Genomic DNA, 72089 nt, shown 5'->3' with positions numbered 1-72089 from the left:
GGGAGAAACAGACAAATTTAGTATATATTTTATAACAAGGAAGAAAAAGGAAGGAGGGAAGAAACAAAAGAGAAAATGTAATTTGCTACTGTAAAACATTTCTTCTACTAGGCTAGACAGGGAGTTGCTTCTGGAATTGAGAGAGAAGCTAGCTCCTTCCGACTATGGCTGTATGACAGATAGCTGATACTTCTCTGAGACCAAAGGAACACATCAAGCCATCATTAACCTAGGTCAATGAAGAACTTTCCTATTCAGGTAAAGCTTTCTAAAAGATGAACAAAATCCAACTAAACTCCCAGGGTAAAAACTACTTTTCAAACAATGATTATGAATTAGAGTATATCAGACCTAGACTAACATAAGGAACAAAATTGAGTCAATTTGATCCCTATTCAATCTGCTTCATTGAATGCCTTAATTTGAAAGCTGTAGAAATGCATTAATTTAAACCCAGGAAATCTGTTTATAAAAGATAGAAATTAATCTGAGCCACTGGTGCCCTCTATAAAGATTTCAAATCTATGAGAGGAATAAGGAAGAAGTTTAATTCAATGGTCACGGGTGACTACCCTCACTCAGAAATGTACCATCAGTGGGAATGAAATATCTGGATCAACATCTCATAGATCAAAAAAGCATTTGACTCGCTTTGGGTTTTTTTTGTTGTTGTTCTTTTTTTTTTTTTTTTTTTGTCAACAGTGGTTCTGCCCATTATTGCAAAGCCTCTTTCTTCAATTAGAAATTATTGTAAACCATCCGAAGAGTTCTAAATGTTCTGTTCAACACTAGTACCCTGATAGGGTTACTTAATCTTTTAAAGTTACCTCAATTGAACCTACAGGAGTCTCTGAGTTGAGTAGAGTTGACTCTGTAGGTAGAATCTAAAGTTCTTTAAAATTATTGTACTTATTGTTCTATGGAGTATGACAGTTTGATGTGCCCATAGCATTCAACAAACACTTATGGAAAACCTACTCTTTCAATTATATTCCCAGATACCAGGATAAAGGATATATAGAGATGACTAAAAAGTGATCTTTGTCCATAAAGAGCTTGGAACAAGGCAGAGTTAAAAAGTACCAGCTCCTCGCTTAATAGTTAATAGTGTTTGAATTAAAACAAAACAAAATAAACAAACAAAAAACCCTCTCGGCATTATTTCTTTTCCTGAGTTACTCTAGGGGTGAGCTAAATATTTAACTGTATTATGAAAGATCACAGTTATTATTTTTTCTTTCACCTGAGAATTACCATCAGCATTGAATCTGGAAACATAGTTTGCGGGTTTCTCAAAATTTCACTGACTTCAGCTTTTTAAAACGAATACCCAAAAGGCAGATATGTTTCTTTTTTTCTATGCTACTTCTCAACTATTTTTCCCCTCCTCTTGCACAGAAAAAAAAAAAATATATATATATATATATATATATATATATTTATATATATATAACTATAAACTGGTCTCCTGCTTGGATTAATTTTCTTCACCCAAACAGTGACCATTGTCAAATGCCTTGCATCTCCATGGAAACTGTTTCCTTGGCCATAGACAAAGGTCTGCCTATAATACAATGCCATGAGAGTATCTGAGGTTGTAGACCCCTTGTTTAAAATCACAGTGCAAAGGTATAATGTAGATTTTATGTTATTTCTGCCTGTCTGCTGCAGCTGGTAGGCCTTCATTCCAAAATAATATTTTTTCAAATGAAGTAGCAGGAAACAGCTTTACATTTTTGTTAGCCCTTCCAGCACAAAATAAAAAATGCCTGTGCTGCCACTACCTGATTCAATCAAGTGGAGTACATTTGATACCCACGGGCTACAAGTGTTGGAAAAGCTGACTTGTATTTTAATTAATAATGTGCTACACTTTCTCAACAGCTAGGCCTGTGGCAATCTGATTTGCTTTGTTCATTATTTGCTGTAAACAATTTTCAAACAACATGTAGGCAACTCTATTTCTGAATATCTCCTGCTAATTCATAATATTAACAAAAATATAGAGGAGGTTTTATTTTTATATTTTTTACTTCCTTGCCAAAAAAAAAAAAAAAAAGATTAAACTTTAATCATAGCCAAGAGTAGCTTTGGGGTAGGAATATTGGGTTCGTATGTCCCAGAGATAAAATTAAACACAAAAATAAAGCAATATATATACACACATACACATATTCTGCCAGTTCACTAAAATACATATAACCAGGATGAAGCATAGGTAACCATTGAAAATCTAGTAGCTTGATTTTCATTCCTACAGCACGGAAGGATTCCATAGTTGTTATCTGGTGTGATGTAATGAACTAAATTGTATCTCTCCAAAATTCAGATATTGGAAGACTAATCCTAAATAAGGTGTTATTTAGAGACAGAGTCTTTGGAGAAGTAATTAAGATTAAATGAGGTAATAAAGGTAGGTCCCTGATTCCAGAGGATTAGTATTCTTAATGGAAGAGACATCAAAGAACTCACTCTTTTCATGCCATGTAAGGCCACAGAGAGAAGGTAGCTGTTTATAAGCCAAAAAGAAAGCTCTTACCAGAAACCGATTCAGCCAGCACCTTAATTTGGGCTTCTTAGCCTTTAGAACTGTGAGAAATAAATTTCTGTTGTTTAAGCCACCTAGTCTGTTGCATTTCATTATGGCAGCCCAAGATGACTAATACATGTGGAGAAGAGTCAATTAAAAATATGAATCAATCTTTTTATATTAAATAAAATATACACTCCCTCCCCAAATGGAGGTGAATGGTTAATCTTCCTTTCCACAGGACAGGACCTTATGAGAATAGTATTAAAGTTTAGGAAAGAGGACTTCATTTAGACATGAAGAGTAACCTTAGAATTCGAGACATATGTGGATAGAATATTAATTTTCTTTCCTTTGTATGACACTTTATGGGTAACGAACTACTTTCCTACAGATTGGCTTCACATCATTCCTGTAAAGTCAATAAAAATTAGCATCTCCATTTTTAAAATAAGGAAACTGATAAAAATTACACAAGGAACAGGTAATAAAGCACATAAATGGCAGTACATAATGAGAGATATAAAAAGATAGTTTTGAAGGCCATTTTCTAAGTATGAATAACTTAATAGAATTTGTTCTTAATTTAACTTTCTCCTCTTTTAAGTTAAATTAACTTTATATTTCAAAATGAATTACCATTCCCATCATATTAACATCATCTATTAATTAATAACTTCCATAGGTCAATAGTAACTATAGCTGAGATGAACTTGGGTTGATATCTTCAAACAAAAAAAAACTAATTATATATGCATTAATCAATTAATCAATTTACCATTCATTTAACACACATTTAGTGAGCACCTATTGTGTTTCATGGATGTTGCGTTTAGTGCTGAGTATACAATGCTGAAGAAAATAACCATGACTCCTGCCTTTACGCAGCTTACATTTATTAATGCCAGTTCCACTTAACTTACATGTATTGAGAACTATTAGGTAGCAACCCCTAGAGATACAAGAAACTAAATGCACAAATATAAAATTTAAGGATGATGAGGAAAAAATTGTGAATAAAAATTTTTAATATAGTATAAGTGCAACCACATAGAATTATGTGCTAGATATAATGGTGGCATAAAGTTAGAGATGATCAACTCTTATTGTAGGGGAAAATCAAAGAAAACATTTTATTTGAATTTTGTAGAATTAAAGAAAGAATTCCAGATGCAACTAATGAGGAAAGAAAGTTCTTTCAGGTGTAACAGCTAGTATAAATATACATGAATCAAAATAAAGAATAGGTCCAGAGCAAACTCAGCCAGTTTCACATATTTTTATCATTTTTGTGGATGGGCAAAGTGTAAGTATGGATATATCATGAGAGATGAAGAGCAGTGAGGCTGGAGATGTAAATAGAACTAAATCAGAAAGAGCTTTAAATGTTACACAGAAGAAATCTAGTTCATTTTATAGAAAATTAGAAGGCATCAAATTGTAAACAGAATGCTAAAATGATCAGATTTGTGTTTTAAAGAGACACCTAACAGGAAGACATGAAGATAGAGTAGGACATGTATGACTAGTAACCAGGATATAATTGGAATAGTCAAGTTGGAGTAAATAAGAGCCCTAACCAAGGCCGTGGCACTGAAAATTAAATTCCTTTACTGATATAGTCAATCAAAAGAATCATCCAGTCTCTTTTATTATGAACAAGACTTTCAAAGTCAGAGAGAACAAGTGATTTATCCAGTGGCACATAGAACCAAGGCTAGAGCTCAGATCTCATTTCCATTCCAACCCATTCGCCACAACATGGAAAGGCCTCACATTCATCTTTATCCTATTTCACATAATGATAGGACTGTAAAGCATCCTGACTTTCTATATCATCTTTCTCTTGATCTTCTCATAGACTCCCTCTCAAGCCTGATGACTTGCTGATCACATAATCAAGTAAAACACAGCTGAAAGCTGCTCCTTATTTGCCAGGGCTTTCAGTCTTAAAATAACTCTTCAGCTACTAAGTGCAGGCTTATAAAACTGTCCTGTATCCAGCCAGTCACATAATGTCACACCAGTCTAGCCCCATTCAGGAAAAAAAAGAAAAAGAAAAGAGAGCCTGCAGAGTAATGTTTCCTAAGGACATCGATAGCATAGAGAGTCACTGTCCTCCTAAAAGAACTTGATGTAACTCGAACCTCTTTTGAATCAAGGAGTATACTTCTTGATATCTCACACCAGCCTTGGACAGCAATTAAACTACTTTGAATAATATTCAAAGTTACTGCATGAGATTATAATCGATCCCATTTTGTCTGATGTTTCCAGCAAATGCCTTGGCAACTGAACCTTAGACCCTTCATCTAAATATTTATTTGATCCTCACAGAGCAGATTAGTACCTGAATTTCCACACATTAGTATCACTAAAGTTAAAAACCTTAAGTTGCAATGAGGAGAGTTAGTAACGTTGGAACTACTCAAACTGCACCTTAGAGGTTCAATCGCTCAATTTATCTGCCGAGTCTAAAGGTACTCCTTCACTTCAACTGACTGTGAAAATAGAACGGGAATGAAAATTTGGAAATCCTGAAAATTCTTGGGAATTCTCAAAAACATAAGTTATTACTGTATTTTTCATGATATTTTCTTTATGTAACAGTAATGAGTGATGATAATTATAAACCTGAATCTTTCGCTATGATAGGGTTGTAGTAAAAGTTTCAGAACTTTTCTGTTAAAATGTAGATATAATATAAATAATGTTTTATTCTGATTCAAACATATCTGTCAATGAGCTAATTTTTAAAATATTGAGATACTTTTAACATTTCATACTCTTTACTTGATATTATATCATAAATTATTTAATAAATAAAAATTATTAAATTTAGCATTATTAACAAAGAAATTTAATCTAAAGGGTACAAATACTGAAAAAAAACCACCAGTGACTGTTATTGGGTAGTGTTCTAAGATAGTCACATTCTGCTCTGCTCGCAAGGTTAAAGGCACTACATAGAATCCGACTTTGAAATTTCCAGTTTAAAGACATTTTGTTTCTAAAAATTGTTTATTCTTGGAGCATCACTCATAGAATTTATATAAAATATACTATTTGCATAAGCTTATTACTACTTATCTGATTTGCTACTAGTTCAATAATGATGAACAAGTAGCAAAAGACAGGACTACAAACATATTAATATCCTAGCAACTCTGCTTCAACTAAACAAGCCAGGCTCATTGAAATCGTGACTACTTCTCTCCTCCTTCCTCCAGCCCTGGTTCCAGAAAATATTAACTTTATCAATGGACTTCACATATAAAGATTTACTTCTCTTGCTTTTGATTTTAGTTGACCCACTAATGCTTCTATGTTGATTGTTTAATTCCTATAGAATTCCTGTAGAATTTTTTCCCATTTTATTAATTTCTAAACTGATTTTTCTCAGGATTTGAGATGCAGAGAAACATATAATTCTCCCAAGAAATACCAGAAAGGAATTTCTAAATGGAAACACTAAACCCAATAATCTCTTGGCAACATGGAGTCACAGTAGACACCAGTATTCATAGCAGCCAACCCTGGACTTTGAGAATGTGGATATCCACATGTACGGAAGTCTGTAATTTACACTCAGAAAACAAACTTTTAATTTCAATTTAAAAGAAAACTTTTATTTTAACAATACCTTAGCCAAATTACTAGAGAAGCAATTACTTTTTAAAATTTTAGTTATTATTTATTATGCATTTTGAAATAAAGAAATCAATATATATTCATGGTACTTAATTGCTCTGAGGTCTGGATGAATAAGATGAATTTAGAATTTATTTTCTAAATCAATCTCATTATAACAAATACTTCTCAGATTCTCAGAGAAATTTTATAACCTTCTGTAATAGGTGAAATACATAAAAAAAATAGAAATTATTAAGGATGCTCATTGCTCTAAAGAAAAGAGTTTAACCTTTTTTAATTTACAAAACCAACAGAGGCTTTATAATCCCAATAATACCATTTTGGCCACTATTTACAATCCTTGCGTCTTTTTCATAGATTCTACCTGAGAGCTGTTCACAACAAATAGACCCAAAAGTCCCAGTACAAGTCTTTGACATAGCACTGTGACATCTGGTTTGCTGGAGAAAAGGGGTCATCTCCGTCAGAATCTCTGCTGTCTGATTAATGAGGAGGCATTCATTACAACTCAGGAACAGACAGCACCTCCGCATACTGGGAACTTAATTTATTAGTCTACGGGGCAGAGGTTAAGGAACATGAGAAAGAGAAAGGAAAGAAAAAAAGGACAGGAAAACAGCTGGAGCAATAGGAGATGTGAAGTTGCAAATATAATAGGCTTAGCAATAGTAATAACTCCTAGAAATAAGCACATATTTTGAATAATTGTAAAATTCTCTAAATGATTAAAGATTCTAAATATCAATTCAGCTGAATGTGTTATTTTAAAGGTACCCCTGTCACTGTCATTTACCTATATGTAAAACTGATTATATTATGTTGAAAGATCAAAAGAAAATGGAACCAGTTACTAAAAATATAGTTTTTTGGAAGTGTTTACCACCTACTGCCTGAATAGCTGGTGCCTTGGTAGCCAAGCCAATAGAAACATATTAGATTGGATCACTTGCTTTCAAGCATGACCATTCTTTGGGTCTGGATAGAAACCAGGGCTGTCTGGAAGCCAGAGATCCAACATAAGGTTTACGATAGAGCTGACTTCTGCTTCCATCACCTCTCTCCAAGGGGGCCGGGACATTTGCCACATCTTCTTCCAAAAGTGCATGCTTCACTTCAGACAGTTCAATGTGCAGCTATTCAAAATTTCTTACTTTAAAAGAAAGAAATGTGTTTCTTCTTGGGATTACTGTATAAACTATCATCTCAACCATGGAGTTTATTATCACTGAAACTAAGAGTCATGTGCTGTGATTTTAAAGAATCATAGCTGTATCAGACACTGGCTAGATTATCACCAAACCTACTTCTTCTTCCTCAGAACACAACTATCTTGTATTTCCCTCCCTTCTTTGCAGTTGGGTGTTACCACTAAACTAATGCTAGTGAATGATTTAAAAAATATATTAAATTTATTGAGGTAGCATTGATTAATGACACTATAAATTTCAGGTGTACAACTTTATAATACAACATCTGTATACTCTATTGTATGCTCACCAAGTCTATCTAGTCTCTTTCTGTCACCTTGTATTCAACACCCTTGTACCATCTTTGTCTTCCATCTAACCACCCTCTCCCCTGGTAACCACCATTCTGTTGTTATAATCTATGGTCGTTTGCTTGTTTTGAATGACTTTTGAGTGGAAGTGACTGATCCAGAAAAACTTCCTATACAAGGTATTCTATGTTCTTTCTCTTTCTGCCATTCTGTGAGGGGGACCTCTAGGCTGTGTTTGGGTGCCATGCTTGAGGAAAGCAAAACCACAAGATGAAAGGAGTCTGCTTCTTGAATCACCACTTAGAGGAAAGGCATCCACCAATTCACATGTCCTGTTTTGGATTTCGTGAAACTAAAAAATGGATTTCTATTGCATTTGTGCCATTACACATTTGCCACTGTTATTGTTAAAGTACCTAATGTCACCTTAACTATTACAATAGTTACTGTTATATAAAACCACATTTTATCACACATTGTTCAGAGGGTTCACAATATCTATAAAACCAATGTAAATTTTCACTAAAACAGACACATGTCACTAATGCAACATCAAATAACCAAACTTTTAATAATTGATTTACAAAAATGTAATTAAATATTGCTTACCATTGCATTCCGGGATCCTCACTGTCTTATTTCTCTAGTTAAGTTTTAAGCCTCAGTTTTTGTTTTTTTTTTTTTTACTTTCTACAGTGTGTTAGGAATAGTTGACTCTAGTTGATAGCAGTATAACAAAGTTGATTGAAATCATGAGTATTATTTTTGAGATTTATTATCTTATTCCATATTCAGTTTCTATACTTCCACAAAAATGAAAAGAGACCAGTGATGTCAGAAGTTAATTCAGTCCAAAATAAGCATAGCATGGACACTTATCTCATCAAAAATAAACAAATAAACTTTGATTCAAAGGTACATTGTATATAAATAGTTGGCAGATTTTTAAAACATCATCAAGCCATTTGAAATTATAGCTCATATATGAGGAAGGCAAGAAAGATTATTTGGAGATACTGAGGGAGCTCATACTTTACGAGAAAAATGTACTGTTTTAAAGTGATGATCCCAAACTGCCAAATAATCTCCATTATTTATTCTGTAATCTCATTTCCTTCATTAACTGTTTTGTTCAGAAAGAGAAATGCTATGGAAACTGCTTTTCTCTTCCCAAAAGAATATCTGTAAGTCACATATGTTATAATACATTTGCATTCTTAAACAAATAGAACTCAGACAAACAAATTAAAAATGATTATTTATGCCCTAAGAAGCTGGGTTACCCTGAAGTGCCATCAAAAGGTCAACCATTGCCTCAAACTCTGCTGCGTCTACCCTGACCTGGAAGAACCATTGATAATGACCTCTCGGCTGTAGGATTTGAAGACTTAATCATTTGACATACAAGCAGCCCAGGGCACTCAGAGCTGGCATTTTCCTCTGTGAGATGTACACAAACAATATGCATTTTAAACAATTCAAAGCCTTAGTGCCTAAAATAGACCTGGCACAGCTTTCTTCCTCAGGAGCAGCTCTCACCATCTCAGCTCTCACTTGGAGGCACATGCCGGGGAATGTGGAGCTGGCTGAGGCAGCTGGAACAAGAAGCTGCACGTACTATTGGCATTTCCCCCACATTTCAAGGCACGCTTGTCATTCGTATCATCATCGGAAACTTAATCACAGGGCGATGTAACTCCAGCCTCTTTGGGGAGGAATTTTTACACATTGTTCAGAGAAAGAATACTCTTTGCTGAGAAAACTTTACCCTGTGTTTTTCTAAGTGACACCTGAATTGAAGGCACTTGCAAAAAGTATTTTAATTGCTGTGTTCCCTTAACTTGTGTCACTATGTCTTTGTGAAAAGAAACAGAGATTATCAATAGTGTTACTTTGACTCTCACTGAGAGTCACTCAAAGCCTCTGGGATGAACTTACTAGTCATATAACTAAGGCAGAGAGAAAGCTGTGCATCTAGAATTTGTTTTTCCGATGCCATAGAGGAAGACTTCGGATGACAGAAATAAATATCTCTTGGAGAAAATAATCCTAAAGGCTAAGAAAAAATGACTTCCAGCTTTTCAGTTGGAAAGCTATGTTTTAAAGAAGAAAAACCATTTCTCTTTAATTTGAAAGGAAAATGAAAGTAATCAGGAGATTCCTGTTTAAAATTCCTGTTTTGCCTTTGTGTAACCAAAACACCTACCTATTATTTTTTAGATAGTCAGTGGGAAACCTTACTCCTTTAGCTAATACAATTGATCCTTGAACAACGTAGGGGTTTGGGGTACTTACCTCTGGCACAGTCAGAATTCTTTGTATAATGTTTGACTCTCCAAAAACTTAACTACTAATGGCCTACTCTTGCCAGAAACCCTACTGATAACATAGTTGATAAACACATATTTTGTGTATATATATATAAATATATCTATATATCTATATATATATACATACATATATATATATGCCTCACATACTGTACTCTTACAATAAAATAAGCCAGAAAAAAATTCTTAAGAAAATGATAAGGAAAAAAATACATTTACAATACTGTATGTATTTATTGAAAAAAAAAATCTATGTATAAGTAAACCTGCAGAGTTCAAACTCGTGTTGTTCAGGAGTCAACTGTATCTTTAGCTGAATTACATGTGACCTGATGCCATTCTTCCATCGATAAATGAGGAATGTTTCCATTCTGTACAGCATGCAGACGCCCTGGAACTTAGATCCAGCTACTGAGTCCAAATGAAATGCCATGAACTAGCAATAGCTGTGAGGCCATTTGGCAGGAAGGAAGTCACTATTAGTAGGTATTGGTTCAACCATTTATTCATTCAACAAACATTTACTGACCTAGGTGCTATATTTGGTAGGAAGATGGCTCTAGGGAAAAAGAGCCAGCCAGATGTGTATACAGATTGCCAAAGTAGGCAGTGCTGTACATGCCATAAAAAGGTTCAGCCTGGGGTTATCCATCATAGGTATTTGATTCTTTTTTGCTGTTTAATATTTTTATAATTTATTTTATCCATTGAAGGGTTTAATCTTAATAAAAGGAAAGGGGGGAGACCAAAAAAATAAACAAACTAATAAAACAAAACACAAAAAAGCTTAGCACCATGAAATGTGATGTCTCTCTCTTATTTTTTTTCCGTTGCTCGACACCAAGAAAATGAAACCTTTCTCTTGCCATGTGTTGTGTTTTAATAAACTGTACATTAGTTTCATTCAACTGCTCCAGCCCCTGGCTATCCACTTTTCCGTATATTAGTTTTAAATACACATTGCTTGCAATAACACTGTAGCTGAAGCTGTGCCTCAAGTTAAGAAATGGTTAGGATTGCTTTACATTTGCAGTCCCATTGAAAACATTTATTCAATCAAAGGGAAAAATAAATGTGGTCCCTCAGCTCTGTCAAGTATAAACTGTTATTGATCCCTTAAATGAAATTTGTTCATGCTGATCGATCAAACACATTATCTTTTTTTCCAGTCTATTACCAGCAATTGGAAACTCTCAAGCGTCAATAGTTGTTTGACCACATACAGTTGTAAATTTAGACAATTGCTTTCAAACCTGAATTATTTCTCTACATTCGTTTCTCCCAAAAAGTGACATTGACATTGAGATGATTTTTCTCTAAGCTGATAGTTAAAAACAATAATTGAATAACATGTTAACAGTAATTTGTGTCTCTTCCACTAAGTTGCATGCACATAAGGAAGAGTCAAAGCTATAAAACATGGCTTTCATGACAGCAGACCTACAAGCCTCCTTTCCTTCTCCTGATCTCCTTACAATGGAGGCCCTCTCAACTTTCCACGTTGTTAACTGCATTTGACACATAGAATCATTCATTATTGAACTTTCCTCCCTACAAGTTCTGTTAGCATTTGTGGCTTCTGATTCATTACCCCAGTCAAGTTTCATGTACCTGACACAAGGAGCACAACCTCTCTATAGAACACGCCATGTTTATATCAGGGATGGACTGCAGGGGAGCTTATAGTTTCACAACATCTTTAAAAGAAAGTCTGACCTGATAAAGGCAATAGATTTTATTTATTCATTCATTTATTCATCCAGCATGCTTACAAGCCATTTATTCATTCATTCTAGTCTATCAATTCTGCCTTATATTTCTTAGATACCATTATAAAATGGCCTATTATATTATAACATTTATCGCACTGCAAGTTGAGTTGTATTTTCTAAAGATACAATGAAGAATAGTACAATAGATTGACTACATGGTGTTCAACTAACCCTCAATGCCAGCACTATGTAATAGGTTCTATAGTCATAACACAGATCTGACAAATTACAGATCTATTCTAAATTGTCTAACTTAATATGTGATCATTACAAATAACCAGAGGAACATGAGCATTTGTCTGAAATAACACAATGATTTCACTCCTGTTTCAGTATACAGAGAGAATTATACAGTTCTTATACCATTTCTCAATATGATGTATTTATCTTTTTTAAGAAAAAAAATATTGTTAATGAAAATTGTATCAGCGAATGAACACATGGGTTGGGTTGGTTCAAGTATTGTAGAGTCTTTTTTCCCTACTTCACAATTTCACTACTTATCAAAGCAAATATGCTTCTAGATTGAACTATTAAATCAAATTTCTCACTACTAATTTCAATTGTCAACTCTCTAGAACTTAAGTTGTATCTTCAAAAGAAACTTAATTTAGGATTGACCATATTTTTTAAAAAGTAACTTTCACCTCTTAATTGCCATCATTAGGGATCTACTTTCTACTGCTGTCAATATCATATATGATTGTCGTCTGTCTTGCCGATAGGTAATAATTTTCCAAGGAAGCTTAGGGAGCAGTGACTCTTTATTAAAACTAATAAAAGAAGGAACCACAGGTTTTTAAAAATTACTCTGGAAATGATTACTGACAAGTCTGTCTTGGATTTCTAAGCAAAAAAGATGGGATGTTAACGTGCCTTGTCACCATAGCAAACCAGTTGCTTGTCTGCTTTACATCTCCATAGTATAAAAAGCACTTTTGAGCAGGTGCCATTCAACTATTGCCTAACGTTCCATTTTTTAACAAAAGTGATAAAGGTGATAATCTGTTGAAGAACAATATCAAGTGCACTGATATATAAATCCAGATCTTAATGATGTTTATTAATTATAATTTTGAATACTACAGAAATAAATATGATAAGCAGTTAAGTATTAGATAACAGGTTTAAAACCAGGAAGATATTGGTCTGTAAGAAAAGGCATTATAGAATGGTAAATGTCAGAAAAATATGTATTTGAACTAGGTGAGAAGCTTACAGTGAGGCTGGAAATAACTACAAGTATTAGAGAACTGTATTCTTCTTTCACCAATTCAATTCACCTTTGTATTTTTGTTCTGTTTTCCATGTTGAACAGTCTCAATTAGTAGACAAAATGTAACTGATGAAGAGAGGTCTCTTCAAGACAAAAATCAATGTCTCTGCCTTGTTTATGCATCAAAATCCCGAAGTCATTGTTCTTTTCACTTCTTAGTAAATTCACACACACAAAAGTAAGTTACATTAGCTCTATTAAGTCAATTATCAGTCAAGAAATATTTTTTGAATGAATTCCTATAACATAATGAATGATGTAAAACTTCATAATTCCTGCTAATTAGGATAGATGCAATTGATATGACATGTAGTTTAATTTTAGAAATGGCATTACACACAATATGATGGAAATAGGGCACTTTAAAATTAATATTGACAAATAATACTGAGGGTTTCTATAATGTTAAAAAAATACACACTTCAGAAAGTCAAACATAATTCTCATTTTCTCCTCATAGGAGAATCAATACAATTGAAAGAAAGTCTGAATTAGTTGGAGATGGTTTTTATCCTTTATTACTGAATGTGAAAAAAAAAAATCTTGATTCCTCAATTTATTCAATTTTCTTCTTCCTATATACTTAATATGACCATTTGATTCTGATTTATGGCTGGTTGAATGAGAATTCTTAAAAGCAATGACCAAAAAGGAAAGACAAATATTCATCAGGTCAACATCGTGAGCAAATGTATAGCTCATTCTGCTATATAAAAAAAAAAAAAAAAATGCTGTATATTCATATTCATAAAAAACATTAGTTTGAGCAATAAACTATTTTAATTTGAACAAGAACTGTACAGAGCTTAATTAGTAATATTTGCCATCTAATTTTATATAGGAAGCTGCTGGTCAGCCCTGACTCGTTATCTCTAAATGATTTTGTTAAGGATGCAGAAGAACGAATATACAGCCTAAGAATATATAAGCAAACTGCCTTTGCATGATAGCTCAGAGTACAGAATTAAATTCCCATTGATGCAGGAAGCCTCTCTGATTTTTGTTGAAGCAATATAGTGTTTTCTTTAAAGTTAAGGAAAAAACCTGTACATGTAAATATTAGCATAAAATAATTTTGAATTATTTTTGTCTAAGTCAATATCAGAGAATCTACCTTGAATTTATCATCTTTTGAAAATGTTCAATAATAATAATAACTAATGATTATTGAAGCACTGTTTTAAGTATTTTAAATGTATTAATTACTTTCACCTTCACAACAACCTTATCTTGCAAAATAACTTATCTTGAGTCATATAGCCCCTTGGTGGTGAAGCCAAGATTTAAATCCAGAAAGTGTTGTTTCAGGAGCCATTTCCTCTACACTATTTTGCTTCTCAAATAAAACAACAAGTCTTAGATGTCAGATCTCTTTGATTTTCAAAAGAGAAATGAGATAAATATCTTTAACAAGTAAAAGGAAAATGAAATTCTTATTTAGTCATCTTGAGAAGATAAATTACATTTGTATGTATCTTTTCAAGAACATGGATGATTTATTCCTCTCTCACATTTGGAAAATCTAGTTTTCCTTTGATAGTAAATTCAATGACACAAATTCAATAATAGGAGCATCCTTAGGGCCAAATGGATACCCAGAAATCCTGATATCAACCTGTTGACCAGGGAATGCCATCTAATGCTATCTGACAGGATGAGAGTATTTCTAAGTCTGTGAGCAGTGCTTGGGCCAATGTCTTTGGTGCTGTGTGGTAGACAATGAGTGCAGTGATTTGGAGGTTAATCTTGAGGTTTGGGTTTAATACTAGTAATATTAAACTAGGGGCCCCAAAATACACAAATTATGTCTTCCAATACACTGTAGAATTCTTCACAAGGAACAACAACCAACTCAGAACAGACTATCACTTTATTTAAGATTTGGCAAGCCCAGGATAACTTTTCATGTAGGAGCTACTGATCTTCATTGAATTATAAAACATGACTTTGACTTGGGGACAAAAAAAAGTCTGCTTCCTCTTCCTTCAGTCTAAGATGGATGAGTTGTCAGAGAAGACTCCTCCTAATAAACCCATCTATCTCATTACTAACCCTTAACTGAGTGTACCTTCTAATAAACCTCATGCAATAAAATAAAATTCATATTTCATTCTAGATCTCTAGAAAGGGAAGAGAAAATTTACCAACCCAGTCAAACAAAATTTGAAAAGCAGAAGTCTACAAAGTAACCATGGCGAAACTATGATGGAGACAGCAGTAGAATTTCTTAAAGAACTTGAATTCAAAAGGGAGAGACATCCTGGATAAAGGAAAAGGGAATAATTAGCTGACAACTTAGAGATTTCTAATTTGGTGCAGAAGGAAGGAAAAAGGAATCAGAAAACTTCAGAGCTCTCTTCTTGACTAGCCATTTTTAATTTCCTAGGGAGGGCTTCTCACTTTTATACTGCTGTTACAGATAATAAAAGGCCTTTATATGATAGATATAAATCATTTTTTAGAGCAGGTGGAGTTTCAACCAGCAATCAGGCCTTTAGTGGGCCCAGTTAGCTTCCCAGAACACTTATGCAAGGATTTGGCAAGAAGATATCCACGTCCAGTCCTGAATGGAAGTACTTCCTTCTCCCACATTTTTTTTTAAGTCTGTGTCAGAGCAATGAAGTAGCTACAGTGTCCAAATGCCCATAGGGTTATGAAATCAAGATCAGTTACCAAGAAGGGAGGGAGGCAATTTTTTCTGCAGCAGCAAGGATGACATAGGGCTGATTAGGTCCTGATTGGTTGCATGGCTGTAGGAGGGTTGTAATTTTAATCCCCTCAAGGAAATTCTGAAAACCTTGGCACAATGACTAACATGGAGACTTAGTAGAAACATCCCAAAGAGGGACTATGATTCTCCCACATGAGAATCGATAAAAAAAAAAAAAAAAAAATTGACAAAGCCAAGATGCTAGAATTAAACAGCTTCATATATAAAGGCATTGTCTATCCTTCCCAGAAGTATAATTGGATAATTAGTACAGTGAGTCCTTGGCCAGCTCCCTTCCTCTTGCCAAGTATAAGATTTCCCTCTGAAAATGAGGTAATAAATCACATGATAGGTAATTCATTAAATCACTACAAGCTATGAAAAATTCATATTCTGTAAAATCATAAAAAACAAAAACGAAAACAAAGCCCCATGGAATATTATCCTTCCATTTCTCTATATGACAGAGTAACATATATTAAATGTTATTTTCAAGACATTTGCTATCAGGCAATTTGGAAAGTAATCTCCATGAGATGAGAAACACATGAAGTTAACCCTATCATTATTCTCACTCATAGTTTTGACAAAGAGTTTTAGAAAAAACTCTAGAGCTCTAGTGATCTTCAGAGGACTCCCTTCAAGCATTTAGCAGAATATTGATCATGCATGTGAGAAAATTACTCAAAATTAAGGGAAAGGATAACTAGAAGAAATAATATTCATACAGGGCCACAAATATTGCCTATTCAACCAGCCTCATGTTAGAAAACTCATAATTTACGGGGCATTTAGTAGAGTACTCAGCTGAGTCTCATTTAAATAGCAGGGTACAATTAGGCCTAGATTAATACTCTTCTGGTTATGCTGAACACATCTTTAAAAGCAAGACCTGAAAACATCAAACAATTCCCAAGTAATTAATTGTGTCCCTGAATAAAGTTTGAGGTAAATTTACAATCTCAGGTATCCAATGAGAAATTACAAGTCATGCAGAGAAACAAGAAATATGACCTCTAATGAAGAAACAAATCAATCGAAATAGATCCAGAATTGACACATATGTATGTTAGAATTAGTAGAAAAAGACAAATAGTTATTATAACTATATTTCCTATGTTTAAAACATGTAGAGGAAATAATAAACATTTAAACAAATTATATGAAAATAATACCAAAGTTTAACTATAAAGATGAAAGGCAGATTAGACATTGAGGAAGAAAATATTAGTGAATTTGAAGATATACTAATAAAAACTATCCAAAATGAAACACACAGGAAACAAACAAACAAACAAACAAACAGTATAGTATCAGAAGCAATAAGTGATGGGTCAACTTCAAGAAGCCAAACATGTAAAAAGTCTCAAAAAGAAAAAAGAGAGAGAGAGCATGACAGAAAAACAATTGATGAGTAATGGCTAGATTTTTTTCTGAATTTAATAAAAGCTATAAACCACAGCTCCAAAAAACTAAAGAAACCCATGTTTAAGAAACATGAAATAAACTACACCAAGGCACATTGTAATTATAATGCTTATAATCAATGATAAAGAGAAAAATCATAAAAGCAGCCACACATACACACACACAAGGAATGTTACATACAAAAGAACAAAGTAGTTCTTGTTGGAAACATTACAAGTGAGAAGACAGAGAAACAATATCTCTGTAATACACAAGTACTTCAAAAAAGTACAACCACTTTGGAAAAAGGAAAATGAGAACAAAGAATAAATATGACAACTAGAAAACGAGTACTAAGATTTTATATTTAAACCTAACCATATAAATGATAACATTACAACAAATGGTCTAAGCACCCAGTTAAAAGACAAAGATTGTCCGACTGGACCCCAAAACAAGATTCAACTATGCCATCTTCAAGGAAAAAATTGAAATATAAAAAGTATGTTAAAAATCAAAGGATATAAAAAAGATATACAGTGATAACAATTAATCAAATAAAACTAGAATGGCTATATTAATATCAGACAGAGTGAAGTTCAGAGGAAAAAACATTACCAGGGACTTTTTTAAAAATTATTTATTTACTTATAATAAATGAGTGAATTAATCAAGGGAACAATATTTGGGCATGTAACAATAGAGCTTCAAAATATATGAAGCAAAATATGTATAAACTAATCACCTATAATAGAAAGAAAAATGTATAAACTAATCACCTATAATAGAAAAATTGAGCTATCAAATCAGAAATCTCAGGATCAACTTTGAAGTATTAGGACAATAAGAGTACATTATACCCAAAGTAACCAAAAATAATAAACATCAGAGAAGAAATAAATAAAAGAGAAAATTAAAAAGCAATGAATAAAATCAATGAAACAAAAAGACGATTCTCTTGAGATGATCGATGAAAATGATCAAATTCTTTGAAAGACACAAATGACCAAAGTTAACTCAAGAACAAGAGAGACATCATCAAGATGATTACAAGGTTGTTCCTGACTTCAATTCACCTCACAAAAAGACCAACAAGCAACTATCCTTACACGAGACACCGTTATAAAAATTCCAGAACCTGGGGATGATGCTGAAACACCCACTAGACAACAAGACTGAGAAAGACCTTCTAAGGATAAGAGCAGCTGTTTCACTTTGACTGCACCACCCCTCCCTCAAATTGTCACAGCACCACACCTAGAAAGCCTTCCTGGATCTACAGTTTCTCCAGTGGATGGACATCTAACTTGTCCATCTCAGTAGGTCATTTCCTTGGAGGCTCACCCTGATCTCACTTCAGAGCGGTCACTAGAGGAACCTATGGACCAAAATTTATATAAAAATTTGAAAAGATGAGACCATAGTCATGGAGAACAAAATAAAGATTGGGATGGGTCAGTATATCATTACAAAGGGGCAGCTAGAGGGAGTTTTTGGGTGAACGAAATTGTTTGTAACTTAATTGTGGTAGTGGTTACATGAAATCATATATGTGGTAACATAGAACTGTACACTGAAAACTTAATTTTATTGCATGTCATTTAAAAAATATATAATAATATATTTAAAAACAGAAGATGAACCTTGATAATAAGAAAACAACTCGATAAAAATGGGTAAAAATTTGAATAGACTAAGGTTTTCAAATCAGATGTGAAAAGATGCTCAACTTTATTAGCATTGGGGAAATGTAAATCAAAATTACAATGATATACCACTACATGCTTAATAGAATGGCTAAAGTTAAAATATCTGACCATACCAACTGTTGGTGATGTGTAGGATCTGGAATTCTCAATGCTGCTTGGGGGATCCTAAAATGGTACAACCGCTTTGGAAAATAGTTTAGTAGTTTTTCAAAAACTTAAAAGTATACCTAACATGTGATTGAGACATTTTATGCTTAGATATTTACCCAAAAAGAATAAAAGCATACATTTGTTCAAAGACTTGTAAGTAAATATCATAGAAGCTTTATTCATAATAGACAAAATTTGGAAACAATCCAAATGTCCCCATCAACTACTGAATGGATAAACAAATTGTGATATACCCATATTATGGAATACTACTCAACAAAGGAAAGAACTAATACATACAAATGGATTAATTTCAAAACAATTGTGCCTAGTGAAACACTTCTTACAAAAAATAGTACATTCTGGATGATTCCATTTACATAAATTCTAGAAAATGCAAACCAATTTATCAAGACTGAAAGCAAAGCAGAGGGTTGCCAGGAGACAAAGTGGTGGTGGGAGGGAAAGATGAGGCAGAAAGACAGAGAGGGGTAAAAGAGAAGAATTAAAAAAGGCCACAAGAAAATTTTTGGGCATGATAGATGTGTTTATGTCTTGATTTTAGTGACAGTTTCAAGGATATATCCATATGTCAGAACTTATCAATGTATATTTTTTAAATGTGCAATTTAATGTATACTTATTTTACTTCAATAAAGCTCTTTAGAAATAAATATTAGATTAAAATGGATTTTAAAATATGAAACATGAGGAAAAAACAAAGAATGCTGGGAAAGATATTAATTATTTTTACTTGTTTAAAAAAATGAGTAAAGATGAACAGGATGAATACTTGCCCCACGAAACATGAACCCAATTTTATCTAGGTCTCCTGTTCCTCACTCACATTTATATCTAATTCTTCACTTCTTAATATCATTCAAAGACAGTCCATTAGGGACAGAAAAAAGGTGGCAATTTTGGTCAGGGTTTGCCTTCAGCCTCCTGATTTCCTTGGATGTACCATGCCCCAAGCTGCAGGAAAATACACAGCTCATTGCTTTTCTCCAAATCTCCTTGACAGAAGTGAATTCACTTAGTTTGGGGAGCATGTTTGGTACAGATAACTCATCAAGACTATTACCAAGATTGTCAGCAACATGGAAAAGCTGTTTCTGAACCTCCAGCAAAGCACAGTTCTTTCCAAGTGAGAGTCAAAAAACATCTCAGTTTTTCTAAGAAAATCCCATAGACCTGACAGATTCAGTGTCATCCAAATATTCCACATGCAATTTCACTTCTTTGCTCATGTCTATTTAAATGATTTTTGAAAGCTGTAATTATATAAACAGAGAGCCTCCCACACTCTGACAAGAGGAAAAATATATATTAACTCCAGACAAAATGTGGGTGGTGGTATCTTTTTTTTCTCTTAGCAATCTTTATACTGTCAGAAACTATGAAACACCACTGCAAACAGAAATAAGTCACTAAAAGTCTTTCATATCATAAACAACCATGCAGTTTCCTAGGATATTACTTTACTTTTTAAAAAAATTTCTCCTGGATAACGTGAGAGATGAAACACCAAAGTTCTGAAATCTAATCTTTCTTTCCCGTAAGATAGTGAAAATCCATCGTCTTTCCCAAATATTTTTATACGTAAGAGTTGGCTAATTGGGGAAATGCTTTAATGGTATGGGGCAAGGGAGGGCAATGGAAAAGAAAGATAAGACATGGTCTTGTCTTATGGTTTAAAAACTAGCACATCTAACACAGCACTTCATGTTAATATGAATGAAAAAACAAGACCTCAAACCAAAATCAGATGTAGGATTTAGCATTGTATTACTGACTTACTTTGTAAACAGTTCATTCATTTAGTTGCTCATGATAGTATTAGTGCTTTTGAATATTTGTTATACAAAAACTGGCATAAAGAAATTAAGGTCACCTTGGAAGAATTAGGAAGAATGAATACAACAGGGATTAGAACTCAGCCTAGCTTTAAAGTCTTATTTTCAACCACCATACTGTGCTGTATCTCAAAATTGTGATTAATATTTATTGAAAACTTACCATGGGCCCAGGCATTATTCTAGCCTTTTACATTTATTATCTCAGTTAACTCTCACAATAGCCCTATGATATATGCATTCCTGTATTCCCAATTTTTTTAAGCTAATGAGATAGCAGCACAGAAAAGTTAAATAACTTGACCAAGATTCATTGCAGCTGGCAAAGTACAGATTTTAACAATTACAATATGACTCCGGAGACTGTGATCCTTATCACACATCAAGGAAAATGAATTAAGTATATACTCTGGGCAAATCGCCATGTCAAGTAGTGGAGTTTTATATATAAAGCCTGTTGGAAAACATCTTAGAGTCTGGTGAAAGACTCAGACAAGTAAACCATGCTCTTATCTATTGCTTCTCTATCTTTCTTCCCTTCTTCTCTTCAGTCTTCATACTTTTTTCTATCAAGATTTCATTCTATGGACAGAAAAATAATGGAATGCATAATAACCGATCCTCTACTTCAAAATGCTGGGACTAGTGAGGAAAGGAAGTAAGAGAGTATAAAATTTTATGTTTATCTTTAGAGAAATTGAGCTTAAAAATGTCAAGACATACCGGAGATTGACAGTTGCCAATTGACCCAGTCCTCCGTCTGGGTCCACAAGTCTAAAACTTCTATGGACCTTCGTCCTATAGGATAATTCAGCCGGAGAGGAAGGTGCAAGTAATTTCAAGTAGAGGAAATGTCTAGGGAACAAAAAGACACATGAAGAAAGAATAGATTGATTCTACTGGAGTGGATCATTCCTGAAATCGGCAGAACTATAGAACAGCAAGAAATAAACTTTTAAGTTACTAAAATTTGGGAGGTTTTGTTATGATAACTAACATTATTTATCCCACTTAAAACAAAAATCTTTGGCACCTGCGTGGGGAGGCAAAGGTTAATGTGGCTTCAAGGGGGAGTGGCTGGTGGGTGCTCCTTAGTTTCTGTTGTGACTGCGCACCTTTAGGAACCTTGAGGCTTCCAAGTTCTGACTCACTGCCTCCTTCCAACTGCAGCCACAAAGACCACAAGACCAGATAGCTGTTCTCTTAAAAATTAAGGACTAGAGATCAAGAAACATTGCCAAGTGAGAGACGTCCCCAGATCTCTCCCCTTGAAACAACAATAAGCCGAACATCTAAAACTCAACAAAAACACACAAGCTGCTCAACAGCACATCTGAGCATGGGATCTGTGCAAGAGAGGTCAGAAACCCAAGGTGGTGGACTGAGAGAAACAAAGAAGCTGCCTCCCGCAGCCTCTGGAGCTACCTGTAGGAAAAGGGGGAGAGGAGAAGGAGAGGCAAGTTTCCTGAACAGCCCTGCCTAGGAAAGCTGTGAGCTCCCCATGCCCGGTGGCAGGGCTCAGTCATCAAGGCAGAAGGCAGAGAAGCGAGACGGAATGGCAAAGAAACAACAGTTTATTTTTACTGGCTGGGGTTGCAAAACTGAGGCTGAGCCGCAGCCCCCAACCTCTGACTCAGAGGGCCCTTCCCCCATACCCTCCAAGACTGAACACCGCAGAGCCCCAGAGGAATCTGAGCAAATGCTAAGAAACTGTTGCTAACACTGACAGGGACTGAAACTGAGGGTAGTAAGCGTGATTAAATTTCTATCGGAAAATAAAAAGGCATTTTTAAGGCTTCATATAAAGCAGGGATCCAAGAGGCTTATATGCCACCTACTGGAAACCAAAAGAAAAGTGCCTTCTTTGTAGCAGGCTAAAGAGAGACCTTTATATAATAAATTTTCTTTCTGGAAAAACAGCAGAATCTATTTCCATTAATGCCCAGGTGGAGAAATAGTCCATTAAGCACCATGAACAATCAAGGTTACAAGGCATCTCAGCAAGAAATAGAAAAATCTCCAGAAAATAAGCTTACAGACATAGAAATATGCAACTTAAATGACAGAGAATTTAGGAAAGTATTTCTGAAAAAACTCAGTGAGTTCCAAAATGAGTCATACCAGGAACTGGAAAAAAAAAAAAAAACTAAATGAGCAGAGCACAGATATTGAAACTCTCAAAAAGAACAGAATAGAGCTTCTAGAAATGAAGAACACATTACAAGAGTTGAAAAATGAAATAGCAAGCTTGGGGAATAGAGTCAAGCAAATGGAGGAAAGGATCAGTGATATAGAAGACAGAAATATAGAAATAAATTAAAAGGAGGAAGAAAGAAACCAAAGAATAAAAAATAATGCAAGAGAAATATAAGAACTGATACTATCAGAAAAGGAAACATAAGAATAATGGGAATTCTCAAAGGGGAGGAAAAGGAGCAGGGATTAGAAAGCATTTTCAGACAAATAGTGGATGAGAATTACCCAAATCTAAGTAATGAGCTGGAGCCTGGAATTCAAGAAGTTAACAGAACACCCAATTATCTCAACCCCGAAAGGCCTTCACCAAGACACATTGTATTAAAGTTATTAAAAATCAATGACAAACGTAGAATTCTCAGGGAAGCCAGGGAGAAAAAAACAGTAACTTATAAAGGAAAACCTATTAGATTACCCTCGGACATCTAAGCACAAACCTTACAAGCCAGAAAGGAGTAGAATCAAATGTTTAAATTATTAAATGAAAGGAACTACCAGCCTAAAATAATGTATTCAGCTAAGCTCTCCTTTAGATATAAAGGAGAAATAAAGACCTTTCCAGACGTACAAAAATTGAGGGAATTCTCTACTACAAGGCCTGTACTACAGGAAATACTGAAAGGGGTCAGCTGACAAAACAAATACATACATAATTATGAGTGAAGTGACTATCAGGCAAATAGAAGCAGAGGAGTGCAATCCTTACTAAGAACAGGACATTATAAGTTTAAATAATAATAAGAGAATTGCTATAGCAAGATAGTAATGAATGTTCAACATACATAGGGACAAATTTAGATAACAATGACTGAAAAAGGTAGGATTCAAAGATCCAAATTCACAAAGGGAATGGAGATAAGGCACGTGCAGAAGAAAATGGACAACTGTATATATATACACACACACACACACATACACATATATATGTGTGTGTGTATATATATATATATATAACTGACTGTCCTTTTCATATTCATTATGGTAACCACAACCGAAGATTCAGAACTGAAGTATATAACATAAAACAATAAAGATCAGAGGCAAAACTCATAAAAGCCAACCAAAATAAAGAAAACAGAAACACAAAGACAAAGAAGCAATGGAAACACTGAGCTACCAGAAAGCAAAAGATAAAATAGCTATAAGAAGAACTTATGTTTCAATAATCTTCCTAAATGTAAATGGACTGAACTCAGCAATAAAAAGGCAAGGAGTTGCAGAATGGATCAAAAAACAAAACCCAACCATATGCCGCCTCCAGGAGACACATCTCAGCTCCAAAGACAAATATAGACTCAAAGTGAGTATGAAAAATGATATTTCAGGCAAATGGCATTCAGAGAAAAATGGGAGTAGTAGTACTAATATACAAAATAGACTTCAAAATAAAAAAGGTAAAGAAAGATACTGAAGGACATTTCATGATGATAAAGGAAATCATGCACCAAGAAGACATAACGCTTATTAATATCTATGCTTCCCATCAGGGAGCTTCAAAATATGTAACACAATTACTAACAGAACTAAAGGGAGAAACAGATCAAAACACTATCGTAGTAGGGGACCTAAACACCCCATTGTCGGATATGGACAGATCATTCAAACAGAAAATCAATAAGGAAATAACATCCTTAAATGATGCATTAGACCAACTGGATAATTGACATTTACAGAGCCTTCCATCCCAAAACAGCTACTTATACATTCTTCTCTAGTGCATGTGAAACATTCTCAAGAATTGACCACATACTGAGACACAGAGATAGCCTCAACAAATATAAGAGGGTTGAAATTATACCAACCATATTCTCTGATCGTAATGCTTTGAAACTAGAGACGAACTATGAAAAGAAAACGGGAAGAATCACAAATACATGGAGATTAAACAACATGCTACTGAAGAATAACTGGGTCAGGGAAGAAATAAAAAGAGATTGATCAAGAGATACACAGAAATGAATAATAAAGATAGTACAACATATCGGAACTTTTGGGACATGGCAAAAGTGGTCATAAGAGGAAAGTTCATATCATTACAGGCCTATCTCTAAAAATAAGAATGAGTCCAAATAAACAACCTAACACTTCATCTTAAAAAAAAACTAGAAAAGGAAGAATATAAGTCAGTAGAAGGAGAGAAATACTCAAAATTAGAGCATAAATAAATAAAATTGAAAAAAAATGATAGAAAAAATAAATGCAATAAAGAGCTAGTTCTTTGAGAAGATTAAGAAATCTGACAAACTCACTAATGCAAAAAGAGAAAGGACACAAAAAAAATCAGGCATGAAAGGGGAAATTATGACTGACATCACAGAAATACAAAGGATCATACAAGAATACTATGAAAAAGCATATAACACTGAATTTAATAACCTAGAAGAAAGGGACCAGTACTTAGAAAAATACAACTTTCCTAGACTGAATTAAAAAGATCTGGAAAATCTAAATAGACTGATCAGCAGTATCAAAATTCAAACAATCATCAAAAACCTACCAAAAAGTAAAAGTTTAGGACCAGATGCCTTCACCAGTGAATTCTACCAAATATTCAAAGAAGATTTAATACCTATTCTCCTCAAACTCTTCCAAAAAATCGAAGAGGAAGCAATTCTTCCCAATTCATTTTATGAGGCAGATATTACCCTGATACCAAAACCTAGTAAAGATAACACAAAAAATGAAAACTAAATAAGGTACTAGCGAACCAAATACAGCAATATATTAAAAAGATTACACACCACGATCAAGTGGACTACATCCCACAGGCACGGGGATGGTTCAGCAGACATAAATTGGTTAATGTGATACATCGCATAAACAAATTAAAAAATAAGAATCATATGATCATATCAATAGATGCAGGAAAAGCCTTCGACAAGATACAGCACCCACTTACGATCAAAATACTTCACAAAATCAGTATAGAAGGAAAGTACCTTAACATAATAAAGGCCATATATGACACATTCTCAGCCAACTTTATACTTAATGGTGAAAAACTAAAAACCTTCCCTCTAAGATCAGGAACAAGGCAAGGCTGTCCGCTATCATCATTGTTATTCAATATAGCATTGGAAGTCCTAGTGAGTGCAATCAGACAAGAGAAAGATATAAAAGGCATCCAAATAAGAAACAAAGAAGTCCAACTGTCACTATTTGAGGATGACATGATTCTCTCTATAGAAAACCTTAAAGACTGCACAGGAACACTACTAGAAACAATTAGCAAATATAGTAAAGTTTCTGGATACAAAATCGACATTCGAAAATCCATAGAATTCTTATACTCTAATAATGAAGTGTCAGAAAAAGAAGTGGAAAAAATAATTCCTTTTACAATTGCAACAACAACAACAACAACAAAATACCTAGGAATAAATCTAATGGAACATGAGAAGCACCTATATAATGAAGACTATAAGACACAATTAAAAGAAATCAAAGAAGATACAAAGAAATGAAACAATATTCCATCTTGGATCAGAAGAATCAAAATAGTTAAAATGATCATATTACCTAAAACATTATACAGATTTAATGCAATCCTCATCAAAATGCCATCAGCATTTTTGAAAGAAAGAGAACAAAAAATCATCAGATTTGTATAAAAGCACAAAAGACCTTGAATTGCCAAAGCCATCCTGAGAAAAAAGAACGAGTCTGGAGGCTTCATTCTGCCTGACCTCAAACTATACTTTCAAGCTACAGTAATCAAAACTGCATGGTATTGGCAGCAAAACAGACACACGGACCAGTGGAACAGAATCAAGGGTTGAGAAGTAAACCCATATTTATATGGGTAAATAGTTTTTGACAAAAAAAGCCAAAAACATAACATGAAGAAAGGAAAGCCTCTTCAAGAAATGGTGCTGGGAAAACTGGAAAGCCGCCTGCAAAAGAATTAAACTAGACTTGTCTATCATCACACACCAAAATTAATTCAAAATGAATTAATTACCTAAATATAAGACCTGAGACAATAAAATGTACAGAAGAAAACATAGGAACTAAACTCAAGGACCTTGAACTTAAAGAGCATTTTATGAATTTGACCTCAAAAGCAAAAGAAGTAAAAGCCTAAATAAATAAATGACTAAGATTACATTAAATTAATAAGTTTCTGCTCAGCAAAATAAATCATAACAAGGTAAAGAGAAAACCATCCGAATGGGAAAATATATTTGCAAGCAACGCTTCCAGTAAGGACCTAATATCCAAAATATACAAAAACTCATACAAATCGATAACAACAACAACAAAATGATCCAATCAAAAATGGGAAGAGGATCTGAACAGACATCTCTCCCTAGCAGACATACAAATGGCCAAGAAATATTTGAAAAGATGCTCAACATTGCTAGCTATTAAGGAAATGCAAATCAAAACCACAATAAGATACCATCTCACACCTGTTAGAATACCTATAATCGACAGGACAAGTAATACCAAATGCTGGAAAAGATGCAGAGAAAAAGGAACCCTCGTATATTGCTGGTGGGGCTACAAATTGTTACAGTCACTATGGAAAACAGTATGGAGGGTTCTCTAAACACCAAGAATTGACCTACCATATGATCCAGCAATCCCTCTGTTGGATATTTACCCCAAAGTCTTGAAAATCTATATCTGAAAAGATATTTGCACATAACAGATATTATTCATAGCAGCATTATTCACAGTGGTCAGGACATGGAAGCAACCAAAGTGTTCTACAGTAGAAGATTGGATACAGAAGCTGTGGTACATATAATATATACAATGTAACACTACTCAGCCATAAGAAGAGATGAAATACTGTCATTTGCAGCTACATGAATGGAACTCAAGATAATCATGCTAAGTGAAATAAGCCAGACAGAAAAACTTGAAAATCACATGATATCACTTATATATGATATATAAACCTAAAAGCAACAAATGAACAGGATAAACAGAGACTCATGGACATGGACTATAGGCTAGTGGTTACCAGAGGATGGGGGGAGGAGAGAGGTAGACAGGGTAAAGGGGATCAAATATAAGGGAGTAGGGGGAGGGCGAAGTGGGTAAAGGAGATCAGATATAGGGCAGCTGAAGGAAACTAGACTTTGGATGGTAAACACACAATAGAATATACAGATGTCAAATTATAATGTATGCCTGAAAAATATATAATTGTATTAACCAGTGTTACCCCAATAAACTTAACTTAAAAAAATAACAAAAAATAAAAATAAAAAACAGAAATCTTTACTAGGTATAGGGTTCTGCTATAACAACAACTATAAGTATATATAGCATGGCTTAGAAGTCAAGCAATGTGGGTCAAGAAAATAAATTCCAGAAGGCTGCAAAATTGGAAACACATTATACTATGGAAAATATTTGATAAGACTGAAAATTTCAAAGATGGAATATGTGCCTCCTAAAACTACAACTTTTAAGGAAATTGTTGAAAAATGTCAGAATGTTATAGGCTACTATATACTCTTTTTTGCTAGATATTATAAACAAGCAAGGACTTTACATAAGCATCAGCTTATTTTGAAGTAGAAATGAAAGAAAATAGAGTCAAGAGCTTTACTTGGTTGAAAATTATGTTTATTTCCAGACACTCAAATAGTAAGACAGATAAGTTTGAATGAAGCTTTGAGAATCAAAGTTCCAGTAACTCTTTTTAGTTGAATAAAGTGTTCCAATCTTGCAGCAAAGATTAACCATAAAATCTCCTCATACAAGTCATTAAGTTAGAGAGACATGGGGATGAGGAAGCAAAGAAATAAAGCAATAAATAAAGCAAGAAACTTTAGGTGTATAGAACCAACCAAATGAAACAAAACGTGAAAAATTTAGTAAACGTGTGTAGAACTTGCATTGCCCCACCAAAAAGATCAAAACAACAACAACGACAACAACAACAACAATAATGACGACAACAACAACTCGACTGCTTCAACCTTAAAGAAGCTCAAACTTCATAAAGAATCATGAAATAAGGCACACCATCTAACACCCAGGGAAAGCATACTTTCCAACACCCTCTTCACATGTCACCAAAGAGAACATGAAAAAGCTCCCAAAGACTGAGGGCATCAAGGACCAATGAAAATAATAAACAAGGGGACAGAATTTTCCAGAAAGTGTAATCAAGAATTGTGAAGAAAATTCCCTACTGACAGGGTAAATACACTTCATAGCTCAACTGAACATTATTATTGAAATAATAAAGGCAGCCACAAATACTAAAAATTTCTCATCATTGTCTTTTGAAAATGGAGCTTGCATTGCAGTTACCTTCTTTCCCCTCACCATTGTTTGCTAGATGACATAGGTGGTGATGGAGGGCAGCAGAGATAACTTTTCTTTAGCTTATAAGCCAGCAGAACATGAAGAGCCATACCTGTACCTGAGAAAGAACTACATCTCAACTAGAGGGTCTAGATTTCAAACTAAGTTTGTTTATTAGATGGGATTTGGGGTTGTCTCTTTGAGGAAGATATAAATATATTTTAAGAGTGATACCAGAACCGACAAGGACTGGTCAGCTCTTTACCAAATGCATTTACCCTCTCCCCTCTGCACACACCTAGACTAGAATCTCCACTCTCCTTTCAGTTGACATGGCCATGTGGCTAGAGCTCACTAATGGAGTTGGAGTAGATTAACACCTGACACTTGTGGGATAAGGGGGAAAGAAGTTAGTGTATCTTGTTCTCTCTCTCTCTCTCTCTCTCTCTCTCTCTCTCTCTCTCTCTCTCTCTCTCTCTCTCTCTCTCTCTCTCTCTTTTTACATCAATAACCTAAATTCAGATGAGTACGAGGCTCTGAGGAAGGGCAGAATTACAAGATGAAGGGATCTCCGTTTCAGAAAGATCACGTAGAAGGATAGCTACCAACTGGAAATATCCACATGGAACTGTTTATTGCAAGAAAGAAACTTATTAAGTCACTTATATTTTTTCAGATGTGTTTGTTATAGGAAAAAACATTTTCCTAAGTAATACAATGCGTCAGGTTTTTAAAATGCTAATTTTATCTATATTGCTTTATCCCTTCCTCGAATGAATGTTACAGTACTTGGTCTATACTAGGCATTGTTCTAAATATTTTACAAAGTATTTTACATATATTACCATATATTATTACATATATGCATATAATCCATTAAATTCTATAGCAAATAAAGTCTATACTTCAGAGTTTAATACTTAATTGTGCCCCAGGAGACACAAAAATTAATCTTTTAACTATTTAAAAGTTTTTAAAATGTCAATTTGACTAAACAAAACAGAGATGGAACATTAGGAGACTTTAGCTCTCTCTGTAAGATTTGCTTGAGGAGTATCCCCACTTCCACCTCTATCATAACATTACTGTATTCATCTCTTTATTGGTTATTTGATCTTGGAACACTTTGTAGCAGCAGGAACTTGAGTGCAATAAACAATAAACTTCTTTGGACTCCATTTACCTCTGTTATTACAAATATGTCCTTAGTACTGTAAGTACCGTAGGATCATCACTAAATCGCTTTTATTGTAAAATTTCTGTTGCTCAGCTCTGTGCTAGAGATATAAAGATGATTGAGACAGTTCTTATTCTTGAGGAGCAAAAAGTTTAGTTGAACACATAGGCATGTTAAAAACTATTGCAACAAAACCTGATAAATACTTTTGTAGCAGCATGTATAGAGTGTTACTTGAACACTGAAAGCAAAGCCCTGATTCTGCAAAGGATCCTGGAGACAAAAAAAAATAAAAAAGCGATTTTGAAGCAGAGATGTGGAAAATATATACATGCATACATTATGTGAAAGAAAATGCCAGTGGCCCCTTTGCTCAATTATTCACACAGTAGTGGTTCAATTTGGTCACTAGAGAGCTCCAATCATCTTAAAGCAATGTATCAAGAGCTGTGTCCAACTACTATAGCATTTACTATTATTTGGAAATGCTTGTAGGATTTCTGTCATTCGTTAATATTTTCAGATTTAATACCAACTTGACCATCGCTATTAATAGTACTCCTGCCTTCAAAGCTTCTCCTCAACCTACTCTCTTTTTTTAAGATTAATTCTTCAAACATGGCTTTGTCCTTCATTCAGGCTCTTTATACTTCATACTGAGGCTCTTGAGATTATCTTCCCAGTGACCTCTCTGCCTTTCTCTCATTTGAATCATTCTGATACTCTGCCAGATGAAAATTCCAAAAGTTCTATTGTAACTATGTTCCATTCTTCTTTCAAATCTTTCAATGGCTCCACAATACTCAAGTTTTGGCTTTGTTACTTACTAATCAGATAACTAATCTAGCTGAAATTTGGTTGCTCAATCTAAGTATCACAACAACCTTGAAATGAAAATCTAAATCAGACTGGAAAATAAAATGTCCTCAACCTCAGTCTGCCAGTTTACCCAGCACACTGCCCCAAAGCAGGAAATGAACCTTAAATATTTTGGTATTGACTGCTCATAATGAAGGTAAGGGTACTCTTAAAAAGTTAAGATTTAGAAGCCATAAGGCAAAAGAGAAAAGAATGAAAGGGCCATGTAGAAATTATCCCTTGAGTTACACAAGAAGGAGAAAAATAACACCTAGAAAGAAATATTGCTATGATTACCATATCCCCACATGATACTACCTTAAAAAAGCTAAATGTTCTAAAATTAATACCTTCTTTTCTTCTAAGAGTTGGATTTTTTTTATTTTGTAATTGAAGTTGGTTCTCATATTCAATTCAAATTAAAACTGATGCACACTGATATAGTCAAATATAAATGTCAAAATCATACAAATTTATATATGTTTCTGCAGAATCTCAAGTAAAAACCATTTAATATTTATAGAAATTTTATGATTTGGGGGTTTTCCTAAACTCTTTGTAAACAACTGTGGAGGCTGTATGTTGCCTTGCTCTAGGGGACACAATTAACATAGACTTTTTGTGGATGATCTCTTACCTTACCACTTTGAAGTTATTCGATGCAGCAGCCTGTCTATCCAGGTGGGTTGGAACGTAAACTGTGGACATATTTTTTTCATTTTTTTTCAGCGAATAACAATGCATCCCCAAAGAGGGAGAAAAGAGTCCAGCCAGAGTGAGTAGTAAATAAGAGCACCAGTTATGAAATTAGCCAAATCATTGCATTTCTCTTCACAATATAGGGAGCCATGGGCAAGTTACATAACCTTTCTGAGCCTTTGTTTCCTCAGTGGAGATAATACAACTACTTCATGAAGTTTTCAGAAGAATTAAATGAAATTAAGTCTAACAAAATGCTCAGTTCGTAGTTGGAGTTTAGTGTTTACTTTCTCACATTTCCATTTAGAGTGATAATTGCATTAGGGAAAGAGGCTTTCCTTCTATGGAATAAATACATGCTAAAGAGTTAATACCTCAGCCTGACTTCTAATCCCCTTTCTGGAAAATCACACTGACCATTTTCATTCAGCACGGTGGCTTTCAAACATTTCCTTGAGCAGCAGCAGTATCTTTTGATTTACAATTAAAATCTTAAACAGAACCCAATTTTAAAGGCAGCCACTCTGGGAAAGACTGAATTGAAAGATCTGGTCCCATCTAGCCTGGTATTGCCTGAACTGGGGAAAGTAACTTGGCCCTTTTGTGTCATTTTTCTCACCTGCAAATTTTGGAAAATAAAAAATGCTTCCTTGCTTAGTTTTCAAGATTCTTGTAACACTCAGATGAGTGCATGTGTATGAACGCACTTTGAAATAGTAATGTGATATGTGAACATACACTCGCTTTCTTATCACAACACAAGCTTCTGCATTTTGGCTCACCTATTTGATTTTTCCCAACAGATTTACCTCTCTAATTACAGGCAGTTCCTTGCTAACAAACAGGTGTATTCCAAAATTTAATTTGCTAATCAGTTGTTAGGAACTCAGCACACATTTTCCCTTAGAAATGATGTTATAAATGGAATAGTTCACTTCCGAAGCAATCTTAGCCCAATTCTTTAACCCAAAATGTAGCTCAAATATTATATATTTGCTATAAAAAGTTGGAAATATTATTGCAATTTAAGTAATTAAAATGGTAAAATAATAGCATGAATGAGTTTAATTTATCTTTTATGTTGGTATTTAATGACCAGCAAGTCTACTTCAGAAATGGTAGACATTTAAGCCAGTGGAGATCCTTAAAAGAATTTCTGTTCTACAAGGTTTTTAGAAACTGATATGACTTGCTTTAGTGATTGACAAATTTCTAAACCTAGATCTTTCCTTTCGTGTGTGTGTGTGTGTGTGTGTGTGTGTGTGTGTGTGTGTGTGTGGCTTTTAAGCTTAACAATTATTACCGGAATAATCGTCAGGGACAGAGATATAATGAAGGCAACAAAGAGAGATAAGAAGCATAAGGGAAGAGAAATACAAAGAGAATTAAAGATAAAAAGCCAGGAATTTAGGATGAACAGAAAAATCTTTGGAGAGAGGAGGCTAAAGGATGTGAATTCAGTTGGGAAGAAAAAGAAAAGAAAGAAAAAAAGGTAAGGAAAAATGCCTTCACCCAATCAAAGACTAAAGGGAAAAAACATTTTGGAAGGTTAATATAATTGAGTCGGTTAGACCTACAAAAGGTTTGCAGTCCTTGCATCAAGCAATTGGATGAGAATATATGGCTCCTCCATTGGACAGATGAAAAGAAGAAACAGGAACAGATGTGGATCTGGCCTTTGGTACAAATTAAGGATTGGGGAATTTGAGGTGGGGAATTAGTATCTGATGGTAATTAGAAGAAATCAGCAAAGATGAAAATATTTGACTGGCTAATCTTTATGGTGGATTTATATACAATCATTTGAGAGTTGTCTTTATAGTATAATGGGAAATTGTTTTCCACTCAAATATTAAATATTTATTATAACACCTGATGCTTGTAAAGACCCTTAGGACAGTGAATAAAAAGATGGTTGTTAAAATACAGGAAACTCTCTCAGACAAACCTGTTCACATCTCTAAATGTCACCTATGACTTACTCATTGCCACCTGCAGTTAGCTACTATTAGTAGCAATGTTTCCTGATACCACTGCTTTCGGATGCTCTCCAACTCTTGGTTCTAATGACCATTTCTTCCTGGGTCTTCATCCATCTCTCCAGCCATCTTTCTCATTATCTTTAAGGTCTCATCTTCCTTGTTTCTCCTCTTCCCTTCAAATGTGATTGTTTCTCAGAGTTCTGAATTTGCTTTTTCTTCTTATTTTATGAATGCTCTATAAACGATGTCGCCAACACCCACAGCTTTGACTACCATCTACAGACTACATTCCACACACTAATAACACTCAAATCTCTATCTACAACCTAGACTTCTCCCTGAGATTCCAGATTTCTGCATTCAAGATAACCAGAATCTTTTATAATGAAATTCACTTTTCCTTTCATTTAATGCAACAGTTTTGATCATTTAAAAAATTGAAGTGCATTACAAAAGGAGAGGCAATTTTATTCTTTACATCTTTTTGCCAGTTCTCTCAGAAATTAAAGTGAAATAATTTATCTTACACTTCACCTTTTATTTTTATTCCCCCATCCTTAGTACCATAAGTTGATATGAAGAAAATTCACAGATATTTTAGAATCTTTCTGACAAAGGGAGTTCTAGTTGAATTTTTAAAATCTTCAAAGTTTCAGAATAAATTTTGCTGATATTTTTCCTGTCTATGAAATTCACCTAAGAATTTTTTTAAAGGGGAAAAATTAGAACCCCCACACACACCCATATTTTTTTAGATACACAGTCTCCATATGTGTTGAATATGTGGTCTGGTCTTCCATACTCTCACAGTTTCTATGCCAGAAGAATATTTTCTTCCTTCTGATATACCATTGTTTGTTTGACTTTCTTTCTTTTTAGATAATGCTGAACTTTGAACAAAGAGATTGACCCTTTGGAATATTTTCACAAAATTTTCTTCCAATAATCATATTTTGTTTACTATAAAATTATGGCCATAATACCCTCACAAATGAAATGTTGGGCATGCTAAAAAACAAAAGGAATATATACTAAGTGAAAGTAATAAATTATTGGAGGTATTAATAGATGGAGAAGTATCAGTTGAGTAACTTTTAAATTTTTTCATCCCTATGACACTCTGAATGTCTTTCGCATATTACTTATTGAATCATGCTACTAAAGAAGAACATCCAAGTCATAATTTCCTGAAATGTGTAAGCTTTCTAATGTTAGTAACCCAAGCTCCAAAATAATTCAAATTTTAAAACACATGTGAGATATATTCTCCTCTATTGCATTAACTAAATTGGTTGCAACCTGGATTCACTGAGTACAGGCCTTAGATAAATGTTATGAAAAGGCAGTCTGTAGATGCCTATAGACTATGAGTAACATAAAAAAGTGTGGATTTTTAAATCTGACCACCAGTGTTTGTTTCCTAGAACTGGTTTTGTTACATATTATCTTTATAAATTTGGATAAGGTATTTGACCTCCCCAAGTCTCAGTTTTTCTAAATTCGAATTAGGATAAGAACATTTACTTTGCAAAGCCCACGTTTGAATGGGAGTTAATATCTATTTTACGAAGTCCTCATAAATAGTATTGATGATGTATATAAAAATATTCTGGTACATTGCTCAAGACTTAATAAACATGCCAATTTTTTAAAGACTGTTATTCTTATCATTGCAAGAACAGAGAGTATGTGGTGACTTCCAGAATTCTGAAAACAATTTCCCTCCAGAACATCCTCACTTCCCTCAAAACCATTGCCTCTTTCTCTAACCTCATCCTTTGCTTCTTTTCCTCACTTATCCTTGATTTTACCAGTAGTAGCAAACCACTCCAACTCTATAAAAGTGTGATGCCTTTACACAAGAAACACCTGCCTGGAATTGCCTAGTTAAATCTATTTCTCCTTAAAGGTTTGAATCAAAACCAGTAAATCTGGGAGGCCAGTTGTGTCCACCTAGAATGACTTAGACATCTCTCTTCCGAGCTTCCGTGTATCCTTCTGTCCATATTCTGTCTGATGCTTAGACTGGACTGAAAACAGGGACATTATCTCATTTATTTTCATTTTCGTCTCTAAAGTGTAGCTCAAAGCTGAGTTCAGAGTAGGTGCACAGCATGTAATATTATTCAAATAAATTAATAAATAAATACATAAAATAGTAGTATATCCAAAATACAAAATACATTCATTATCAAGGTTTTTCATGTTTATGCCTCAGAGAGGTATAATGCATTATCTACTAACATATTTTTCGGAATTATTATTGCTAGAGAAGCAAAAGGCAAGTTTCCCCCAGAACCTACGGGTTCTAGGCCAGTGAGATAGAGAGGAAGTAGAGGCCATGAAAAATTGTGATGTTTCACAATGCTGCCAGGGACCAGTTCTTATTACCAATAACTGAAATACTGGGTAGGTGATCAAGCTTCTTTCTTTTCCTCTTATAAGGGCTCCAGTGCCTGCTAATTGTGTAAGAGCATATAGCAATGCTTCTGAATGGGATTGGCACGTTGTATATATGTCTGTGTATATAAAAAGGCATCAAATGAGAAATTAAAGCCTACTACTTTGTAACTAAGGTACTTGTGGTAGGACTGTGTGAATATATGCACACGTGTTCATATATGTTCGTGTGTGTTTAAACCTCCAAAATCTATAACAACTCTCCCATAGGAAACAGAAAAAAACAGTTATAAGGGAAAATATTACATGCTTTATTTATAGGAACTGCTTGCCTCCTATAGACCCAGAGTCATTCAAAATCACATTCTTTAACAATGGTCTCAAATAATGTAACCATGTCAAGGAAGGTTTTTATTGTTTTTACTACACTGACCCTGCAGTGTAGCAAATTACCCTCAGGTCCTATGAGACAACACAATGGCTTTTCAGGAGCAGTTTCCACATGTTCAACATTTAGTAAGTAATATAGAGCTCATGGGACATAATTTCAAGGAAAGAAATGGAGCAAGACTTGAACTCGCTGAATTTCCCCATAATTTTTGAAAAGGTGTTAATTACCTAGGGATCTCAGGGTAATAGCTAAGACAGTTTCATCTTTACTCTTTTCATTGTGTACTTGGCAAGGCATGAAAAGGGGCCAAAGGCCTCTTCTTTTCTCCCAAAAAAAGGCAAAGCCCAAAGCCTCTTGTCTAGTTTTAAACTTTTTCGGTCAATAATTTGTCAGTCTAAAGGGTCTTTCTTTTCTTTTAATCACAGGTTTGACCCCCCAGTAAAAGGAAGATAATATTCAGGTTCTCTGTATGAATGTTCACTCCCAGATAATTCAATTATTGCAGAAAATTATTTTAAACATTAAGATGCACAAAGTTCAGTTTTTCTCTGTTTCTGCTACTATCACCAAGCTATTGATAAGATGTCTAAATTTATTGCAGAATAATTCTGCAGGAAAAGAGATAAAAGGTTCCTGAATAAAATATGAGGCGAGAGCTGTAAATTGTAGCAATGCATATCATTTCATTCAAATGTAGGAAGCAATTACCATCTGCTGTACTCATCAGTTCCCTCCTTTATGACTTAATTATATGTTTAATGCTATCAGATCAAGGAAAGGGCACAATAGATGAATGAGTGAGAGAACTAGAAAAGATTTTGCAACAAGACAAAAGGCAGATGAAAAGTAACCTAAGAAGAGAATTGATTTCATTTGTTGGGAGAGAAGTTAATTTAAATAGTATATTCTATCATCTCCAGTGGTGCACTGAGATAATATAAATCATGTGTTTGTGAATTTGCTTCATACAATTTTAACAAAAGCATTCAAGTTTCTGAAAACCTAAGGTCTGCAGGTTTTGATTTATTTATGAAATGGGTAACATTTACAAAGAAAGAGCAATGACTGACAACTAAAGCATTTAAATTATTATTAACAGTACTTTGCTATACAAGTAGTAGATGGCAGAGTAAAGGCTGACAAGCTCTCGCTGGTTCTTTGCTATCTGTTTTTGAAACATCAACAAAGATCATATGCCAGACTCTAATAAAGAGCCCTGGTGTTCCTGGTGAAGACATCTCCAAATCTCTACACATTTCTTTCTTTCTTTCTTTCTTTCTTTCTTTCTTTCTTTCTTTCTTTCTTTCTTTCTTTCTTTCTTTCTTTCTCTCTTTCTTTCTTTCTTTTTTTCAGAAACGAATCAACCAAGATGAACCACTGTCCAAGAAAGAAAATCACAGACAGTTAATGAGTCAAGGTATTTCTAAAATTAAAAAGCAGATTTAGCACATAGGAAAAGGTGGAGATAGCATCTCTGGAGACACTTGCAATTTTCTTGAATTCCATCAAATCTTAGATAAATTTCTTAAAGCATGGCCTTAAGTTCCTGACCTAAGTAATAGGCCTGGGATCAGAAGTTGATCTAGGGAATTAAACTGAAGATTTACCATACTCTGTGTGAATCAGAAACTTTTATCCATTGGAAATTTGATATTCAGTTGACATAATTTTGGCTCCTTAAACTTTAATTATATGCTTTTGAGGAGTGGTTGCCTCCATATAATTCTCCCTCTCCAGTCTTCAGACTTTAGGATGTGGTTGCCCACCACATGTCCCAAATAGAATTGAGCCTAGTCCACTGAGACTCAGTATGACTCTTATCAGGTCTCACACTTAGATTTTTGTACCTGGATTTTATGATTCATGACTACTAGTCTGTAGAAGCTCTTCAGAACAAACTTCATTAAATGAGGGGTTTTTTTTTTTCATTATTTTAAGTATGTTCTAAACAAAAATGTTATCTATCATATTTTGGGGGAAAAATGCTTTTAGATAGTGCCTGAGTTTTCCTTTTATAAATTTTGTATAATCAGAAACACTGGGCATGGCTTTAGTGCCTATGTACAATGCATGTCTAACAGTTTTATTTTGTCATTTAATGTCAGCTTATTCTATTATTGATGATATAGCAATCACTAGATATAAATAATCTTTAAATAACTTATCAATCTTCCCGCAATGCTGTCACTGACTTTAATGCACTGAAGTGAAACTGACCAGAAACTTCAAGCTCTCTTTATGATTTGCACGGAGTGAAAATTGCTATTCAATAAAGCAAACATATAGTCCAAGGATCAGAAAAACAGTTTTATATTTTCCTCCTCATTAACGTGCATATGTTTCATAGTCAAAGCAAAATGTCTTATCCTGCTAATATAAATTTTCTCTTCTCCAAGTTGGATACTCAAAAGTAACCAAAATTTTACTATTTTCTTTTCTATGATTACACACATACTGACAGAGAAAACTTAGCAAAAATCAGGTCATCACAGTTCCATAAGCATTGAGAAAGAACAGAATTATCTAGTTGTTAAAAACAGACATGCATCATTCTATGGAAAAGATAGGTCCCGGGCCACTATTTGAAAAAGTCAAAGCCATAAGAATCTTTTATTTTTTACTTCTACAAATCTTAGCTTCCATATTTGTTCAGTTTCAAATAAATTATATAGGTTTTCATGGTAACAAGAAAGATTTCATTCTGACCTGTTTAGTGACCAGTATGAAACAGTCTGAAACAGGCCTCATCTACCCGAAGTCTTCTAACTTAGTTGTCTATCAAAGAGGCACAGGAAGGCCAAGATCCCACTGTGACCCAAGAAAAGTCCTTGGACAGAGGACAGTGTCCACTACTGTCACCAAATTTTGTACGGTCTTATTTTTTTAGGATATAGTTTCTTACAATGTATACACACACACACACACACACACACACATGTGTTTCTACATAGGAAAACAAATATTTATAATATTTATAAAAGAAAATTTGTAAAAAATAATAATTTTCTTATGTATAATATATAGTCCATATATACTTATATATAGTATCTAGAAGATATAATATGCATATCTAGTAAGATCTTTCTTACTTTTATATATAATTTTGCCATACATGTATATGTGCACTATATATAGTATACAGAAGATATATACTTCTAGTCACATATATACATATATGTATGTATATACATATATATATAGTAAAAAGATAAAGATATTTTATTTTACAAATTTTACTTTATAAATTTTATACATATGTAACTGTGTGTACATAAAAGTTCTCTAGCATTTGTAATTACACTTTGCCTTTAAATGGTCTAGCAGATGTTGGACACCCAAATTAGGCCTACAGACCATGATAATAAAGGGAACAGTATGAATTTTCAAAGGGCTATAAGACTCACTATTTTTGTGAACATTCAAGCTCCTTAAAGGCAAAAAAGAATGTTATAATTGCATCTGTTTCTCCTATTGTACATAATATGTCCTCAACAAGAATTGTGAATTGTGAGACAGAGATAAATCATGAGATAGAAGTGGTTTCACAGTCTTAAGCTAATGTAGCTAAAGGATCCCTCACCTTCATGGGCCTCTTCCAAGTCCTTGGGAGGCTCTCTAGCAGGGTATATCTTTGTTTTTGTAATATTTGTGAGATTTTTAATTTGAATTAAGTAAGACTGTTGCCTCGCTCTGATTTGAATTTTCTGTTGCCATATGTTAGACCAATTGTGGGCAGAGGCACTGGAGAAGCCACAGCATTTCATATCTTTAAATTTGTACCATTTTTCTTAAAGAGAACACAAACTGCAAAAGTTTATGGTCTCACGAAATCTGGATCTTCTCTTACCTTTAAAGTAATCTGGCATAGAATATCACTTCAACTCTGAAGGAGGAATCTTTTAACTACCTATGCACATACTATGAAAAATGTGAGCTCAAGTCACCTTCCTGTAGGGCGATAGGACTTCAGTGATTTTTTTTTTTCGACAACACAAAGCAAAGCTTTCTTAAGGAAGTATCCATATACTGTATTTCTCTAAGGAAGAGATAACTTCCCTCTCAAACCCTAATGAATTTAATTTTTCATAGCTGAAATCTTATCTTTCTAAAAGAATAAAGATGTGAACTAAGAAACAAAACTTTTAAAGCTTGACTTAGAATCCTTGACTGCTCAAAATATTAATATATGCTTTATGTGTGTGTCCAATGTCTAAATTAAATCTTTTTGTCTTCTTAAATAATTTTAAAATAGTTTATAAAATCAAACAGCTTATATGAGGACATTTTACTTGCAGAACCCAGAAGTCAGGAAAGGGCAGGCAGTGAAGTCCAAATCTATGGCACAATGTAAAGGATCTCTCACCCAGTTCATGCAAACAATAGTAAGTAAAATGGGAGTAGACAAAGCCAGAGTAAACTTCAAGGACTTCTGGAATCTCAGAATATTCCTTATTAAACCTCATACCCAGTATTAGGCACCTTTCATTCCCAAATGATATGTCCCTCCATAGTATACTCCAGGCAATTCTTAGAAGGCCACATAATCCACCTTCAAAAGGTGTTGGATTTTATCTGGCCCCAAATGGAAAAGAACATTTACCCTTTACCATAGTTGCAATCTTTTTCTTTAGGGAGAAATAAAAGATGGTGATTTGTGTCAGAATTAGTACCTTTCTTAAGGGAATTAACAACCGTGCTTCCTTGGGGTTATCCTAGAACCTTAGACTCTCAGATTAGATCCTTATAGGTTGTTAAATGAACCATCATTACATTCAAAGTGAGATGAAAGAAATCGTGTGAAGATACTAAAAGATTAAAATGGCAAGCTTAGCTATAAATCAAAGAGAGCTCCCTTTCTTTCCTGCTCCAGAATAAATGAGTCCCAAATACATAAGGAAATATTGGTGAGTCAATGACACAAAGAAATTTTCTATGTACAATCCAGACTTGGCTGCAGTTATTATTATGCTATACAGTCATTTTCTATTTCAAAAGGAACAAAACTTCAGGTCAGAAAATTTTAGAACTTGGAAAATTTTTTTTCAGTTTGATTGTACAGAGCCACGTTTACTCATCCATTTGTCGCCACATATAATAAGCATTTATTGAGTGTTCCACATGTATCAGACACTCCTACATTCAAGAGATACAAAGATGTTTTTAAGCCCTTCTCTTGAGGAACAAACAGTTTAATTGGGAAGAGGAAAACTCAACAGTAGATAATTAACATATAATATCATAATTGCTCAGAGAGATACATATTCAATAAATGATTTTGGTTTGTACCGGATTTCAGAAAGAAAAGGACTGTACAAGGATCACGAAACCTTTGTTCTGGTGTTGGTTCTGCCAATAATTAATTATATGACTTATAGTTCTCTTTTCTGAGACCCTGTTCCTTCATTTGCAAAATAAAAGAAGTTTGACCAGATACTCTACTTTTCCAGGTCTATATCATTTCATTTCATGGAAATTTCCCTAATTAGTTCTCTGCAAATTTTCTTCATTATGTGTGATATTTAGCTATTTACAATGGCAAAACTCATTTACCCTTTAACTGTTGCATTCTTTCAAAGGAGGCTACCTACATATCTTTTTCTCTTCCTTTATCTTCCACTGATTACGCCATTTGTTTCTTCCTTCAGTTTACTGGAGCACTTTACAACAGTTAGTCATCATAATGCTCAGCTAAGAAAATTTTTTCAAGAGAAAAATACTGAAACTGTCTTTTGTTCCTATGAAATTCTCAATGCCCTGAAGGAAAATTCTGGCTCCTAAAATTTATATTTTAACAACATTTTGCAGGAGGAGACTGCTTTGCCATTAAGAAAGGATTGCTCTGTGTGTAAGTGGTGGCCATACCTATGATTATTTAGCACAAGTAGAACTGTCATTTTCCATAGTTCCTGCAAGAAAAGTAGACCTAAGTCAAGAGCTCTTTCTGTACAGACCCCACTGCAGAGGTAGTAATTTCCACTCTAAGTTGTCTGATGGAAGGAAAGGCAAATGTCCCTGCTGAAGAAGGTGGAAACAGATTGGAATTAATTCCGATACCTCTCGTTCTCCTTTACACCATCCAAGTTTGGTTACAGTTTCCTGAGCCTCTGGACCAATGAGGATTAGAGAGACTTCCCTCCACCTGGTATGTCGGTAAGTTTCCAGGCAGATTCACAAGAGGCCAAAGACTAAAGGATTTGGTGATTTCAGCTTATCTATGGTCAACTTTTTTCATTAGAAACTAATCTATGGTCATAAATCACTAAGCTTTGTTTTTCATTTAGCTTAATCTTAGAATGAAGTTGCTTCTCAGATGAGAATAAAAGAATTTTTTCAAAGACATAGAATACTTTACATAAATATTATATAACTATAATATTTCATTTATCTTTATCTCCTATGTGTATAATAAAGATCTTGTCTTAAGCCTTATCTTCATATGTGAGCAAAACTGATAAAAAAAAAAAAAAGGGAGGAAGACACTGTAGTGAATATTCCTGTAACTGAAGCAAGATACTTTGCTACTTATACTCCACAGTTAGGTAGAGATAATAAGCAGAAAAATCAGAATGATGTCTACTCCACTCCAATAAATGGCACCAGAGCTAGTCTTATAAGCAAAGCTGGAAATTCTTTTCATAAAGAACCAGAGGCATTTAGAATGACTATAACATTGCTTCTAGGCCCATGACATAGCTTGTCATGAAGTAGAAGACCTACATATTCTCCTTACTTCAGTGAGAAACATAGTAGAGTTCTGCAAAATGAAGACTCCAGTATCACAATATCAGCATCCATCACAGCAATGAAAGAGATCTCAGAGTTTAACAAATGTGTTGGTATCCCCAGGAGGTGGTAGGTCTACAGCAACAATGGATAAAGAGATACATAGCATATAGCTGGCAGGATTAATGGGCATAGATAGCATTACAGATATTAATTCCCGTATTCAATATATTTGTGATATCTCAAGTTTCCAAGAGATATTTGGGTATGAGTATTGTATAGTTCAGGATGTTCACATACTGTATTAGATGGAAGCAAGAATCTGTATTTCTTGGCTTCAGCAGAGACATTATTGATAAAAATAAAAAGGGGTATAACAATCTCTTATGCAGCCCCTACTTTGCCCTCAATTCATTTATTCATTCAACAGTGGTTTCCTAAGCACCCACTACATCAGTTGCTCTGCGAAGATTATGGTATACTGTGGTAAACAAAATAGACTTGATTCTTATCCTTATGAAATTCACAGATATTAAACAAATAAACAAATTGATTAATGTATGATTATATTATGATAGATGTTATAAAGGAAAATAGAGAGCTAAAAAAGAGAATAATGGAGTATTCTATGTAATATACTTTTGTTTGGTTAGTTAAAAAAGAGTTTCTGAGAAGATGGTATTTAAGGGAGATTTGAAGGAAAAAAGGAAGCCATGGTCAAAGACATGTGGTGGGAAAAGTGTCAGTGTGCCTGAGAACTGATGACAGGACAACATAGCTGGAGTTCAGTGAAAAATTTCACCAAATTGGTTCTTAACCTGAATAAAAGAAACAGCTTTGACCCACTGTCTCAATTTTCTCCGGTGTCACAAAATAAGAAGGAGGTTATCAAGAAAAATAAAAGAATTGATGACATACCAGAAGTATTTGATAAACTCTTTCTCAACTCATTAAAAAGTTGTATTAGAAACAAAAGAAAAGAGAGGAAGTTAACTAGAAGTTGGTATCGGGAGTAAAAAAGTGAAAACATGATATGTGGAGATGGGACTAAAGGTGTTATTTTGTTCTTCGATATCATAATTAGAGAAATATTGTTTTAAACGTGTATAAGATGAAGATATAATTGGTAGAATTTAAAACAGAAGTTCTCTCTTTTTAATCTCTTCAAAAGATAAAAGCAAACAAAATATGGTCCAAATATCAAGAGAGGAAACATAGAAAATGGCAATGAAGCACAGAAAATAGAATCTGTAATGGAAGATGACAGAAATAAGACCAAACAGATCAGTTACGACAATGTATGTAAATGTGCTGAACTCCCCAATTAAAAGGCAAAGACTCTCAGATTGGAGTAGAAAACAACATTCAACAATATGCTGTTTACAAGAGACAAACCTAAAACAAGATGACTTGGAAAGATTATAAACGAAGGATAGGCTAAGATAGAACCATATAATGCAAACAAAAAGATAACAAAAGTAGCAATATCCATATCAGCCAAAGCAGAATTCCAGATAAAAACTATTATGAAGAAGATTATACTGTCTTTACAAAAGATCCAATTTATAAGAAGTCATAGTCATTATTAAATATATGCGTCAAGGAACAAAGAATCAAAATACAGAAAACAAAAACCCATATAAATATTTTTCTAAAAAATCATTATATTAGGAGACATCAATACTTCACATCAATTAATGCCAAACTAGTTTAATAAAAATAAAAAAGAACATAGAGAATTTCATTTCTATTAAATTCACACTTTCAGATAGAAAACACACAGGTACTCCCTTGAGCAAGGGAAACAAAAGCAAAAATAAACAAATGAGACTACATCAAACTAAAAGGCTTCTGCACAGTGAAGGACATCATCAATAAAACAAAAAGATAACCTACTATGTGAAAGACTATATCCATAAATAATATATCCAAAAAGTGGTTAACATCCAAAATATATAAGGAACTCGTACAACTCAATACCAAAAAAATAAACTACCAGATCAAAAAATGGGCAGAGGGTATTAGGAGACATCTCTCCAAAAAAGACATCCAGATGGCCAACAGACATAAGAAAAAAATGCTCAACATCACTAACCATCGGGAAAATGCAAATCAAAACCACAATGAGATACCACCTCACACCTGTCAGGTGTTATCAACTGGCTGTCATAAAAAAGTAAACAAGTAAAAAGTGTTGGTGAAGATGTGGGGAAAAGGAAATCCTGGTGCACTGTTGATGGAAGTGTAAATTTGTGCAGCCACTATCAAAAACAATATGGAGATTCCTCAAAAAACTAAAAATAGATCTACCATAAGACCCATTAATTCTACTTCTCAGTATTTATCCGAAGAAAATGAAAACACTATTGCAAGAAGATATATGCACCCCTATGAAACAACCTAGGTTTCCATCAATAGATAAATGGATAATGAAGATGTGGTATATATAGAATGAGATATTACTCAGAAATAAAAATGAATGAAATCTTACCATTTGTGACAACATGTGTGGACCTAGAGGATATTATGCTAAGTGAAATAAGTCAGACAGAGAAAGACAAATACCATATGATTTCACTTATATATGAAATCTAAAAAAACAAAACAAAAACAGGCTCATAGAAACAGAGATAAAACTGATGGTTGCCAGAAGGGAGAAGGGAGAGGAAGATGGGTTAAAAAGGTGAAGGGGAATATAGTAAATATGTTGTAATAACTTTACACAGTGACAAATGATTATTGGACTTAGTGTACTGATCACACCATAAGATATATAAACTTTAAATCGCTATTGTATACCCGAAACTATGTTTAAACAAAGTATTCCAACAGCAGCACAATTTTAAAATTCACACCTAAATAAATACTGAATCAAAGATGAAGCACAAATTAGTGCTATATAAACTAGGAAACACCAAAATGTTTAAAAAGAACAATAAGAACTAACATTTATTAGGTCCTTAAATGTAATAGGGACTATGCTGAGTACATTTTATGCATTAGTTCATTTGATTCTCATAATAAATATATGAGTAAAGTAACATTTTATTCCCATTTGCATTACAGAAAGTGAGGCTTGCACTGGTTAAATCATTTACCCAATGTAAAATATATAACAAGTGGCAGATTAGAGACTTTATTGTAGTGGAGTAAGGGGATGAACCAAAGCTCTCTCTAGTCAGAGGCAATTATTAAACTTAAATTACTTTATTTAACTTAAATATAAATGTAAGGAGTTAGAAGTATGGGGGAAAATAATTTAATATTTAAGAAAGAAATAGATAATAAAGGTAAGAGCAATGATTCTGAAGACTGAGAGACAAATGCTAAAACAAATCCAAAATTTTGGTCTTTGGAAAAGATAAACATAAAATAGACAAACATCTGACAAATATAATCAAGAAAATGAGATAAAGAACTCTAACAACTTTGGAGATGAAAAAGGAAACATGAAACTAGACATAACAGAAATTTTAAAAAATGTAATAGGGTCTATGGCTATGCCACCCTGAACAAGTCTGATCACATCTTATCTCAGAAGTTAGGCGGGGTTGGATCTAGTTAGTACTTGGATGACAGCCCACCTAGAAAGACCAGGTGCTGTAGGCATAAGAAATAAAAAATAAGGGATTGTAAGCTGACAAGGTCCTTGCAATCTGTGAGGTCAACCAAGGGTTGCCTCACTAAATATAAATGAATGAATGAATGAATGATATATATGAGAATATTATATTCAAGCCTTTGAAAATTCATTTGCAAATATGGCCAAATTGTATGAATAGCCAGACATACTGACCCTCAACAATTATGGCATAATAAAGTTATAGAATTTTTTTTACATAAATAAATTTGAGTGTTTTCAAACAGTAGAAATTCTTTCTGGCTTTTTGGGGAGAGGGAACAAAAAAAGCTCAAAGACCTCTGTGTTAAACAAAACTTATTTGCTTTTGTTTCTTTTCTGGGCACTCGATGAGACTATATTTCTAAGCCTCTCTATCATTTTCCCTATGGACAGTGGATGTGGGTGTTAGAGGTAAGTTACTAAGATTTCGAGGTTTGATTGTTATAATAGGTAGCATTTCTTGCCCAATGTATATAGAAGGCTTAATGAAAGTCTTTTCTTTTCAATTTAAGCAATGAATGGGATGTCAATATGGACTGTCAATCAAGGCTCTTTGGAGCCAATTCAATACCAACAGGAATCCCCAATTCAAGCCACAGTAAAGAAGGAAACTTTATTCAGTGCAAATAGCTCAACTGTATTACAGCATATCTGTGGAACAGCTGAATAGTGTTACAGCTCAATTATGAAACAGCACAACTGTGGTACAGCGTGGCTGTGAGGCAGCCCCGAGGCAAGGCAGACTTTGGCAATGCCCATCTCAGGCTAGACAGCTCTGCTCTGCCTTGCTCTGCTCTGCTCTAGACCAGTGAGATATCTTCAGTGTTTCAACTCCAGCAGGGAAAACAGTCTTCAGTCACAGTGAAAAGGGGAAATGTGTTCCCCAAGTTATAGGGGAACTGGCTTACACAGATGGAATGTCCTTCGCAGTTTGTTTGGTTCAAAGGCACTGTCCTAATTGGTCAGAATGGAGCCACCCTGATTGGTTTATGGAGATGCTGATGGGTTTATAGTTGTGCAGCTCCGATTAGACAGGGAAAGTCTTGGCCCTACCGATTGAAATATATTTCCAGGAACTCCTTTGTAAGGGGTTGACTCAGATGGCAGGAACACAGAGCAGGCAAGCAGTTCAGTGCAGGCTTCTCCTTGAAGAGTGGTTTGCATGAGGGGCCCTTGTTTAGAAATGGCTGCTAGGCTCTGCTTTTAAATTTGAGTCTGGTTAGCTAACAGGAGTCCTTCTTTGTAGGTATCTTCTTTCTTGGGGTCCAAAGGACACAAAGACAGGAAAAGGAAAAGAATTCCAACAATTCAAACTGAGGGGCAAGGCCTAGACAATGAAAGATATGTATAGGAAGAACAAGTCATTCAAGTGACCTCTAGAACTGTGGATGGATAGGGGTAAGAGAGCACTGAGGGAGATGAAGCCATAGATTGGAGTCAGGCAATGGATTAGAATTTTAACCTTAGGACAGAGTAAGTCATTTCAGATTAGTGAAGAAAATGTGATATCACTATAATTATGTTTCAGGAAAATTACTCTTGCAATTATTCAAACAATGTATTGGAAAGATACATTAAAGAAATAGCTAAATAAGAAAAAAATCCATTAAAGATATAAAAGTCTAGAAGAGGCCATGAAGATAGAATCAGGTGAATGAATGTAGACATAAAGAACAGGAAGTAGATACATTAAAAAAATTAGTAAGATTTGGAATCATACACAGAAATAGAATGTCAGAGCTGGAAAGAACTTGAGAAATTATTTCACTTGTTAGATAAACTGAAGCTTAAAGCAATTAAATGAATTGTTTAATGATCCCAGAAGCTGTTAATTAATGAGGCTAAAACCAAGACCAAATTCTTCGAGTTCCCAGTTCATTCTTTACTCTCTACTAAGTTGGTATAGGAAGGGAAGGAGAGAAAAGACTTAGAAATGCCTGAGGTTTTAAACCCAGAGTAGGGTGATGGTGTTAACAAAAAGAGGAAACCTAAGAGCTAAGTCGTGTCTGGTTGTGGTTCTAGTGGGATAGCTTACTGAAAAATCTGTCAGGCAGCTCAAAATTCATGACTGGGGCCTAAGAATCAAGAACAGAATTATATATTAGAAGTTATATTTACAGTTATTATTTGAAGACTACAAGAAAGAAGAGTAAGGAAGAAAAGAAGAGGGGTAGACAGGGAAAAGGTGTGAGAATAGATGAGAAAGTATATAACTGTGGGTAAATATTGTTTAGAAAACTGGAGGAAAAACAAAAATTGGAGAAGAATACTAAAGATGTGTTAATGAATTTGAAAGTGGAAAACATATTCTGGATGCAGCCTTCAGGGATGATGTAGAAAGGTTTTGTTCATTGGGAGAAAAACTGAAGTGTCTGACATCTGAGTTCTTTCCAATTCAGATACTATAATCAATTATTGTAGCAAAAAGATGAAGTGAATATTATTGAATCTGACCTTAACACTGTATTTTATTATATGTCTGTCCTATTGACTAATAAATTCAGAAATGTAGTTTTTATAAGTAAACACTAAATATTAAAATTATTAAGAGTATAAGTTCCTTTGGCACTATTTTATATCATGGGAGTAGAAGCCAAGTGTAAAACAACATGTACACACGAGCGTGAATATCTATATATTCCCTTTGATGATTATGTACATAGTTTGCTGCATTGCAATGGCCTGCATATATATTTGCATAACGTCAGAGGTGATTTGCGAAATTTTCTTCTTGCGTGCCAATAAATATATCTATGATATATTTATTGAAAAATTGCTTCCTGAAAAAGGAATAGGTGGTTTTTCAATGTGCATACCATTTCTCCACTGCTTATTAAAGGGTCAGGTATACAAAATACGCACGACAAATGTAAATGATCAACAGAAGCTATCAACATGATCTGTTTGTAAGAATGAGAGGTGAAAAGCCAATTCTGCATTATTTAATTTCATAGCACCCAAAATAAAGGCACACACAATTTAAGTTGAAACACTAACATAAGTAGAATTTTTAAAAAAGGAAACTAATTAAATTTCCTTTTAACCAATAGCCTTAGCACAATTTATTTTAACTCTTCTCTAAATCATTCTCTTTTCAGTGTTGGAGCCAAATCTTTACCCTCCTCTGGGCTCCCCCTCAATTCTTATGTTAGAAGATCTATCACATTATATAATATGCAATTCGTGCGACTCAAAGTTTTCTCACTTCTCACCAGATACTAGGTACACTTAAGGTCATATTAAAAGTTGTAAAACCTTTTGATTTGAAAGCCCTTTCCTACCTTCCCAATGCTGAGCCTCTGCCCTATGCCCTTTATAGATCTTCTCCCTCTAGAACATCCTTGGAATCCCCATGGAGGAGATGGTCCTACAAGTGCTCCTGGAAAGGGCAAACACACTGTACATTTGCTATACTCCTGCACAGTCAGTCACTCGTATCACTCCACTCCAGACTATGCTCTTGCTTATTCTGCTTGGATTACTGCCTGTCACCACCTCAGGACCATCTAACATGCCACCAACTTCACTCACCATGTCCTAAATCACTGATGTTCCTTGGCTTGCTGCTTCCACATCGCCATTGCTCTCAGCTGCTGTTCATTTTCCTTGGGCTCATTCATGCACTATCACTGGGAGCGCATTCCAGGCTGTCCCCTGCTTTCCTCTCTGCCTCTCACCTTCAAGAAACCAAATGAAGACTCTACCACTCACTGAGTCTCCAGGGCTTTCCTCTCACCTGCAAATAGAAAAGTGGTTTCCTTTTGCATTCTGCTACTTCAGAGAAGCCCCACACTCCTTCACCCCAAGGATAGTAATCATAGATATATTTATTGAATGTTAAATACATGTCTGAAACTTACTAAATGCTTTAGATGTATTGACTCATTTTATCTTTACAAAAGCTCTCTAATATAGATACCATCATCTCCATTTTACAGTTGATAAAATGAAAGCACAAGAAGTAACTTACCCAAGAATATCCAGCTACTAAATGGAAGATCCAGGATTTGAACCCTGACTCCGAATCTTGTACTCTTCAGCACTGTACTACTCAGAGGGAGTTCAGGTCATCATGGGTCTCCTCAGAGCCACATATTCTTCCCTCTGACACCCAAGTCCTGTTGGTGACGCTGAAATTTCTAGTTAGTCATCACTTCCCCTCTAAGGGATGTTTTTTTTCCTAGGATTTTTCAATCAAACCTCTACAATTTAGCTCCTCCTCTCAATTGAACTAAAGTAACATGCACCCTTGAATGTCACATGTTGTGAGATCAGAATATAAGAAGTTTCTAGCCCCATATAAATCTAGGGATATCACTAGATGGTAGAAAAGTGTTGCCTAACTCACTGGGACTACCTATCCTAACTGATTCTCTGGCTTATCTGCAATATCTTTCCATTCGTTGTCTTCTGTGACTCCCCAAATGGACTGTGAGACCCTCCAGGATAATCTCTCCATTTTAAGGTCCTTAACGTTAATCATATCTGTGAAATCCCATGTTCCTTTTAAGGTGATATATTCACAGGTTCCAGGGTTTAAAGCCTAGACATCTTTGGGGGGCATTATTCTGCATGTCACACTTGGGCACCGAAGATGCTTGGTACCAAGAGCCATTCTCTACATCTGTAGTCTCTGACTGCATCACCTCCACATCTCTGTATAATTGCTTTGCATGTTAAAGAAATGCATTTATGTTCATATATAATTTTACTTAAAGGCCAGAATTGCATGATGTCTTTCCTTGACATATTGTACAGTTCAGTATTTGCAGGTTTACTTTATCTCCTTAGGCACGGAGAAGACATTTTTATTCATCAATGTGCTCAGATTGTGATCTTTAAGTAGAACTGTGCAAACAACCACGAAGTCCTAATATCACCTTGGAAATGCAAAACGTTGATCTTTATTTTCAGACTTCAAATTGCTTACCAGGCCCTATAAAAGAGAGAGTAAAGACCATAAAAACAAACATATGGCATTGTTATCTACGGATGAAAAACGAGGAGAAAGAAAATCACAACACAATTTTGTCAGCAAACATTACTCTGAAATTCATTTGTGGACTCATTTTTTGAGTGCTTACTTTCTTCTTTCACTGTTAGGTCCTATTCCCTTACACAAACCATTAATTTAGAAATATAAATAAGGCTTTGGAAGCCATTCTGAAAGCAGCAGAGAAGAATAGGAAATAATAGAGAAAATCAAAATTACATCTGCTTAGATAATTACAATAAGCAAATCATGAATTAAGAATGGTGGTACTACAAACAAAAATACTGGTCCCAATGTACAGCATCATTCCAGAGTAATTCAATTTCCTATCAGGTTGTCTGTGATCAGGAAATATTCCATAAAGTGAATATTTGTCTACGCCTTCATTATGGTAAGATTTCCCAGACTGATTTTTGTATAAAATACTACTACTCCATGCCAGGTAAACAGAGACTCCTTTTCTAAGAAATACAGAAATAAGAAAATTCAGTGTTTCCCAAATTTACTGAACTATTATACTTTTTATTTTAATAAATAAAATGAATAGACAAGGAGCTATTAGATATAGTAGGACATAACACTTTATCTTTTGAACAAGGGAGTGATATGATGAAAATGGAGTTTATGGTAGATTAATCTAGTAAATGTGTGGGATAGATAGGAAGTAACGAACTTGATTCAAGGAGGCCAGATAGGAGAATATTGCAGTTAACATCTAAAGGCTTGATTTAGGAGAGAGGACATAAAAATTAAGCATGCAGTCATGAATCTGAAAGACCCATATCTATGGTGGCTGTTTCTGTCAGTAAATCTGGTTTCACTTGTTTTATTCTTTTAGCTATGTCAGTGCTTACTAGGCTCTGTGTTATCATTTAGAAAACTACATCTCTCTTTACTCTCTCTCCTCTCTCATGCTCTCAGAGTAATAAGAGTGAGAGAGGAAAGAGACAAATTCTCTCTCTCTCTCTCTCTCTCTCTCTCTCTCTCTCTCTCCAGGAAGATTTTGATGTGACTCCTGTAAAATTCAGTCTAATAGTGGTGTTCTCTGTATTGAAAAAAATTCTATATAGTTATGCAGGAAAAAATAATTGTCCTCCCTTACTCTCACATTCACAGTACTTCTGACACCAGATGAGTGGGAGTTTTCCACCCCGAGCAATTCTGCCACTAACTGCTGGGAATTAGTGTAGACTCCAGATGTTAAGGGTTCAGTCCCACAAAGCTGCCTTCCACTTCACACACCAACCTCAAATAGGAAGTTCTCTGGTTACTAGAACTTTCTGTCTGATTTGGCTGCAAATTGGTTCTCATAACCCTCTCCTTGGATTCAATAATTTTCTAGAACAGCTCATAGAACTCAGGGAAACACATTTACTAGTTTATTATATAATAAACAATACGATAAAGGATATAGGTGAATGGCCCGATGAAGACATGCATAGGGCAATATCTGGAATGGTCCTGAGTGCAGGATCTTCTGTCACTATAGAGTTGTGGTGTGCCACCCTCCCAGCACATAGGTGTATTTACCAACTCAGAAACGCTCTAAACCTCATACTTTGGGGATTTTTATCACAACTTCATCATTAACTCAGTCTCCAGGCCCTCTCCCCTTTGTGAAGTGGGGTGAAACTTTCCAAGCTTTTAACCATAGCTTGGTCTTCCTGGTAACAGCTCCGATATTGAAGCTATCTTAGAATCCACCAAGAGCTGCCTTATTAGAACAAAACACATTCTTATCTTAGGAAATTACAAGAGTTTTAGGACTTCTGTACCAGAAACCAGGAGCAGAGACCAATATTTGTTTTTTCTATCACTTTACAATAGCTTAATGAGGATGAAGAAAAACATTTAGAGGGAAAGATTGAAGAAGAGAAAGAGGGAATACCTGGCAGAGGGAGGCACATCCAAAGCACTGGCGGAGAGAACGACTTAGACTGAAAGAGACACTCAGTTTTCATTCTTACAGAACCAACAAGACAAGTATGGGTTTAGATTTAATGAAGTTTGTAAAAGGAGCACAGAAAGTTAGAGGCATTTTTAGCAATTCAGTAGAATATTCCACTGAGTGTAGCCAATAAAATAATGAGAGTCAAAGCTGACTAAAGAAATGAAAGTTGATTTCTACCCAATGATAAAACATCAAGAATTGGTAGGGGCACCAACTGAGTAATCGTGTGATATTTTCCAGAGCATTTATAATAGTGACTAAGGCCAATATTACATTAATTTGTAGTTGGAATTTTGACAATTGATGTAGATATAACAGCAAAAAGACTATTGATGAAGAAACTAGAAAAGAATTAATTAAAATAATGTGCCATATGAGTCTAATCTGGACAGTAAAGGAGGTAGGGCCATGAGGAGACTGACAGGTTGATTTAAGAGGCCAAATATCTTAAAAGTGTCAAAAACAGTATAAAGTAATTGAGAGGAAAATCTGGAAGCACAGGAAGTACTAAGAGTCAAATGTTTGAATTTAAAACTTTCCAAGGTAAAGCAATTCTAGTCAAGAACATTATCTGGCAATATTTCTTAAAGTGGACTTAAGTTCTCAAACTGAGTAGAGGCAGTGAGGAAGTCAAGAACTGAGAAGGTGGGATTTGGGGGCTGAGGGCTGGTTTCATTCTGTTTTAGATGACTCATCAACACAGATGAAGTCCTCCAGAATAATAAAAGCACTACAGGATGGAGGGGAAAAACTGAGCTGAATTCAACATTTTCCAGTAATTAAAGGGATGTACCTAAGAGATAGCAGATGACAAAAATAAAGAATGAACCAGGTGTGATATGTCCAAATGGCATAAGTTCAAGAGAGAGGGATTTTAGAAATAGCACTGGAAAGCAAGTAGACTCCAGTCTCAACTCCTAGCTCCAACAATGTTTTAAAATGAGCCAGAGAGTAATATCTGTTATATGTATATAATTGTATACCTGGGCAAGCAGGCTTCAGTTAAGGTACAAAATTGAAAGAATTCTCAATAGGTGATTAATGGTAACAAGAGCAAACATTTACTGAGTAATCATTATGAATTAAATTTGTACTAGACACCTCATACAATATCTTAATTTTATCCTTGTAAAGCTCTTCTGAAATAAACATCATTATTATACTAATTTTACAGACAAGAACAATAAAACTCAGAGATTACATAAAGACCACAAAGCAAACCAACAGTGGAACAACATTTTAAGTTGAGCAGTTTAGGTCCAAAGTGTGCACATTAAATCTTTTATTCTATGCTGATTCCCAGGCTACAATGAAAAAGAGTTTATCTGCATTGGTTCAAGGAGACAGAAAGGAATAATTTAAAAAATATATCAGTTTGCATATGATAGCAAATAAGCCCAAATCTCAGAAAAATCACACAAGTTTATTTCTCCTTTCCATAATACATTGATTTATGAGTTATCTTGGACTCATCTCCCCATGAGTGGGCTCCTGGATCACCAGTATCTAGAATATTATTCATTGATGTTGCAGAGGAAAAGATGTTTCTGGATCAACTTGCCCCTACTATGAATTGCTCTTGTCCAGAAGTAACGCATGCTACTTCTCCACACATGTTATTGGTCATAGTCAAGAGAGTCAACAAGAGATTCAAAAGTGCAAACATGCTATGCATCATGAAGGTAAATAGATGAAAATACTTGGGAACATAATAATGGTTATCACAGGAAAGAAGAGAGCAGTACTGACTTGCTCTCCATTATTTCTTGGATGAGACCAAAAATAATGAGCAAATAATATCAGGATAAGTCTATGAGAAGGGAGATATGCTTGAAATAACTTAGTCTTTTAGTGGTGATAAAAGACAACAGAAACTCGGAGCTGTCTAGATGGAATCAGCCTTTGGTGAGAATTAAGTACATTCATAAGCATAAAGCCAAATCACAATGCCTGGCATATAGTTGAGGGCTCAACAAAGATAGTCAAGTATTTATAAATTGCTAAGTTATAAGCAACTTACTATGTGTTAAGATAAGTATTTATGTATTCAAAGCTTTCTTTTAGTTTATTTTCCAATTACAGTTGACATTATATTAGTTTCAGGTGTACAATATAGTAATTAGACATTTATATACCTTACAAAGTGATCACCCTGGTAAGTTTAGTATTCACCTGCCATCATACATGAGTATTACGTTACTGACTATACTCCTTATGCTGTATTTTACATCCCTGAGACTCAAAGGTTTTTAATTAGTGAATTTATTGGATAACTTCTTTTCTGATCCAGAACTTATAACAGTTTATTATTATATCCAGTTTATTATTATATATTAATCAATAACTACTAGACATATTTTTCTCCTTTTCAGCACAGTCAAGTATCTTATATGAGTTATTGACACTCATGTCCCACTTATTTTTCTATAATCTATCTTCCTATCCATATCTTCACTGATAGTATTACCAGTAACTCCTAGCCAAAACCAAAACCAAAAACAATGGATACTTTTTAGCCCTTTTCCTATTTTATCTCCATCTTTAAAAAACCCAATTTTCCCCCCAAACTATCATATTCTCCTAGTTTTTCTTATTCTTCCTTGGCTCTTCTTTCTTAGCTTCTTCTACCGGCTCTACATTTGCCCATTCTTATATTGGTGTTCCTTTGATTTCATCACTAGTCCTCTATTTTTCTTATTCTATACAATTCCTTAATATTAATACACTCTGCATCTTCAATGAAATTTAAATAATAATGATTCCCAAAGATATAGCTCCAGCTCACATTTCCCTTATCTATAAAAATATCTATCTGATATTTTTCTTTGGAAAATCCAAAGACTCTTTATATTTGGGATGTCTCAAAGTAAACTCACCATTTTCCTCTGTAATCCCACTTCTTTCACTCTCTGTATCTGGACTGAAGGATGTATAAAGTAGCAAGAGTTGAGGCTGAAAAACAGCATTAACCAGCTATTAAAATTTTATTACATTAGATTTAACCATGTGAAGTTGTTGAATTCAATCATTATTGATTTATAAAAATGTCCTCTTGTCCAAAATACACCAAGAACTCATATATTTCAACAACAAAGAATCATGCAATCCAATTAAAAATGGACAGAGGACTGAACAAATATTCCTCCTAAAAATACATGGAGATGCTTAACAGATATATGAAAAGATGCTCAATTTCACAAGCTATAAGGGAAATACAAATCAAAACCATGTTGAGATACACCACTTTACACCTGCTAGAACAACTATTATCAATAAGACAAGAAATAAGTGTTGGAGTGGATATAGAGAAAAGGAAACCCTTGACACAGCTGATGGGAATGTAAACAGTGCAGAGGTTCCTCAGAAAATTAAGAATAGAGCTGCCATATGACCTAGCAGTTCTTTTGGATATCTACCAGAAATATTTCAAAACACTTATTCATAAAGACATATGTACTCCTATGTTTCTTGCAGCACTATTCACAATAGCCAAAACATGGAAACAACCTAAGTGTCCTTTGACAAATGACCAGATAAAGAAGATGTGAAGGAGGGAGGTAGACAGGGGTAAAGGGGGTGAAATATATAGTGATGAAAAGAAATTTAACTTTGGGTGGCAAAGTGATGTACACTTGATGTATTATTAAATTTTACACTTGAAACTTATATGATTTTATTAACCAATTTCACCCTAATAATAAATAAATAAATAAATAAATAAATAAATAAATAAATAAATGGTTCATATATGCAATGGATTACTACCTAGCCATTAAAAAAGATGAAATATTGCCATTGGCAACAATATGGATAGATCTTGAGAACATTAGCTTAAGTGAAATAAGTCAGATGGAACAGGACAAGAACAATATTATTTCAGTCATATGTGAGCTATAAAGCAGAAAAGTAACATATGAACTCATAGACACAAACAACAGTATGGCAGTTATGGAGAGTGGGCAGAGGAAAAAGGTAGATGCAGTCAGACACATAGTAATGAAAGGAGACTGGGCTCTGGGTGGTGAGCACACAATGAAATATACATACAATGTATTATAAAGTTGTACACTTAAAACATATGTTATTAGCCAATGTTATCCCAATAAATTTAATAGTAAGAAAGAAAATGCCATCTTGTTCAACAGAGGAACTGTACATTACTCCAGAGGCAGTGGGAATTCATTGATTCATTTTCATGCGAGAGTGATATTATCTGGTTTACATTTTAGAGAGAATCTCTGGCTTTAGTGTGAAGAAGTTCGGAGAGGATTACGCTAATGGAGGGAATACCAGTTAGGAATGTATAGAGTAATCCAAATAAGCATATGGCTATAGTTTTAGAGTGAAATAAAAAATTTGAGGATATTTGGGAGGAATAATTGACAGAGTTTAGCAATTAGATGTGGAAGGGGAAGGAGAGAAAGAAAAGAAACAAGAAGAAAGAAAAGAAACAAGAAGAATGAATGTCCTTGAAAAAAAAAAAAGATGGAAGATTAATGGATTCATAAACTGAAAGAACACATTGTTACCTTTCACTGAGCTATGGAATACTCAAGAAACATGTTTAGACTTGAAAACCATAAAGTTCATTGTTAGGCATGATAAATTTGTAGTGGAGATTTTTATTAAGCAATTGGATATATGGATCTAAATTTAGATAGAGCTAGACACTTAAGATCCACATGATCCATCACTAAGCCATTCACATGTAGAGAAACTGAAATTAAAAGAACAAATCCTGTCATTTTTTTTTATCCAGTGGAGACTGGCTATGCAAAGGCAGCCCATTTTGCCTGAGCAAAGATAGTTGAACAAATCCAGGTCGGGCAAGACAGAGTCATTTTGTTCTCATTGCAGTGCAGTCACCCTGCCCTTGGTCATTGCGGTCCCCTAATGACCTAATTCTGCTAAGTAATTTATTCATCAGTGGAGATAGAACGAGGTCTTCACTTTGCTACTACTCCTTCCTATGCCAAAATGAGGAAATTTCTGTATCTTATTGAAGTGTAACAGAAGCAAATTAATATTCTCAATAGTGTGATTCCTTCCCTTCCCTGGTAGATTCCAAGTGAGTTAAAGGCAGAGATCTTCTATTCTAAAACCTTGTATCTAGTAATCAATTGTATCTAGCAAATCAAAATGTATCAAATAAAGAGCTGCTGAATTATGTTAATCTCACAAATACTGCAAAACATTTAGAAAATTCTGAATATTTATTTTGCCAATTGAAAAGGGCAATTCTAATAAAAGTAGAAAGGTGAACTCATTTTTCTTTTTGTGTGATACATATAAAATTTACATTAAAAAGTGTCACATTGGTCCTGTTTTCTGTTAGATCCATTTTTCCCCTGCTCATCTTTATATCACAGGGAACAATATTTCAAGTTCTCCTGACAACTGGTTTTTAGTGGGTTCAATTTTGGGGAGGCACTGGTGGAAGATTAGAAGGTAGGAAGACAAGCTAGTGCGTTGCTTCTTTTTCATCTTCATCTTTTCTCTCTCCTTTCTCCCACGTCTCTGCTATAGGTGACATCTCCATCAGTGGACACTTTTCTTCCATGGCTCCAGCAGGATAGTCACTACCATGGTGTTCCCATCCTCTACCAGGAGGGCTCAGCTCTTACACTGCTTTTTTTTTTTTTTTTTTTTTTTTTGTCCCACAGCTCTGTAGATGCAGAAGCTTCTTGGTGTGGCTCATTTCTAGGTCATCTCTTATCATTTTCTTAACTCATCCATTACCGGTATAACCAATTATTTGTATTAAATTTTCTCTGTTTAAAATATCTAGGGTAGTTTCTAATTTTCTCACTGTGTACTAACTGAGAAAAGGGTAAATTGATGTGAGAAGTACTGATGAAATGATGGAAATTGAGAGACTAGATTAAGAAAAATAGTATTACCAGTGTTCTGCAGCAATCAAATCACATTTAGATTCTCCGTTTTAGTTCATTTTAAGAAGAATATGTTGAAACAAAGTTTCCAGAGTGGGACCGGCTCTGATAATGAGGGATATAAAAAATTCACTACATGAGTAAAATAAAAGAACTGGGGAATGTAGATATAAGAATCATTTTGACTATTAAAGGTGTGGCCACATTGAAGAAGAAACAGACCCATTTTATGTTGTTCTATGACAAGAGATGAGAAGGATCAGATTATGAATAAACACAAAAAGAATCTCCTAAGAAACAAAAATAAATGTAATACTTGAAGTTTGGTCATTGAAAATAACCAAGCAAAAACTGTAGCCTTTGCTTGGCCATTTTCAAGAGAGCCTTGTACTGGTGTGGAGCTTTACTGGATAACATAAAAAAAATGTTTTAAATTGAAAAGTACATGGCATACCAAAGGCATAATCCATGGAACAAATAATTGATAAGCTGGGCTTCATTAAAATCAAAAATTTCATGAGAAAGACAATGTCACGGAAAGGAGACCAGCCACATATTGGGAGAAAATATTTGCAAAAAATAGATTTGATAAAGGACTTTACCCAAAATAGACAAAGAACACTTAAAACTTAACAGTAAGAAAATGGACAGCCTGATATAAAAATGGACCAATGACCTTAACAGACACCTCACCAGAAAAGACATACAGATTACAAGTAAGGATATGAAAAAATGCTTCAGGTCATATGTCATCAGGGAAATGTAAATTAAAACAACAATGAGATATTATTATACACCTGTTAGAATGACCAACATCCAGTGGTTATCAGAACGTACAGCAACAGAAACTCCCATTTATTACAGTAGAAATAGAAAATAACAACCACATTAAAAGATAATTTGGTGGTTTCTTACAAAACCAAACATACTCTTATCATATGACATTGCAATCACGCTCCTTGGTATCTGGCCAAAGGAGCTGAAAAGTTATGTCCACACAAATAACCGCATATGAATATTTAAAGCAGCTTTATTCATAATTGCCAAAACTTGGAAGTAATGAAGATGTCTTTCAGTAAGTGAGTGGATAAACTCTAACACATACAGACAATGGAATATCATTCAGCACTGAAGAGAAATGAGCTATCAAGCCATGAAAACACATGAAGGAAACTTAAATACACATTACTAAAGAAGTCAATCTAAAAAGGCTACATACCATATGATTTCAAGTATATGACATTCTGGAAAAGACAAAACAATAGACACAGTAAAAATATCAATGCCAGTGGTTGCCAGGGGTTGGGAGTGGGGAGGGATAACTAGGCAAAACACAGATTTTTAGTGCAGTGAAAATACTCTGTATAATACTATAATGATGGTTACATGTCATCTTATATCTGTCCAAATCCATAGAATGTGTAACATCAAGTGAATCCTAATGTAAGCTACAAACTTTCTGTTTTTATGATGTGTCAATGTGGGTTTATTAATTACAACAAATATGTCACTCTGGTGGGAGAAGTAGTTAATGAGGGAGGCTCTCTGTGTATGTTGTGGCAGAGGGCATATGGAAAATCTCTGCACTTTCTTCTTTACTGTTTAAAAAATTAAAGTCTTTTTTTAAAAGTACATTGCTTACCCAGAGCTCTGCACCCAGACCAGCTATAGCCGCAAAACAAGCACATGGTATCTCTGAAACAGAAAAGTCCAAAATTTTTTCAGTTTAAAGATGCCTATTTAAGCCAATAAAATTCAAGACCATCCACCATTACTAAAACATCTCACAGTTGGTTATTTACTTGTACAAGAAGAATGAAATATAGCTCATTTTGCATCATGTTCTTAAAATAGGCTCTGTAAATTTGTCGTATGTTGAGTGGAAATTATCAAGAAGACTGCTATTTCAAAGGGACTGATACTTGCCCATCTGGGTAGATACCACAGTTCTCTGATAAACATATTTTGAAACAGAATCTAAATCTTGTCTTACCTCTACAGATTTTTTTTTACCTTGCTTTCTCTTTGATTTTATCCCAAGTATTTTGAAAATGCTCCAATTTTACATCAATCCAATTGCGGAGAACTCTTGCATAAAATGAAGAAAGACACATGAAAAGAACAGCGTTAACCATATAAAACACATTCGTGACATATTTACAAGGCAATGAGATAAAACATGCTTACATACCCAAGATCTGAAATCTTACATGTGTAACAATCTGACTGGTAAAGGAACAAATCTTTCATTTACCTATTAGCTGGTCAACTAATTATATATTTTCTTTTAATAATAATTATAATTCACATGCCATCTAATTACTATATTTTCCATGATCAAAACTAAAAAAAAATTCTTTTTGTATCAATTGCAAAGAACTGTTATTTACATCTATTTCTTTGACATTTTTATTATAAATGTCTTTTTTCTTGGACTCAACTCATAATTTTTTTAAAAAAAGTATTTCTATCTGCTGCATAATAATGATGCATGATAAAACAACCCCAAAATTCATTGGTTTAAAATAATAAGCATTTACTCAGCTTATAAGCCTTCAAGTCAGCAGATCCAGCTAAACTCTCTGGACTGGTCTCCGTGATTCTCACTACATAGCTGAGGGTTAGCTGGCAATCATCGCAGCAGATAGACATCTGGTCATTTGTCTTTACCATTCAGCAAGCTGGCCTGAGCATATGCTAATGGTGGAAGCTGAGAAAAAGGAGAAATTAGAAATCTGCAAGTGCTTTTCCAAGACTCACCTGAAGTTTGCTACCAATCCATTGGGCAAAAAAGTTACATGGCTAATTCTAGAGGGTACAACCAATGGGCGTGAGCATAACATGATTGGATAAATTGAAGCCATTGATGCCACATAAAACAAATAAATGAAATTTTTCTAAATTCTGCAATTATCCCTATATAATAACGTATCTGATTCAAAGACTAAATGTTTATTTTTAGCAATAATATTTATAACACTTTTCTTAGCTGAAACTTAAAAATATTCCATATTTATCATTTGCCGATGAATTTAGTTATTTACATTTACTCAATTTCTCTATTGTAAGTCTTTTCACTTTCAGCCCACAGAATGAATAAAAAAGTGGTGCTGCTTGTTTTGCTGAAGAGCTTCTGTCCTTACACCAAGGGGCTGACTGTTTATCTCCATCACTCAAAAAGCAAAATTTAAACATATGTAATTGTCTACTGTCCATGGTTGGATGTTTGGCAAATATAATGCATGGTTTTAAATATGGCTGTAGAAATGGTTACTAATGATGAAACAGAGAATTATTCAATAGCAGCTCATGCTTTCTATTCTTTTTTTACTCCTCAGGAATAAGCATGATCACCGTCAGGTGGCCATATCTGAAAAAATTCCTGGTTATAAGCACCAGTCCCCTTACTAAATTTCTAAAAATATTTTTTCATAATTTTTTAAAATTTATAATAAATAATCCAAGTAGCTTTTGATTTCTATTAAGCCATAATTTTATTAAAGGTTTACATAAACCTGTGTCTCCTCAAACTTCTGAAGCAATTGAATAGATTATACTTCAAAAGTAGGCAATTATTAAAGCATTTTTTCCCCTACAGAGATGCTCTTTATAGAAGATACTACCATAGTGGATAGAAACCAAAAGACCATTTCATGTGAAATTTCCCTTTTGCTTTATTTTCCTGGATTCAAAAGGACACTCATACATTGGCATGAATATCACTTGTCTCATTATGAATAAGTATCCAAACAAATGAGCACATTTTCAAACAACAAAGAGTGTACAAAAGTTCAGTCTTCTGGAAAATGTTTGAAAGATATTGTGGGTTTTTCCATTTACAGAAGCCTTATTGTTATTTTCTTTTCCACATCTGCTATTGGTTTGAATGACTTCCCAACAATTCAGTGAAAAAAGGTGCCAAAATATTTTTACTAATAATTCTCAAGTATCTTCTTCCTTTGCTTTTAAGTAAAAAGATCTTTAACACAAAGAACAGTACTTATGTAGTTTCATGTGAACATATATTCAGATTATTAACTACAAATCTTCAATTTAGGGGAACCTATTTTGTGAAAATACAGTGTAATCGCAGTTAGGAGAACTGAAGTGTAGAATACGACAAAGTGTCTGATTTGTACTCTACAATCAGTTAAAGCCAGGAAAATTGTGAAAACTTGGCAACTTCTCTACACCCTCGTTTTCTCATCTGCTTATAATTTTTATAACTATAGTTATGACATAAATGTCCCAGGGAAGCTTATTACTAAAAAAAAAAAAAATCTGTAGAAAAAAAAAAATCACTCAACAAAGCACAGTATTCTGTGACATAAATCCCCAATCTCTCTTTCTAAATGTGGATTTTTGCATTTTGAATTTTCCTAAAAGGAGGCACACCTATATTTCTAGAATAAACAACCATAGAACTTCCTTGGTTTAGGGGCTGAAAATGTTAAAGTAACGGTGTTTTTGTCCCACTGGCACAGATGCTTTAAGCTTTAAAAGAACCTCCTACTTCTTAATCCCCCTCTCCGTATTCTTGCCAAGCTCTCTGGAAATCTGAGTTTTGGACACCCTCCAAGACCACATCTCATCCATATGCCTGCCCCAGAGGAAGGCATTCCGCAGGCTCTTTCCTTCACTCTATGAATGATTCATGTGTTAAGATCTTAAATACTAAGTTGAATCAAGGACCTAATGGCTCGAAAACCTGATCTGACGTCAAGGAAATGTGCTGTTTTAAGGACCTGCTTCTAAGGCCGGTTGTTTATCCTTGTTCAATCCAGACTCAGAAAGCCCTTTATTAGGCAAGCAGAGGGCATGACAGTATCCCCTTTTGAAGATCTTTTCTGAGACCCACATTTCTGAAGAGCACAACAGCTCTGATATCAAAGTGGAGGAATGGACTTTTGCTGACAACAATATACATATTTAAGTTTACACTAGGAAAAGCAAGTGGAAAGTTAATTCAATTATTTTCCTCCAAGAAAAATAAGTCATACTGAAAAATCACTTTTACCACCTATGGCAAGATCACAAATTAAAATGCCTCTGGGGAGAGATCAGTAAATGGTTTTTAAGTGAGCACATGGAACCGGAGTTGCCAGAACTTTCAGGACTTGAAAAGAAGCCAGAAATCCTTATTGTTATGTGAAATCTCCCTCATTTTAAACGTTGGCAATTAATTCAGACAAACGTAAACACTGTATAAGCCAAACATACACCTCTGTAGGCTGGATTAGGCCTGAAGTGACAAGTTTGCAGGCTTGATCTATTATTTCATTTTAAAGTGTTTTAAATATTTTAGAGAAAAATAAAGTGGAGCTCATATTCTTTAAAAGGATCAGTAAAACTCTGTAACAAGAGTATAAGATGGTAAGAAAATAATTTTACCTCATGCAACAGGGAAAGAGTAGAAGCCTTTAGTGATAGATGACTATGAGCTAAAATCTCAGCTCAACCACATACTAGCTGTGGGAACTAGAGAAACCATAAACTTCAGTTTGTGAAATAGTGATAGTATTCACTTCATGCAGTAGTTATAAGAAGGTAATATGTAGTTTGTGTGATTTATATAGTTACATAGTTCCTGGCACATAATAAGAGCTTAATAAGTGCTAACTGTTCATATTAGTAGAATTTTCATAATCATTTAAATAATAAACCTATACATATTATTTGGGAAATTAATATTAGTTAATATTTGTTGAGTCCTTACCAAATAACAGGCACCAGGCTAGTTGTAATACTTTTAATCATTAATGCAATCCTATGAAGTAGATTCTATTTTTAACTCCACCCTACACATAAGGAAACAGCTCAGTATGGTTGATTAACATACTCAAAATCACAGAAAAAATAAAGGAATGTGTGAAGACAGGGCAAGATTTAAATAAAGGCTGCCTGCCTCTAGCATCTGAAGCCTTTACCATTACACTAAATTAAAAAGTATGTTATATTCAAATTAATTTTTGAATTTGTTCCAAGTTATAAAGACCTTGGATTTGGAAAAGGAATTTCAAGAGAAAGGAGATGCACTCTTTTCTGACTGCAAAAGACCACCCCAAGCAATTCAGTATAAAGATTTCTCTTTTAAACTTAGAAGAAAAATTCAGATTTACTCTGAATAGTACATGATAACTTCTGAGAGTTAAATATATGTCCCCTCTTTTCATGCATTTATATAACTTTTAATCTCTTGCTTTGATGTAAATCGAATTACTCTTTACATGAGTAATTTGTAATTAGTTAAGACTTCTTTGATAATACTTAGTCATAATTAGTTTTAGTTAGAAAAAGCACAGGAGCTGCAAAAAGTATAGATTATATGTTTATCGAAAGCAGATTAAAATGTGTTTCATTTAAATCGTATCATTTATCATTCTGAAAAGTTTGAGTAGAGTAGCCAGCTTCCATTTCCTTGTTTTTTTTTTTTTTCCATCAGAACCTTATTTTTGTTCAGCTATGCGCCCCTTCCTATCATAAAAGAGAAGATGACTTCATTCCCAGCTCAGAGATGGATCCTGGTTCATTCACAAATGGTTCTTTTCTAGTGTTTCCTACTGATTTAGAGGCAGGCGCATGCCCTAAGTTGGCCCAAACAGACTAAAGAGACTCATCTGTGCCTGATGTAAAAAAAAATTATTTCTCTCTGGGTAAATTCATGCAGGGAACCAATTTCCCCTTGCAACTACAAGGAGAATCAGACTCAGAATAAGGCCAATAATTAAGGCCGTAGATCAGATCAGGAAAAAAAAAAATTTTTTTTCATAAAATTATTGAATCACTTAGAATTTATGGAACATCTTCTTTTAGTTTGTATGATAATAAATCACCACGTTATTATCATGGGTTTTGTTACTTATAGTGAAAATCATTCTAACTGACAAACTATAGTTTTCACATACTGTATGATTAATAAATATTTGCAGAATTTTAAGTCATTCAATATATTGGTTCCTCCTATTCACTCTGCCGATGGGAAACCAAAAAACTCAGATCATATGGCTATGACCCACTTACCACTATCTTTCTTCTGGTTAGATCTAGTTGTAGAATCTAAAAGGAGCCTAAGCAACCTCCACTAAGCTACTAACTTTCGACCTTAGCCAGTGAATAGAAGTTTCCCACCATTTGAACTGATGATGTACTCAAGAATTGTAGTTGATATCTTCTTGTCTTGGAGGCTTTAAATATTTCTTTCTGTTAATTAGTAAGTTGCATGAGGTCAGAAATCACACTGGTAAATATTTGTCAATGCAATTAATGCTGTCTCTCTCATATCCAACTGAGATAAGAAACCAAATAACCTTTCTTAATCATATGCAAAACAAAAGAAAGAGCTATCAAACCAGAAATTGTATTAATGATCATCTTTTAGTTTAATAAGCTTTAGTAGAATAACAGAATTATCTATAGAACTTTTAAAGACTACATCTGTGCCTTCTCCCCATCCCCAGAAAATTATTTTTCATTAGTCTGGGTTGGGACTTAAATATACGTAGTTGATTAAAGTTTCCAGGTGATTTTAATTGCAACCTCGGTTATGACACAGAGGTTTAAATTACCTAAGTAGAAGTTTCAAAGCTATATTGCTCTTTCTTCAGATGCACCTTCTACAGTGTTTCCTTGCAAATATAACACATTTCTATTCTCTGTTTATGTTCTCCATGAGCCTCAAATGGTTCTTGGCATACAAGGATCACTTTCAAACAATTAGTTATAGCATCTGAGATACTGAATGGTTATTTTAACATTAATTTTTTTCCCCAAAAATCAAAGCATAGAAGAAATCCAGAGCAGATTTCATGAAGATATTCTCGTCTACAACTATGTGAGTCATTAAAAAAATACATGTTTTGCTTGTATTCCTGACAAGGATTTAGGAAAATACTTTCAATACAAACAAATGACTCAAGGAAGGTGAACTGCAAACTGACCTTTGAGATCACCTCCTCCACACTGTTTCTCAAAGTGTGGTCTTCTGCTGACCTGTACCTGGTGCTTACTAAAATGCAGATTCCAGGGCCCCATCCCTGATCTACCGAATCAGAATTTCTGGGGTTGGAGCCCAAGAATGCCATTTCGAAGGAGGCCATGGATGATTCCAATGTACATTAATGAACTCCAAACTTTAAGATTCACCAGCACTCCCAACTGGTCAGATTCCTAATTTCAAGAAATATTTGAAATCTTTCCAATCTTTTTCTTCTTTAACACATCCATTCTTGACCCATTGAGACTCTTACATCTAATTAGTAAAAAAAAAAAAAATCCTTAATCTTCCCATGATCTTTGATGCTAGCTTGGCAGAGATTGGCGGAAATTCAAATTGACTAGTCTTTATGATATTCTCTGTATTTAACCACACATGTGAGGGTACCACACAAATATTTTTAGATTAGTCCCTCAGGAAAGCAGACCTTTTAGAAAAAGAAGAGACAAAAATTAAGATTTGTGTCTTTGAAACATATAATTTACTCAGGGACTTTCAAAAATATTAAAAGCTTATTAAAGTATATACCATGATAAAATATACTCTTCCAAAATAATAACTAACATTGACACTTCTCAATTTACAAAGCACTATATAAATCATTCCGCAACACCCGAGGAAGAGATGTTAGTTTTAGATTAGTAATATGACTTGTCCCAGTCATGTAGCTAGTATGTAGCATTAGCGTCTTTGGGCTTCTGGGTGACGGCTCTCCTCAAAAGTAAGTATTTTCTCTCTTCTCTCTTGTCCAGTTGCTAAGGGATTCATTCTGTTCCCACTATGAAAGCTTGTCCAGCCCCTCAGTACCATGTAAATGAACTTTGCTTTTTATGGGTTTTTCAAAATCCAGAGTAATTATCACAACTCCCTGTCATTCGAGAAAAAAAGAGATTTATTACGCTTTCTCAAAGGGCACTTGTTACAACAGGAAAGCTTCCTGTACAAGCCAAGATAAGGGTCTAACTCTAGACCCAGCAGACCCTTGGTGACCCTCCTAAGCATTTGCTCTTTTCTGTCACTGTTTCCCATTATCGGAGACTATCTATTGTCAGGAACTCCAATCCATACAATTGAACAGTTGAGTGACCAATCTTATATAAGGCATCAGCCAAGAGGACACCAGAATAGTGGGAAATCCAGCCACAGCTCCTCTCAACCAGCCTGACTCAACTTATAATATGGACACCTTTTTGTAACTGGTATGCCCAGGGGAAACACCTTTTTGAATTCTGTCCACTCTGGGGAAGCACTTTTCCCTAATTTGCATTAAGGTACTGTATATGCCTATAGAGAACCTTTCCTATGTGCATCCCAGGAAGGAAAGAAATTTGTTTTTATTTTGCTTCCCTGAGATAGTTCTGTAGTTTGTGCAAAACTGTTAAGTCTGCAAAGTAACATCCAATCCTTATTTATTGCCCAGTCCAAGCTTGTGGTATAATTGCTCCTTCATTCTTTAGATCTCACTTTAGGAATAATAAAAACAACCATTACCCAACTTCAGGCAGCCATAAACTGGGATTTGTGGCTATTACTGGGAAGTCAGTATCTTAAGAGTAATGGATAAGAACAGAAATAAAGAATACATGTAAGAAAAGGAAGCTCCAGAGCTGTGTGTTTCCAGACCCAAGTATTACATAAGACTAACCTGGGCAGCTGGTGAAAATGCTGATTCCTGGTCCCACCCCAGATACCCTGATTTGGATCTGGGGTAGGGCCAGTTCCATTTCCAGAATTCTATGAAGAGTAGGGCTTAGGGGAGGCCATCTGGTCGGAAGAGGAAGCTGGGAGCTTTGCCACAAGGCTATGTTTGCAAAGCAAGCACACTCTTTTTAACTTAGTGTGTATGTTACAGAGCAATATCAATATTAAAGTTTTCTAAATATACTTTAGTCACACTTTATATAAGAATGATTAAATTGGCCATATTAAAAGTGGTATTTTTGTTTGAGAAGGGAAGGAGCTGATGGAATTCAGGGTGGTTACTGCCCTCATCACTAACACTAAATGAAGCCCAGGCATCTTCCTTTTAGCCATCACTAAAGAAAAGCCTCATTTGTTGATTTGTTCATTCCACAAAATATTTACTGACTTACCAGTATATGCCAGACATTGTTCTAGGTAGGCGCTTGAGACATAGTAATAATAATAATTAGTAATAACAATAAAAGCAGGCACAAAGTCCATCCTTGTGGATTATATTTTAGAGAAAGCAGCCAGTAGACAACAAACATAATATATAAGAATTATATAGCATGTGAAAAGCTGTTTCTCATTTTTGAGAAATATGTTCTTAAGAAACAACACATTCCTTAGTGAGATGCCCCCCTAATATATATTTAGATTGTTACCAGGCATTTCTCTAAGAGGCCAAATTACTACAGCTAGAAGCAAACTACATGTGCCTCCCTTGGCTTCAAGATAACAAATGGTAAGCTTGTGGGTTTGGAGGGGAATATGTGTGTGTGTGCGTTATATAGGTATAAGCTTAAACACCATGTAAATAACTATCAAATCTTACATATATCTCCTTAGACTCTAAGTCCCATATCCTTTGCACCATATAATGCTGCCTTTCCAAGGAATTAAGCAAGCCTTATGGAAACTATGCAGGGACAATTGTGAGTTGAAGCAGTTCCATTCCTAAACATTTATACAGTCAACAAACGCACATCTATGAATGGCTGTAAGTATAAAAATAGCTCAATAATTTTTTTTCCTACATAAGAAGATGTGTAATTCATTTATAAAGCTAAAGAGAGATAGGACGACTTTATACTAATTCCCTTAATTTAATCACACCAAATGTCAGGACAGTATCTTTTAAAACCTTTTAATGATTTTAAAACAAATGGTCCCAGTAGCAGGAAAATAGTTGAACTAACATTGCTAAAATTAATTTAATTTCTTTGGAGTTGAAATATTAAATGAACCCATTCTATTCCATTTATTTTTTAAATAGTGTTAGAAAATATCTGAGGACCTCTCAGCAAAAATCTAACAGGATCTTTGGCCTGTTCATCAATTCTGTGAAACTAAAATTGTATGTGAATTTAGTCTTCAGTCAATTCTATTTAATAGAAAAGAGTCATTATTGCTATTACTGTCTCTCTAAAACCTTCCTTTGTGAAGATTCCACACTCGATTTATCAACACCAGAAACTTAACTTAGCATAGTTGTGTATTCTATATATATTTTTTCCAACGTTAATGTGAGTCATCATAGCATATCTCTTTAACCATATGTGCTAGAGCTAAGGACAGACAGTTATTTTAATATTCCTGGCCTAGAATCCTTCCCACAACAAACACATTTGATGCTCATACATGGTCCCTTTCTTGCCGACACTCACGCCTGTCAAAATGGCATGGTGCCTACTCAACATATGGACTGCTAGCTTTTCTCACTGGGGCACAGTTGCCAAAGAAAGATGGGTTAAGCTGGGCACCCTGCATAGCAAAGCAGGTGATAGCTCTCCCGTCCTCCATCATGTGGCTGCAACTCCTCTAGCCACATGCCACTTTCTAACCCCTCTTTTATAGGAAAAGAAAAAAGAGAGAGATCTTTAACAGTATCCCTATTACTTTCAGTTTTTACTTAGTGCCTTTAATCTTATTACCTTTTATTCAAAGTGAGGAAATCTCTCCTCTGCCAAAAACACACTAAAATTAAAAATCATTTGGAAGCACAAAGTTGTAAGAAAAGTTGATAGCCAGCAAAGGCACTAAGTATATGTGTGTGCATGCATGCAAGCACACACACACACACACACACACACACATGGAGAGAGAGAGAGAGAGAGAGAGAGAGAGAGAGAGAGAGAGAGAGAGAGAGAGTTTGCTTTCTTCTCCCTGCTTCTTATTTTCCACCTAGAATAGACCAGAGGTGGGCAGCAACAACAGCACTAAGTATTGAAGAAAGAACTTAGTAATTGTTTAAATCTTGCACAAATAGAGCTCTCTCATTACGTTAATCCAGTGAATCATTTCCTCC

Source organism: Rousettus aegyptiacus, unplaced genomic scaffold, assembly GCF_014176215.1.
Source record: "Rousettus aegyptiacus isolate mRouAeg1 unplaced genomic scaffold, mRouAeg1.p scaffold_m13_p_2, whole genome shotgun sequence".
In the NCBI taxonomy this organism is placed as follows: domain Eukaryota; kingdom Metazoa; phylum Chordata; class Mammalia; order Chiroptera; family Pteropodidae; genus Rousettus; species Rousettus aegyptiacus.
This window is presented reverse-complemented; position numbering follows the sequence as displayed.